The sequence below is a fragment of the Protomyctophum parallelum genome (assembly GCF_964188405.1).
Source record: "Protomyctophum parallelum genome assembly, chromosome: 16".
NCBI lineage: Eukaryota > Metazoa > Chordata > Actinopteri > Myctophiformes > Myctophidae > Protomyctophum > Protomyctophum parallelum.
This window is the reverse complement of record NC_139711.1, coordinates 1,233,892-1,305,980: the sequence shown is the minus strand read 5'-3', so window position 1 is coordinate 1,305,980 and position 72,089 is coordinate 1,233,892. Positions and strand designations below refer to the sequence as shown.

The window sequence follows — 72,089 nt, the reverse complement described above, 5'->3', positions numbered from 1 at the left end:
CATTAAATACTGCGGGAGCATTTATTAGCACACTAAACAAAGTTGGATTTGTACATTGCAGAAACTGCAGAATGCAGGTTTATCAGAGCGATATAGTGCAGCTGTGAGTGAGTAGCTGCTGCTGAGTCCGTGCACCAATAGAGCGACCGCGGCAGCGGCACGTATGCTTGAAATATTAAATAAAAATATGTCGGGCTTCCGGGCCGGGCCCGGGCCGTTTCTGGACTGTACCAACGGGCTTAGGGCCGGACGGGCCTTAACTCACGGGCCCCTATATTTTAGGCCCGTGCAGGGCTCTAGTGTGTGTGTGTGTGTGTGTGTGTGTGTGTGTGTGTGTGTCGCATGCGTGCGTGCGAACTTCGTGACAGTGGTGCATTACATTGTATTTTGATTTGAAATAAATAATAAATTATTATTAACGAAAAACATCTAATACTATTTTAAATTGGTCTAGTAAAGTTAGTATCAGAAGCAGCAACCATGCAGAGCTATACCAATCAGATTAAATAGGCTATAAGCCTTAAACGTTTGACAAGCAATATTCAGCAATATGTTTTTGCATATTGCTTGTCAAACGTTTAACGTTTGCTTCTGATTAGTTACTAACTTTACTTTACAGATCCACAAGCTCGAAAACCACCTGACGGGCCGCCCAAACGGGTCCGGGGACCCCCGGGCGGTACGGGTCCCCGTGGACCCTTGGGGATCAAGGGGGGCCACGGGTGTCCACGTTTGCGAAGACGCTGCCTTCATATTAGCCTACTTAAATAACAAGCAGCTGATCTACAATTGACAATTTGACATGTCATTGCGTCGTATTCTGTCTGTCTTTCACGCACGCACGCAGACATGTCACAGACCACCACATAACCATATTTGTATGGCCATATCGTTTATAGGCCTTATAGCTGAATAGCGCCGGCCGTCGGGGGTTCATTTGGTTCCAACCGTCCCATTATGGTCAACACTTATGGTATGCTATTGCATTCTTCCAACTAAAGATTTAAATATTAATCTGGCAGCTCCGAAAATAGCAGAAGGTGTAATGCAGTAAATGACAGGGCACGGACTGGCTCAGAAAATCTCCCTGCATCATTATATCAAAACCAGGCCTATACTGAATGTAGGCAATTGAATTCCATTACTTTTGTTTCAATCAACTGAACTAGACCAATAAAATAGTAGGCTAGTATTTATGTTTTTCGTTAATAATAATGCATGCTAATTATTATTGAACGGTAAGTACGCTGGTATGTACGCTATGGTACACTATAAGCTTGTATATCTGTTTATTTTAAGCATGCCGCCGCATTCTGTCAGAATCTCGTGTGTGTGTGTGTGTGTGTGTGTGTGTGTGTGTCGCACGCGTGCGTGCGTGCGAACTTTATGACAGTGGTGCAGCATTACATTGTATTTTGATTTGAAATAAATAATGATGAATAGATGTCTATACTGTTGCTTGTGTGTGTGTTATGCTATAGGGTTAGCTGGAACACACGCCCTGTATGATCTGTGGTGCGCATCTACAAGCTCCAAGTGTTGCGTCCACATGCAGCGCGTTGTGAGCTTGCAGATAGTCGGTGCCCCACTATAGAGAGATGGTAGGGTAGTGCCCAAGCCTATTCCTATATGATCTGTGGGCTGTGGCTATATTAAAGGCCTTTTATATGTGATCTCACATAATGTGCGAGTCAGAGGCAGAGCTAACGTTACTCAATGATCATTTGCCGACTGATTTATATCACAGCACAGCGTGTGCTGAGAGAGAGAGAGAGAGAGAGAGAGAGAGAGAGAGAGAGAGAGAGAGAGAGAGAGGGGGGGGGGGATGTGCTCTGTTCATTGGCTCTATATAGGCCGTGCGAGACAGGATTATTTTAAATAAATATGTCTCTGTCTCTGCTTCTCTAGAGCTATAACATATATAGCACACATGTGCACACATGTGTGCTATATATGTTATAGCTGTGCTGTGATATAAATCAGTCGGCAAATGATGATTGAGTAACGTTAGCTCTGACTCGCACATTATGTGAGATCACATATAAAAGGCCTTTAATATAGCCACAGATCATATAGGAATAGGCTTGGGCACTACCCTACCATCTCTCTATAGTGGGGCACCGACGATCTGCAAGCTCACAACGCGCTGCATGTGGACGCAACACTTGGAGCTTGTAGATGCGCACCACAGATCATACAGGGCGTGTGTTCCAGCTAACCCTATAGCATAACACACACACAAGCAACAGTATAGACATCTATTCATCATTATTTATTTCAAATCAAAATACAATGTAATGCTGCACCACTGTCATGAAGTTCGCACGCACACGCACACGCGACACACACACACACACACACACACACACACACACACACACACACACACACACACACACACACACACACACACATGTTTGCTTTCATTCGCTGTATGATACATTAGGCGATATAGACCCGCTGCGGCCCAGCGATAATCAACCGCTGTCCGCTGCGATGCGTGAGCTTGTAGATCAGATGCCGACAGACAGACAGACAGACAGACAGACAGACAGACAGACAGACAGACATGAAATTAAATGAAATGGTTCAATAATAACACACACGAGATTCTGACAGAATGCGGCGGCATGCTTAAAATAAACAGATCTACAAGCTTATAGTGTACCATAGCGTACATACCAGCGTACTTACCGTTCAATAATAATTATCATGTATTATTATTAACGAAAAACATAAATACTAGCCTACTATTTTATTGGTCTAGTTCAGTTGATTGAAACAAAAGTATAATGGAATTCAATTGCCTACATTCAGTATAGGCCTGGTTTTGATATAATGATGCAGGGAGATTTTCTGAGCCAGTCCGTGCCATGTCATTTTTTCAGATTAATATTTAAATCTTTAGTTGGAAGAATGCAATAGCATATCATAAGTGTTGACCATAATGGGACGGTTGGAACCAAATGAACCCCCGACGGCCGGCGCTATTCAGCTATAAGGCCTATAAACGATATGGCCATACAAATATGGTTATGTGGTGGTCTGTGACATGTCTGCGTGCGTGCGTGCGTGAAAGACAGACAGAATACGACGCAATGACTTGTCAAATTGTCAATTGTAGATCAGCTGCTTGTTATTAAAGTAGGCTAATATGAAGGCAAACGTGGACACCCGTGGCCCCCCTTGATCCCCAAGGGTCCACGGGGACCCGTACCGCCCGGGGGTCCCCGGACCCGTTTGGGCGGCCCGTCAGGTGGTTTTCGAGCTTGTGGATTTGTATTTTTAATATTGCTTGTCAAACGTTTAAGGCATATAGCCTATTTAATCTGATTGGTATAGCTCTGCATGGTTGCTGCTTCTGATACTAACTTTACTAGACCAATTTAAAATAGTATTAGATGTTTTTCGTTAATAATAATTTATTATTTATTTCAAATCAAAATACAATGTAATGCACCACTGTCACGAAGTTCGCACGCACGCATGCGACACACACACACACACACACACACACACACACAAAAAAAAGAGGTGGGCAAAAGACAGCTCTGGAACGCAGGGTCGCCTGGGGACGGCGAAGGGCTCCACGGAACCGGACCGGCAAGCTGCACGCGCTGGTGCCAGGCCCGGGCGCATGGGCCGTTCCCCGGGCACGATGCGCGCGGAAAAAGGCCTGCTGGAACCCCAGAGAACCACTCAGGCTCGCTTGGAGACGGCGGAGAGCTCCACGGAATCGGCGCACGTGCCGGGCCCCGGGCATATAACAAAGTCAACCTATTACGTCGCAAACGGGTAGATATAGCCGCGACGAGTCACGTTCTGCAGCGACGAGTCCAGCTCACGCCACAACGGATTCTTTACGTCGCGACGGAAAATAACAGTCAACCTATTACGTCGCAAACGGGTAGATATAGCCGCGACGAGTCCGTTCTGACGGGACGAATTGATATTTACGCCAGGGCGTACTCGAATATACGTTGCGACGGAAAAATATAGGTCGCAACGTACGTCGTCCGTCGTGAATGGATTTCGCTGTCTCTCATACTAGGTACAATTGCACCACTAGTGTATGAATATTAATGAATATGACATTTTAAACCCAAGCAATAAAATCAACACAATATGTTTTGGCGTCTTCAAATTCCTGCCCTCACTTTTATCTTCAATATATACATTGCTCAGCCAATCATCACTATGGGGTGATGAGCCAATCACAAGCCAAAATGAGGAGATAGTGCCCTTCTCATCAGCACTCATAATTTACAGCGTTGTCCCTTTGTGTGTCTTCATGTGAGTTTCTAGATTTCCAGTCTGAGTAAAACCCTTTTTGCAAATGTTACACTCAAAGGGTTTTTCCCCCGTATGAGTCCTCATGTGTACTTTTAACTCCCCAGTGTGACGGCAGCCCTTGCCACAAACTGTACAAGTAAAGGGTCTTTCCCCTGTGTGAGTCATCATGTGTACTTTTAATGCCCCGTTATGAAAACAGCCCTTGCCACAAACTGTACACATAAAGGGCCTTTCCCCTGTATGAGTCATCATGTGTACTTTGAATACCCCATTAGAACTACAGCCCTTGCCACAAACTGTACAGGTAAAGGGCCTTTCTCCTGTATGAGTCATCATATGTGATTTTAGATGACTCATTTGAATACAGCCCTTGCCACAAACTGCACACGTAATTTAGAAAAACAAAAACACTAAAAGTTAAATGGAGATACAGGGTTTCTGCCCGACAGCGTGTGTGTGTGTGTGCACCGCGCACACATCCTTGTCGATTATATCAAGGTGTGTGTGTGTGTGTGTGTGTCCGACCAAATAAACTACAGGAACACACTACAGCGACATTGCGGCGCTCGCTTGCCGCGCCAGATTGGCTTTTTGATTGCTCTGCGGAGGGGAGTGGCAGGGGAGAGAGTCATTATCCCGCCATTATCACCTGATTATCGAGCAACCACCCGGTACAGCGAGCCTCTCTTCGGCGCCCTCCGCTCCGAGGCCCAGTGAACCCGGTACAGCGAGCCTCTCTTCGGCGCCCTCCGCTCCGAGGCCCAGTGAACCCGGTACAGCGAGCCTCTCTTCGGCGCCCTCCGCTCCGAGGCCCAGTGAGTGGCGTGTGGGTGGGGCGGCGGCGAGCGCTGCACGTTGACGGACAGCTGGTAAACGATGTCATTAGTGTCCTGACATTTCACCTCTAAAAGTAGGATAGACATTAACCGATCAGCCCATTTTGGGCAGAACCCCTTTTGGTGTTCGCATTATGTTATGCTTTAGCTATTGAAAAATAGCAGATCTACAAGCTTGTAGGTCTGCTATTTTTGAAAAATCGTGAAAATGCGGCACAAATCTTTGAATATATATTCTTTCAGAAGACTTTCTTTTGATTTCGACGTCCGGTCTAAATGGGTTCAGCCGTTTCTCTTTGATATATCGTCGGGCAGAAACCTCTGATCTCCAAATGTAAAAATTTTATGTTTGTTCGTAAACTAACGTCCTTTAATCGATCACACTACACAGCATCACACAGAAGCATCAACAGTAGCAGATCTTTATTCCGTGCCGCATTTTGAGCTTTGTAGTACCACAGACCAAAAACAGTCCAAATTTAATTCTGACCCCTCCACGAAAAGGCCTCGTTGTCCTGAACCCTTATCTATCATTTATACATTATGGATCAATAGTGTGGACTTAGACTGTTTTTCGTCTGTGGCATTCATTATCCTGCTACTTAGTTTCATTTGAATCCTGAAAACGAACAGTCTTGAAACATGAAAGAAAAGTAAAAAATGCCTTGGAAAGGAAACAAAGAAGCCAAAAATAGTCTTGTTTAACACATATTGGGGCGGGAACCCATTTTGGTGTTGACTTTAGCTACTGAAAAATAGCATATCTACGAGCTTGTGGATCTGCTATTTTTGAAAAATCTTGAAAATGTAGTGCAAATCTTTGAATATATATTCTTTCACGTTTCTAACTTTCTTTTAACTCAAATCTTTGCTTCTGGGAGGTCCCTTGAACTACATATTGTATATTTGTCTAAATGGGTTAAAAATAGAACCCGGCCCCTAAAATAACACTGTAGTCATTGACGTCACATCTCCTCTACCAAGGTGCTGACCGAGCCCTCGCCAGATGGGGGGCGGGATCCCTTCCTAATGACCGCTCTGTTGTGGCGGGACCGTGTGGTGCTGTTAAACTTGATGAATATTCGCAGCGTTAATCAGCATGAGTGCAGCCACGCACGCGGCATGGACAGCAAACATAATTGTGTGTTTTTCTCCTTCAGTTTTCTTTTTTTTTTACTTTTTTTTTTAACTTTAAACGAGCCATTTTAATGAGCAGTCCCTGTGCGCGTATACAGGCTAGCTACTCTCTAGAGGCCTATATGTGTGCGTTAGCATGTGAGCTGCGCATTATTATTACAGTGGGGGGGGGGGGGGGGCATCGCCGCCGTCATAAATGTCCTGGGTTACGTTTTTAATGCTGGCAATATTTCCACCGTCCAATATCACGTCCGTTTGTGGAGTGATCCCCCTACGCGTGTAAATAAATCTGAATCTAAATAAATCCGTCTAATATTTAGACTGATCCAAGCAAGGTTCATGGTTTACCTATGACCCTAGTTTACGCTCTACATTATAAGACGCGGCTAAGGCCGTCGGGATCGGGAGTCGAACCCGCGGCACGTCGTCAGGCTGGCTCAGCAGCCATACAGTGCCCAGACGGTTGAGCTATAACCGTCCGGGCCACACTGTCTCTCTACATTTGATGTATAATGTTTAACTTGCGTAAATATTGTAAGTCAATCTGCTAAATGCCTACGTTGTAAATTGCGAGAGTGGGATTGCTTTGTAGTAGTATTAGCGCTGTAATGTCTTGTGTTCTCTGCTATATGGTGTTACACCAGAGATGAAGCAGGAGACAGACAGACAGGCAGCGTTGTGGCCTAGAATCCGATGAGCTCAGATATTATGCAACGCTGTGTCCCCTACTGGTACACTGTAAGTCCAAGATGTTTAGGTTCTGAACACATATTTAACACCTATTGTAACACTTAATAAACGTGTCAAGGTGTTTAGATTATAAACACTGTAAAACACAAGAACATGTTTATTCGCTGTAACACTTTTAAAACACTTAAACATGTTTATTAAAACCAATGTGTTTAGATTCTAAACACTACATTAAAATAATAGCTTAAATATTTATATAGCGCCTTTCATGAAACCATGGACATTTTACAAAATGAACAACCAACAATCAATGCAAACTAACTAACTAACTAACTAACTAACTAACTAACTAACTAACTAACAAAACAACAACTCTTTGCCATAAGCCTGAGGTTTATTTTTTTTTAATTCAAAGGTGGTGGGGGGGCTGATATGCAACTTCATTCACATCACATATTTCCTTCATTCATATTTTAAAACCAGAGCCATAAAAGTGGTTCAAAAATACTTCTTGCCCTGAAGTGGGAACCAAAGTGGGCATAACACTGTTCAGGTGGGGAGATAGAGGTATAAACAATCATATAGAACCGTAAAGAACAGAACCAGTGGAAATGGCATCAAAGGAAGAGGGTGCCAGAGCTGTGGAAGATTACATCCAGCCCATGGTGAGCACCACCTCTTCCCAAGAGGTAACATTGTCCAACCTGCATGCCAGAATGTCTGAGATGTACACGTAGCACCATATGGAGAACAAGACGAAGCAGGAGGAGATGGGACAGGATCAGAACTTGAGTGTCCTCAACCAACAGCTCTTCTCTACTCTTGGCCCATAGTCTTACAGAAGAATCTGAAATGGAGAGCAGGGCAAAATAGATTAATACTAGAAAAAAGGTTCTCCGAGTACAGGTCTCCATCAGGTCAGGAAGGTTTGTGACGGGGAAAAATGCATCATGGAGGCACTATAATAGCACAATGTTAGAAGGGTAGCATTAATAGTTCATAACATAGTGGAAATGGACACTGCGTTCATGATTTGAGGCATTTTGTTCAAAACAGACAAATCCTACAAACTTTGGAATGCAATCATAGCCAATCGGGATGGAATTATGAACAATCTGACATATCCGTGTTGATCACGTGACTATAGTGATGGTGTGTACCGATTTGCATGATATATCGATACAATGTCTACAAGTAATATTTAAAAAATATGTCCGCAAAAATCTGGCTCATGGTTATATTAACCTTGTTAATCTAACAATTATAAAATCAAGGGAACTCTGTGTGTATTTGTGTGTCTCCCCAGAAAGGCTATTACTCTGTGAAACCGCACATTCCACATTATTTTACAAGTCAATGCACGTCTGTGCCAGGCAATAAACATGCATGCACGTGAGAACAGTTGATTTACTGTACATTCGATGGGTATAGCTAATCAATATTACCTGAATTTGGTAGATTTGGGGCCAGCGTATGGCTCTCCAATCAGGTAGTGCTGGAGGAACCCGAGTGCCTGGGAATACACCCTTGGGAAGCCCAGATGTGCCATGTAGTAGACACCCAGAAGGACAATCGTGGCATCCAGGATCGTCTTGGCCTGGGTGAAGATGACCACCCCATCATCCCCAACAACGAAGGCCTCTTCCAGGTGGGCCCCCTCTATGTGTAGCACCAGGTATGGTGCATCTCCGGGGCTGGTTGCTGGGAGGTTGAGGGATGAGACGTCCTACAAAAACATATAGCAGTGAGGAGCCTATAAGATAAGATAAGATAAGATAAGATCTTTATTGTCACTGTATGAGACATACAACGAAATTCTGTTTAGTGCAGCACAACATATAACAGTATCAAGAGAGGACGCAAAGACAACGAAAAAAACACTGAGGGGGCTAAAACTTCATGGCATAAAACTGTTAGTCCGTCATCATAGTCCAGTCCAGTCAAGTCATCTCAATCCATTAATAAATATTAAATATTCTAATGCACTGTTAAAATGATAAGATAAAATAAGGGGACCACACAATCATAAAATTCATGCAAATTCATCAACAGTAGGAGGGGACCATGGGGGAATATATTATATACTATATACTATTGCACTTGCCCATATGCTATTGCATATATACTATATCATATTGCGTTTGCCCATAGTCTATATTGCACTTGCCAGATAGGACAGTCATATGAAAGTGTGTGTGCGTGTATGTGAACCAAGCAGTGTATTCACTGTGCACGTGTGTGTGCACGTGTGTGCGTGCATATATGTGAACTGAGCAGTGTTTTCACAGCCTTTGGGAAAAAGCTGTTGGACAGCCGGTTGGTTCTGGCCTTAATGACCTTCAGCCTTCCGGATGGAAGGGTCTCGAACAGGTGATGTCCGGGGTGTGAGGGGTCCTTGGATATCTTTAGGGCTCGCTTGTGGAGACGGCTTGAGTAGATGTCACTCAGGTGTGGTAATGGGGAGCCAATGATCCACTGCGCTGTCTTGACCACTCGCTGTAAGTCCTTCCTCTCTACGTCGGTACAGCTGGAGTACCAGGCTGTGCAGGCGTAGGTCAGGATACTCTCAATGGTAGAGCGATAGAAGTTGATGAGCAGGTTCTGCGGGAGTCCATTCCGTTTCAGCTTCCTCAGGAAGAAGAGCCGTTGCTGGGCCTTCTTGACCAGACATGAGGTGTTAAGGCTCCAGCTCAGGTCTTCTGAGATGTTCACTCCAAGAAATTTAAAACTAGAAACCCCCTGTGACATGGCTTTGCCCTCCTGAAGTCCATGACTATCTCCTTAGTCTTCTTTGAGTTCAGGTTTAGGTCATTGTCCTTACACCATGCAGCTAGTGCACTGACCTCCTCTCTGTATGCCACCTCGTCGTTGTTTGTTATCAGACCTACGATGGTTGTGTCGTCTGCAAACTTGACTAGAGTGTTGGAACTGTGGTGTGAGATACAGTCACTGGTGAAAAGAGTAGAGGAGTGGGCTAAGGACACATCCTTGAGGGACGCCGGTGTTGAGGGTGATAGTGGACGATGTGTGTTGACCTAGCCTGACCTTTTGGGGCCTGTTGGTCAGGAAGTCCTTTATCCACAGACAGAGGTGAGGTTGTATTCCTAGGGTCTGCAGTTTAATGACTAGTTTACAGGGGCTGATGGAATTAAACGCGGAACTAAAGTCAACAAACAACATCCTGACATAGATGTTAGCGTTCCTCTCTAGATTCTCCAGGTGAGAGAGAGCCTTATGTAGCACTAATGTGACAGCATCATCGGTTGATCTGTTAGCCTTGTAGGCAAACTGGTGTTGATCATGGGTGGGGGGGATACAGGATTTGATGTTGGCCAGCACCAGTCTCTCAAAGCATTTCATGATCACCGGCGTGAGAGCGACCGGCCTGTAGTCGTTCATGCAGGTGATGGCTGAGGCTTTGGGGACAGGAATGATGGTAGTGGCTTTTAGACAGGTCGGGACAGTCGCTTGCTTGAGTGACAGATTGAAGATGTCTGCAAAGACTGCGGCAAGCTGGCCAGCACACGCCTTCAGTGCTCGGCCTGGAACACCGTCGGGTCCAGCTGCCTTGTTGTTGTTGATGTTCTGGAGGACCTGTTTGACCTGATATGGCTGAAAACTCAGTTGGTGTCCACCCTCTGTGATGTTAATATCTGGACCTGCGTTGCTGCTGTTCTCAAACCTGGCAAAGAAAGCATTGAGCTGGTCTGGGAGGGTGGGGTCTGTCAGGGGTGGGGAACCAGGGATCTGTTTGTAGTCTGTGAGGTGTCTGATGCCTTGCCACATGGTGCGGGAGTTGTTGTCTCTGAAGTTGTCCTCAATACGCTGTTTGTATTTTTGTTTTGCATTTTTAATGCCTCTTTTCAGGGCTGCTCTGGCTCTGCTATAAGCCTCCCTATCCCCTGATCTAAATGCAGTGTCCCGGGCTCTGAGCAGTAGTCGCACCCCGTTGGTAAACCATGGTTTCTGGTTAGGGAAGATTTTAATCTGCTTCTTTGTGCACACATTGTCAGTGCAGAAGTTTATGTAGGATAGTACAGTGGAGGTGTACTGCTCAATGTCTGGATGTTCAAAGAGCTCCCACACTGTATCCTCAAAGTAGTCCTGCAGTGCTGATGAGTCCTCCTCTGTCCAGCTCTGCACTGTCTTGATCTGGGGTTTAGATCTGCAGATGCGGGGCTGGTAAGCTGGAATCAGGACAACAGACATATGGTCAGATTTAGTCTCTGTCCCAAGTTCAGGCGAGGCATATGCCTTATAGGCTCCAGGTACATTTGTGTACACCTGGTCAAATATTTTATTTCCCCTGGTCTTAATGTGTACATTTTTATAGAATTTGGGCAAGACAGTCTTAAGGTTTGTGTGGTTGAAATCACCAGCCACAATAAAAATACCCTCCGGGTGTTTGTTCTGTTGTTTACTAATGACGTCATGCAGTTTGCTCATAGCTACTTTAGTGTTAGCTCGGGGGTGGACATACACAGCAATAATAAGAGCTGCCGACATCTCCCTTGGCAAGAAGAATGGTCTGCATTTGATCATTAGAAACTCTAGAAACTCTAGATCCGGGCAACAATGTCTTTCAACAACAGTAGTGTCTGTACACCAGCTGTTATTCACATATATGCACACGCCGCCTCCTCCTCCCTTACCAGAGTCAGATGTGCGATCCGCTCGGTAGACGGTGCAGCCGGCTAGTTCCGCTGCTAAGCCGGGAGTGCTTTCCTTCATCCAGGTCTCTGTTATCACCATAACACAGCTGTCTAAACGGCTATCTATGTGCCCGTCTGAAATCCGTAGTCTGATATCGTCCAGTTTATTGACCAAAGAGCGGGCATTGGCAAGGAAGAGACTGGGGACAACGGGTTTGTGCGGTGCCGATACGAGCCTGGCTCGGACGCCCGCCCTCCTGCCCCGCTTCTGCTTCCTCACGCATCGCCGCCGTTGCCTTCTCTCTGGCCTGCCGTTCCTTCTCTCACATCGCCGCCGATGATGCCTTCTCTCCGGCCTGCCGTTCCTCCCTATGGGTCCCACTGTACGAGTGATCTCCGCCGGGAAGGCGTTAAACTCTTCGGGTGCACAGCCAGTGTAATAGTCTTTTAAACACAGAATGTCCGTTCTGGTATAGGTCCTTGTTTCTCTTGTTACACTGCTACCTGTTGCGGAGCACCGGGCCGCTGCGTCTACACACGCCGCCGCCATCACGCATGAGTATTGGGAGAAAGAAGTAAAAACTGTTTTTTGCCCCTCCCGATCTGGCCACCACCCCAGACCACCCTTGCTTACACTAATAGGTTTCTTTAACATTTCGATGTGAATATATATAAAATAAAATTTCACGGTTAGTAGCGTGGATGATTTAACCCCTTTGCCTTTGTCAAATCTGGTTTCCTTCTCAATAGCCTGAAGAATGGGGAGCATTTGCAGTTCACCCTGAAATGGACAAATACAATCAGTTAATACCCTATATGGACAGTATGCAATCACCTCTGCCTCACTCACTAAGGTATGTCCTAAGCGTGCAGTCATTAGGGAAAAATAAGTGCCAAACACTGTGTTCGGTTTTGTGACGCAGTGAAGTGCACTTCTGTTGCAACATATAAGTGTGGTGTCTCGCTGAGGGACCGCGTGCCACCTGACCACCTCCCTGGAGAGAGAGAGAGCAGGGGAGGCGGAGTTGAGCACAACCGGCTGGGCTGCATCATAGGAGGCAGGTACTATCACAATTACCTGCTGGAGGGCTTCAGATGAGCAACACCTGTGCTCCCAGCCAAACCCTTCAAGAAGCCTGCCTCCCCCAACACTCGCTCTTGACTCTCTCCGTGGCAGGTTGGTGCGCGGTCTGGCGGTAAGCGAGCACACACACTCCCTCACAATATATTATATACTCCAAATATGTCAGACTGACTCTATCTCTCTCACCTCATAGGATCACTACTGACTGTTGGGCTCGGCTGGAAAGAGGCTGGCAAGTACTTGGCTTGGAGGAGGTGGAACTGACACACCACTAAAACAAAGACTATCATACAAAGCCCCAGAGCGGCTGTCTTAGGCTCCCCGGTGTCTGGACGTCCCAGGAGACTTTAAGTAATAGAATGCTGAACTTTTAAGTTGACGAACCGGGAGCCTGAGTTTATTATTATTATTTCCCAGTTCAAACCCTGTGTATATTATTTGGTTTCAATAAACGAGTGCCACACTCTGGGCTCAAACCTGTTCCCTGCCTGTCTGTTTCCTGACGTTGGTTTCAATCCTCACATAAGCAACCAACTAAACTTCAACAGCCAAAAATCTGAACCGTCTGAACTGAGTGGTACTGTAAGTACTGTACTGTACAAGCCCTCCTCCCTGTCCTGTGTGTGTGTGTGTGTGTGTGTGTGTGGACAACAATATTTCCAAACGTGTGTCTGCTCTCCTGTGAATGCCTCCACTTTCTTCATGAGCTTCTCTGCATTCTTAGCGATGGCATCGAACCTTTTTTCGCCGAGAATCATTTTGAACTCTGACATAACCTGTTGAATAGAACATGTTATGTTATTCTTTCTTTCTGCAGTATATACCATAAGCTAAATCTATTTAAAATAGTTCTGCTGCTGGGCTTGTCGCCAAGCAATACAAACACTTTGCTACATCAACTACTGTCTCTGTAATGTACATCAACTACTGTCTCTGTAATGTACATCAACTACTGTCTCTGTAATGTACATCAACTACTGTCTCTGTAATGTACATCAACTACTGTCTCTGTAATGTACATCAACTACTGTCTCTGTAATGTACATGTATTTAAAGGTACTGATGTTCTAATGTAGACCAGCACTCATGGAATGCCTCTTGACCAATCAAATTTCTCGGTCGGATCTCACTGATGATTGATCTAATTTCAAGTTGATTTCTAATTAACTACATTATTTTAACTTATACTTACAAATTGTCCATATTCGAAACAGGGGAAGACATCCAGGATGGGCTTCACATGCCCTTCAGGGAGTGTTTGGACCCAATCCCTCCTGCTTTGGAATGTTGCTCTAAGCAGCATAATCAGGTGCCCGTCGTTGGGCTTCACCTTCTTGTACTCCTTCTGCAGTTCGGCAATATATTTCTGATACTCTTCTTCGCTTTGATGACGAGAATGTTCTGCATTGGCGACAAAGGCAGCAGCGGTGGTCCTCGGGATCTTACTGGTGGTGCCATTGCTGTCATCAGCGCTCTTTTTCTTCATGGACCACCTCACGTGCCTGATCTTCTGGCTCAAAGCCCGCGTAAATAGTGACTAAGACAGGAAAGACACAAATTAGGCTTTAACATTAGGCTGTACAACTACAGGAGCAAATTTGCCACAAGCCCTGTATGTATGAGACATAAGAGATGTGACGGGTCTACAAACTAATTTATTGCTGGGCGCATGTGCAGTCTAATGTTGCCAACATACATCTCAATCTGAGCTTCAATTCAGAGAAAAACACAGCTAGAGATTGCACTTATAATGGAAATTAATGGTCGGGAAACATTTGAATCGCCCACCACCCAGCATTAGCAAGCGACAGGGAATTGAATTGACCGTCCATCTATAGTGACCTTAATTGTAGCGATTGGTCTAAGAACAACAAAAAGCTTACCCAGGGATCGTGTCCTTCATGTTTTATGGAGAGATATCTGGCAAACATTTGACGTCCCACTGCTCTGTACTCTGCGTTGTCTTTGAAGCCAGGAAACTTAGCCAGATAGTAGTGTGCCGCTTCATCTACCAATCTTGCTCCAAACCAGTCTTGCATTACCTTTTAAAAGGTTTTGCAAAACAAATGCCGAAAATGGTGGAGTATTGTCTCCAACTGCAAAAGAGAAATCTGTTATTATACAGCAGCTAGTTCAAGTTAGATAGATGGTTCTCTCCTTGAACTATGCCAGTAACCACAATAAAGCACTCCATATGGTATTTTATTACTTAATCATACAACAAATATTTTAACTTACCGGTACTCCTCTGACGTCCAACTGTCATCACGTTCTCTGTAGATGTTCCAGGGGCATCTAAAAGTATGATTTTACATAATCATCCACTCAACATTTGAAAAAATTTTAAACGAATGGGGAACTAATTTCAAAATGTTGACATTTTCCTTTAAGCATTCATCAACATATCATTGAAACATGTGAAAAAGGGGATTTCAACTTACTACAGTGTTGCTCTGTCTCCATCTCTGTCCCTGTCCTCTGTCCGACCACCATCATGCCATTATCTGCTGGTGTAGATAAGATGGTAAATGGACTATAATAGCGGCACCCAAAACACTTTTATAGTGACTGCTCATTCACCCATTCACACTCGCACATCAATGGTGGTAGCTGCCATGTAAGGGGCCAAACTGCTAATTGGGAGCATTCTGGGGTTAGGGGTCTTGTTAAAGGGCACACAAATTAAATAAAACTAAATGAAATACCATTAGTTGGCTCAATGTTCTTCTGGGCTGGTCCCTCTATCTGTTGCCATAAACCATCGACTGAAAATAAATACATGAATTAATCAATCATAGCAGGGAGACGCTTTGAGAATCGCCGTTGATGATTCAAACCGTGTTTTAAGCTTGTAGATCTGCTCATTTTGAAAAATCATGAAAATATAGTGCAGATCTTTGAATATATTCAGATCGGGGTCGGCGGCCAATTACATATATTTTGGGGGTCCTTGACATGAAAATGTTTGAGAAAATTAACGATAATGAAACATGAGGTTTTTCAGAAAACCGTCAGGATTTAGAAGGCTTTTCTTTGACTTAACGAACATACGCTTCCTATTTTAGTAAAGGTAAAGTAAAGCTTACCTTCTTCCCAACATTCCCCTTCCATTAACACTACTAATGGTTGGCTTTGGAGTTCTGTCAGGAAAGCATCCTCGTCCACCTCTGTCCCATCTGCCTCCAACACCAAACTATTCCCCCTGCTGGACAGGCCAAGCTTCAATGTCCCTGTAGGGTCAATGGAAGAAAACACAAAATAATTAAATCAAGATTGGTTGGTTGGTTGATTGATTAGTTGTTTTGTTGGTTGTTTGGTAGTCGATTGATTAATTTGTTGATTGATTGAAAATAAAATACAACCAAGGTTCACACAAAAGAGCTTAAAGAGCTAATCTTCCAGTCAAATACGAAAATGAATTGTCATTTTCCAGTTCGTAGTTTCGTACCTTTCTCGAGAGCCTCATTCACAGTTGCAGCTGTGATAAGCTTCTTGGTTTTACGATCTCTGCTCCACACCTTCAAGACTGGCATTTTCTGGGGCCGATAAGGTGTATAAAATAAATTACTTAAAAAAAAGAAAATAGAAAATAAAATGGATTTTCTTTTTAAAGGTTAAAAAATAAAATAAATACTATAACAGTTCACATGTAGTTGCAAACTGGTTAATGACAGCGAGCCTTTGTTTGTATGTGTACATAGGGAGTGGCCATTTGCACTGTAGCTCCTGATAGGTGACCAGATCATGTGTGTTTGTGAGTCTGAGGATATATGCAATGATATGGCTGTCATAGTCCTCGACTTCTGCTTTCTCTATAACAAAGATCTTCAGTTCTTGGAAGACTACAATGTCCTTGACAATGCCAAACTGTGGAACCTCATCAACATAGTCAAGTCTGAGGCAGGACTGTCTCTGGTACTCATGGCCATGAATCTGAACAGATTTTGGTTGATATAGCTTAACAGTCTCTAAATCAATGTCTGGTTGTGCTAAAATGTCCCCTAGTCTGGTCAAGAGGTCAGGGTACTCAACAGAAAATGTTATGGCTCTGCCCTCTCTAACTATGTCACCTGGGTACAAGTAGTTTGATGCCTGTCCAGCAGCTGCATTATAACACATGTGCATTTGGTGTTTATTTGCAATACTGAGTGGAAGATTTTTAAAGCACCTCCACTTCTTTGTTTTGAAGTATCCGTGCTTTGCTTTGAACCTCATACACCAATGGTATCTACCAGGGCCATAGTTTAAGATCTGCTGAGGTAAATGCATGAGATAATGCATTTTCGGTGTGATACTGACCATTAGGTATTCTCTTTTGAACACAATATGGTGTGTATGAATCATTTGATCGAGTTGAGCCACAGTCATTTGATCCGCAGATGGGCCGAGACAGAGAAGGGTGATCAAAACCAAACACAATAAGTTTTCCCATTTAACGTTGCCAGTTGGGATGAATTGTCCTATCATGTATGGCAATGTAAGACAAAGGGTTAGTGTGGCTGCAGCTGTCTGTTGGAGTAGTTTCTCCCTGAATATTTGAGACTTTTCGATCGGTGATGGCTTGTTTTTCTTGTCTGTGTATGTGTACTTGACGTTGGTAATGCATGAATTCAGGGTTTCTAAAGTAAAAAAAAACATCCACATAAATGCACTGATAAAGTATGAGCTGCAACTCATATCGCAGAAGACCCTCTAAAACACATGCATGGGGTCATGCACCAGCCCTTTGCAGATTGGAAAATCTGCAATGTCCAATAAGGCACTTCTACTGTTAATACCCCACATCTTGCTCCAATAGATTCTACTCTGCTTGCTTAGACCTTCTAATGTATGGCACCTTTGTCTGTGCTCCTCCTCATCTCTTAAAGTGAAGTTCCCTTCAAGCATTGTTTCTTTCATTTCAGTTTTTGATGCGTTGCAGGTCCGGCAGCCTTTTAATGCAAATGACACCCCCTCTTTAAACCCACCTAGCCACTGGGCAGCCAAAGTGTCACACGGTGCTAAGAGAAGTGCCCCCTCAATGTTATGCTGTGACCCATGGATATTCATCTGTATTCCTCCCTGACCAAGTCTATTTGTTGTCGTTGTCGGTGAAGTCCTTCAAAAACAAATCAATGCCAAATTCCCGTATGTCTCTAGTTTTAACCACTCCCAACAACTGAATGGCTGACAAGCGTGACCTCAAAATGGGTGGAATGTTTCCTAATGTCCAGTAAAACATGCTAAGCTTATGTTTTTTGGTGTGAGAGCCAATTGGATTTACTATTTCTATGTTGTCACAATTAAGAATGATTTGTAGGGCATTCGCATTCCTAGAAAAAAGAGGGTGGCTGCGGTAAATCCTACCATCACAGATATCCATCATTACATCTGATGCTGAAAAGTGAGGATTTGAGACATGATGCCAAATTTCTGGCAATTCCAGGAATGCCTGTAACCCCCTTTCAAATGGCACACTGTAGCCATAAAACCGTTTGTTCACACATTTACCCTTTTCAGAGACTACTTTACACCCAAGGTACAATTGCTCTGGATTAACTAGGCCGAATCTTGTCTCATAAAATTTCTGTCATTTTTTATGGAGTTGGAACAACTGATGTTCAGGAGGCGGAGAAACACACCTTGACCATACCTTCACGCCATCCTCCGCCCTCCACGTCAATCTACCTGAGCCTTCTTATACCCGCCTCAGACAACCCAGCATCCTCTATGCTTTTCGTATGCTCGTACACGCCACACGCACGTACACATACTAGCAACAGAAAAAAAACCAGCAACACGAAAACCAGCGGCTCACCTGCCATGGTTTCTTCCACCTCAGAGGACGATCCTCCCACGGACGGACAGGGGAGCCCAACGCTCATACCCGACACTGACACGTCCAGCGACGATGACAGCCGTCCCACCACAGCCCCCCAGGCCGCCGTCTCCCAGCCATCCAGGCTCAGCCTTATCCGGAGCCGCATTCGGGACTGTATCCGAAAGCTCCGCTCCGAGAAGAGGAAGGGTCGTGAGACTCGCCACCAGCCACCGGCACCAACCCTCCCTCCACCCACCCAGGCGACCCTGCGCTCCAGGCGCGTCCTCACCGCCACCCGCAGCTCCGCCGCCTCGCAACCTCCCAGCAACCCAAGCCCGCCACAACCCGCCATCTCCGACTGGACGGTAGTAGGACTTCACAAGCAGCTCCGCTTGCTCAACGTTCCGTTTGTCCGCTCCACCAACAAGGCGGGTTTGTTTAAACTTTTCTGCGACAGCACCAACAACAACAACACCGCAACTCCTTCAACTACCTCAAACACGGCGCCCACCGATGACGTCACGAGGCGCGCTCCCAGCGCGGCCACCACCGATGACGTCACCCGCCGGTCCAAGCGGTCCCGCGTCATCCCAACCTCTCCCCCCCCCCCCCCCCCCACCTCCAGTGTTGGGTATTTACATTATATTTGAATTACTTTCTGCTTAATTAATTCATTATGGTCAATTTACAAGCTTTGAGTTATGTAGTGCCGGTTGCCCAATACTGCCCGGTGTTGGGCGTCTTGCATTATATTCAGATTACTTCTGCTTAATTAGTTGACCGTGGTTAATTTACAGGCATTAAGTTACGTGGTGCTAGTTACCCAACGCTGCCCGGCGTCGGGTGGCTTGCATTACTTTCAGATTACTTTCTGCTTGAATTAATTATTCGTAATTGATTTACAAGCATTAAGTTACGTAGTGTTAGTTACCCAACACTCCATTCCTACCTCACTTCTCTCCACTTTCCCCAAACAGCACAATTCCAACCAGCTCAACCACCCCCCTCCCTCCCGCCATCACAATCCCTCTAATCAGCCAGACCCCCCCAAACCCCCCCATCTCAGTGCCTGCCCCCCACACCCTCACGTCCCTCCTTTCCCTCTTGACCTCCTCCCTCTCGTCCTCCTCCGCCGCGCAGCCCGCACCACCCCCCAACCCCGCCCGTCCCCCCACTCAAACTCCCCCCATCCCCCCATCCATCGCCACTCTTGTGGCTGCTTTGATCCAGGCCTTCCCACAGGCTCTCCCAGCCTACCCGCCCTCCCAGGTCCCCCCTCCCCCCCTCATGGCTTCTCCTGCCGAGGTTCCCCCCGCCCCCCTCATGGCTTCTCCTGCCGAGGTTCCCCCCGCCCCCCTCATGGCTTCTCCTGCCGAGGTTCCCCCCGCCCACCTCATGGCTTTCCTGCCGAGGTTCCCCCCACCCACCTCATGGCTTCTCCTGCCGAGGCTCCACCCACCGTCCCCCTGGCTTCTCCTGCCTTCCCACAGGCTCACCCCGCCTACCCTCACCTCCCGGCTACTTACCACCCTACGCTGGTTCTCCCCAGCGTCCTTTCCGACCCCTCCTACCCTCTCCCCCCCGTCCTCCCAATTTCTCTCTCTCCACAGCAACCCCAGCAGTCCAATGCCCAATGCCCCATCAAGAAACCCCCAGAACATCGGCGCCGCCCTCCGGAACCAGATTCTCTCAGGTAACGACATCGACCTGGCCACCCTCCTCCGTCCCTCCACCACCAACTCAGAATCCCGCGTAATTGAGTGCGGAGACCTCTCCATCCAACTCCGCAACCCCACCCCTTCACGCTCCGCCATCCTCACCGTTGCCGAGTTCGGCCTGGCATTTTCACTATACAGAGATGTCATCTGCTCCACCTACCCAGCCCGGCGCCAGGAGCTGGACGACTACCACACCACCATCCTAGACCTAGCCGTGAGGTTCGGCGGCTCACTCTTCCTAGAGTACCACCGCCAGTTCTCCGCCACCGCCGCAGCAAGGCTCCACCAGCTCAACACCGCCACATACTGGGGTCAACTAGACCTGGAACTCTACTGCCGGATATTCGCAGGAAGGCTCGCCATCGCCTGTAACCTGTGCGGCAACCCCACCCACCCCGCCAGCCAGTGCGTCCACGCCGCCACCCGCACCCCCGCCACCAGCCAGTACCCTGCCGCCAGTCAGCACGTCCACGCCACCGCCAAGCCCACCACCAAACCCACCACCAAACCAGCTTCCAGTCTTCCCCCCCTCCTCGCCATCGGCGCCCCGCCCCCGCAACGAACCCCCCAATACCCAGCTTCCAAACAAACAACTGACGTACGTGGCCGCCCAGTCCTCTACTGTGGCACAGAGGCCATTTGCAACAATTTCAATGGCATAGGGTGCTCCGCTTCCGTCTGCAGGATGCTCCACGTATGCACCCACTGTGGGGGCGCCCATGCCCGCCCCTCCTGCCCCCAACACTCCCACCAATCCCTCCAGACCCAGCTGACTACTCCGGCACCTCTCCACCCCCATCAACATCCCCGCCCTGGCCGCCGCACTATCACGCCACCCAGACCCCGCAACCGCCTGCTTCCTGCCTGAACTACGGCTTTTCCCCCGGCCTCGTCACCCTCCCCACCAACAGCCACATCTGCCAAAACCGCCATCACCGACCCCGACTCCGTCACCACCCTGCTCACAAAAGAAGTTTCATGATCGGCCCATTTTCCACCCCACCATTCCCCATCTACCGCATCAGCCCCCTCGGCATCGCCACCCGGAAATACTCCGGAAAAAAGAGGATCATCCTCGACCTCTCCTCCCCCCACGGCACCTCCACCCCCAGCATCAACAGCCTCATCCCCAGCCCCCCATTCTCCATGCAATACGCCACCATAGATGGCGCCATAAACCTCATCCGACTCGCCGGCCAAGGCGCCCAGCTAGCCAAAGCCGACGTCACCGCAGCTTTTAAAGTCCTCCCCCTCCACCCCAACAGCTGGCATCTTTTTGGGGTCTTCTGGCAGGACGCCTACTACTTCGCCGTCCGCCTCACCTTCGGCTGCAGGAGCAGCCCAAAGCTGTTTGACACCCTCGCCGAAGCCCTCTGCTGGATCCTCCTCAACAACTGCAAGCTCCCCTACGTCACCCACCTGCTAGACGACTTCCTCGTCGTCACTCCCCCTCACGCACCCCCCGCTTCCGGCCTCACCACACTCACCTCCCTTTTCAACGACCTCGGCGTCCCCCTTGCCCTAGAGAAGACCGAGGGCCCTTCCACCTCCCTCGAATTCCTAGGCATCACTCTGGACACTGTCTCACTCCAAGCCTCCCTGCCCCCCGACAAGCTCAACCGCATCACCCTCCTCCTCTCCAACTACATGGACCTCCCCCAGTGTAGCAAGCAACAGCTCCTTTCCCTACTTGGCCATCTGAACTACGCCATGCGCATCATCCCCCAAGGCCGCTCCTTCATCTCCAACCTCCTCCACCTCAGTCCCTTCCCTTCACCACCAAGTCACGCTCGACTCCCCCTGCCAAATGGAGCTGCGCCTCTGGCACCTCCTCCTCTCCAACTGGAACGGCATCACTTTTTTTTATAATGACTTTGTCTCTTCCCCCGAAGACCTCCAATTATACACAGATGCGGCCCCCTCAGTAGGCTTCGGCGGCTACTACGCCGGAAGGTGGTTCTCCTCCCCCTGGCCTGGCGAACTCCACCTCCTCGACCCTGACCATACCCAATCCTCTACCCTCTACGAACTCTACCCTATAGTCGTCGCCGCAGCCCTGTGGGGCACAGAGTGGACCAGCAAGAGTGTCCTTATCCACACCGACAACCAGGCCGTCGTACAAATTATCAATAAAGGCCGCTGCTCCTCTCTCCCCGTCTGTCCCTCCTGCGCCGCCTAACCTGGCTCTCCGTCACCCACCAGTTTCTCCTCCGCGCTGCCCACGTCCCCGGCCACCACAACGCCATCGCTGACTCCCTTTCCCGCTTTCTCTTTCAGAAATTCAAGACCTTGGCACCACACTCCGATCCCCTTCCGGTCCCAGTCCCTCCATTTTCAGACATCACCTTCCCCTAGAGCATCCTCTCCACCACCTCATCCTCCAGTCCCAGCAATCCGTCCTGCTGAGCATAGCAGACTCCACCCTCTCATCCTACCGGACAGCTTGGATCAACTTCCAGTCCTTCCATCTCCGCCACAACCTATACCCTTCCCTTCCCTCGATCTCCTCTCCCTCTCCGCCTACATCAGCCACAGCGCCTCTGCCCTCTCCACCCGTTCCTCCACAATCTGAGTTTACCTCTGCGGGATCAGTTTCTTCACCAAACTCCTAACCGGTTCACCCCATCCCTTCACTCAGCACCCCCAAATCCTTCTCCAACTCAAAGGCCTACAACGCGGCGAACCACGACTCCCCCCTCGGCGCCTCCCCCTCACCATAGAAATCCTGGCCTCCTGCATCCACACCATCAGATCCGGCTACGCCAACCAAACCCTCAACTCCACCCTCGAATCCATGTTCCTCCTCGCCTTCTACGGCTTCCTCCGCTGCTCGGAGTTCACAGCCGCCAACCGGAACTTCGACCCCGCAATCCACCCCTGCCTCTCCGACATAACTTCCCACGACCACGACACACTGGTCTTCACCCTGAAACGAAGCAAGACCTCCCAGCATCGCCCAATCCCCATCTACTTCTTCCGCCTCAACTCTCCCACCAGTCCTTTTGAATCCCTGGCCAACCACGTCCGCCTCAGACAATCCCAGCACGCTCTCCCCCCGGACCCCCTCTTCATCGACGAACACGGAACCGTCGCTACCCGTGGCTGGTTCCTCCTCCACCTCCGCCAAATCCTCACCATCTCAGGCTACCCCGCGGAAAACTTTTCCGGCCACTCCTTCCGCATCGGCGCCGCCTCCACAGCCGCCAGCCGAGGCCTCCAGCACCACACCGTCCGCCTGCTAGGTAGATGGTCTTCCCAGGCATACCTGACCTACATCCGCTCCTCCCTCCACGACATCAAACAGGCCCACAACTCCCTGGCCTAGTAGTCGCCCCCGTAGTCCTTTTTGGGGATCACGCCTCCAAGCGTACCGCGGGCTGACCGCCACGTGATCACGCCCCACGTGTGCCGCGGGCTGACCGCCACACGACCCCTTCCCCAAAGACTTCAGGGTCGGCGAACCCGCCGGAACCCACGCCCCGCTCTCCTCCTCCTCATCACACTCCTCCTCATCACTTCATTCTCTCATTCAATAAAAACCTTTAAACCTTCCACAATGGTGTGTTTCTTCCAACTAGTGAAATGGAGTTGGAACAACTGATGTTCAGGAGGCGGAGAAACACACCTTGACCATACCTTCACGCCATCCTCCGCCCTCCACGTCAATCTACCTGAGCCTTCATATACCCGCCTCAGACAACCCAGCATCCTCTATGCTTTTCGTATCCCGCCACCATCCCCATCACCACCTCAAGACCAGCAGCATCTCCACTGCTCCATCTCCTCCATCTCTCCTCACCTCCTCCCCTCCTCCCCTCCTCACAGTTCCCACGGGGGGATCACGCCTCCAAGCGTACCGCGGGCTGACCGCCACACGATCACGCCCCACGTGTGCCGCGGGCTGACCGCCACACGACCCCTTCCCCAAAGACTTCAGGGTCGGCGAACCCCCCGGAACCCACGCCCCACTCTCCTCCTCATCATCACACTCCTCCTCATCACTTCATTCTCTCATTCAATAAAAACCTTTAAACCTTCCACAATGGTGTGTTTCTTCCAACTAGTGAAGTGTGTGTTAATGTCAAAAAACATGTCTTGCGGCATTAATGTCCGTAGTGCGTCTTTGTCAACAGGACCACCATTCCTAATGTGCTGGATGATTCGATCAGTGTACAGATCTAACGTCTCATTAATCATTGACGATGTTGTGGCTATTATGCTGTTAACGCCATCTTGTCCAACATTATGTGCGGCACTGAGAGCCAATGCATATTTCCTAGCCAAGAGCTCTGGATCTGGGGTTTCCTGTTCTGACTCGATCCTCATCACATCCATCAATAGCAACAAGTCGGGGGTCATTTTGGGGGTCATTGTCAATAATAGCGTCTGCCTCGTTGTCAATAATATAGTCTGCCTCGTTGCTGTGCTTTCTAGTTAAATGTGTTTTGTATGCACTCCAACTCTTTGTAGCATAGCTACAGTTAGGGAAGGTGCAGGTTACAGAGAAGTGTGGGTCATGTCTGTGAGTTCTGACTAAATGGGTTATGAATTTGCGAGTGAATGTTGAGAAAAAACACATGGAACAATAAAGCTGCATCGTATGTATGTATGTATGTCACTGAATTATGTAAAAATAAAGGAGAAAAAATAAAAGGTAATTGAAAAAAAAGACAAATATTTAAATGACAAGCAATCTGGGCTCAAAATTACACCTGTAAAAAAAGAAGAAAAACAATACAGAGTTGGCCCATATAGTCAATGGTGTAGGCTAACATTAACACTTTATTGTAACTATTTCTACAAAGAGTGTGTTTTACCCATAGACTGTAAAAAATATGGACAAAGCGTTCCCCGGGTCTAACATGGACGTAAAATGAAGCCTGTTATTCCTGCACTGTAAGTCGCCATCTTTCTAGATCCGTTTTGGACCAGCTGGCCATTGGCTGGCTCCGTTTGGTCCAGCTGGCCATTGGCTGCCCAGACAACGAGGCGGGACTTCCCCCCTTCTTCTCCGTTGGTTTTTATTTTGACTCGAGTGGGAGGAGTAGACTCTTGAGTGGGAGGGGAATCCCGATCATAGACGGTAACGGTAGCCACGCCCCTCAGAACATACGCGACTTTATGGTCATTATTTTAATTAATGGGACCAAAATTTTCCAAAAAGAATATTATGACATTAGAAATGAGACTTTAAACTAGTGACTGGAAGAAGAAAGTATTCATGACCATGTTTATTAAGGTAATACAGTCTAGGTGAAGTTGGGCCAAAATACATGGGCCTCTATGGAGCTATGGGGCTTTTTGGGTCCAGTCCAACGCCACAACAGGCCATTATATGAACTACCGATTTCAAATGAGGCTTCACGAAATATCTGGCTGACTGCCCCCCTGGTTTTACCTTGACTTAAGGAGTATGACTGACGACTGGGCTGGATTGGATGAGTGGCACTGGACTGTACACTGGACTGTACACTGGGAACTGGACTGTACGACTGGGCACTGGACTGTACGACTGGGCACCTGGAGGAAGCCAAACAAAAATATGTTTTACTCTTACGTACCTGTGGACAAGACGCTATTAAATTTGAAATGACAAAGAGTGTGTTTTACCTTGATTTAAGGAGGATGATTGACGACTGGGCTGGATTGGATGAGTGGCACTGGACTGTACACTGGACTGTACACTGGACTGTACGACTGGGCACTGGACTGTAAAAAAAATAATTCAGAGTTGGCCTATATAGTCAATGGTGTAGGGCAGGCTAACATTAACACTTTATTGTAACTATTTCTACAATGAGTGTGTTTTACCTTGACTTGAGTATGACTGACGACTGGGCTGGATTGGATGAGTGGCACTGGACTGTACACTGGACTTACTGTACACTGGACTGTACACTGGGAACTGGACTGTACGACTGGGCACCTGGAGGAAGCCAAACAAAAAAATGTTTTACTCTTACGTACCTGTGGACAAGACGCTAATAAATTAGAAATTACAAAGAGTGTGTTTTAACTTTTACCTTGATTTAAGGAGGATGATTGACGACTGGGCTGGATTGGATGAGTGGCACTGGACTGTACACTGGACTTACTGTACACTGGACTGACTGTACACTGGACTGTACGACTGGGCACTGGACTGTACGACTGGGCACTGGACTGTACCACTGGGCACTGGACTGTACGACTGGAAACTGGAGGAAGCCAAACAAAAATATGTTTTACTCTTACGGTACCTGTGGACAAGATGCAACAATATGCAACAATAATAAATTAGAAACAATATGGGTCATGTCACTTTTTAGCTTAGATTGACTGACCTACTTCATTGTAGTGTTTTCTACAAAGAGTGTGGTTTACCTTGACTTTCTCCTATGTGTTCTGGTAGCCCTGCCGTTTAACATTCAGTACATTCAGGCCAGGCCTTTAATATTGTCAACCACTGCTTCACAGCACCTCCAACACAGAGCAGCACCGTTGACTTTAGACCAAAACCACCTGCTACAGAGGTTAGGGCAAATCCTTTACACATTTATTTTGTAACAGACTACAGGACTAGTCTAAAAAACAAGGAAACACTAAAAAAAGGGTCCATTTGGTTTCATGTGTACACTCAAGAGTTACAGACTTGTAAGGGTCCATTTGGTTCCATGTGTACACTCAAGAGTTACACACTTGTAAGGGTCCATTTGGTTCCATGTGTACACTCAAGAGTTACACACTTGTAAGGGTCCATTTGGTTCCATGTGTACACTCAAGAGTTACAGACTTGTAAGGGTCCATTTGGTTCCATGCGTTTCTCTCCACTATGAGGTTAAAGTTAAAATAACGTCCAAATAATATCTAGGTTGACTTAAATGTACCTACTAGTTTCAGATAGCATGGTGTTTATGGGGTTCATTGTCATGTTTCAGGCATAGACTGTAAAAAATATGGACAAAGCGTTCCCCGGGTCTAACATGAACGTACAATGAAGCCTGAAATTCCTTGCAGTCTAATGCAATGGAAGTCGCCATCTTTCTAGATCAGTTTGGGCCCAGTTGGCCATTAACCTGACGCTGCCAGATGGGGGCGGTATTGGGTAACCATGTTCCCCAACACAGCAGTCATCTGAGATCTCTCAGGGAGTTGAGCTGACACAAATCCGTTCCGTACCGAACCAATCAGCGTGAGCTAAGGGCGGGATATGTGCGAAACCGGATGTGAAGCTATATAGACACGTCAATATGATTGGTTGTGTTTGCACGCCCACACGGTGATAGACAGACGGTCCCATCCAATCATCTACCAAGTATCTTGAAAAAAAGGAACAGCCCCGTCATCGAATTTGCTTCCGCGATCCAAGATCCCAATAAGCTGTGAAACAAATTTGTGTAGCAAGCTTCTTGGATCTGGCAGCGTCAGGTTAGTTGGCCATTGGCTGGCCCAGACAACGAGGCGGGACTTCCCCCCTCTTCTTCGTTGGTTTTTATTTTGACTCGAGCGGGGGGTGGATCGGGGGTCGGGGGTTTACTTGAGACTACAAAAGTAGTGCAGAATGTCCCACTTCAAGTTGTCAAATGTTTTGAAAATGGCTGATCTACAAGCTCACAATGCGAGCTTTTCGGTTTCAAACTTAAAAACGCCAGGTACCATTATTCATGAGTCCTTGTGTGTGTGTGTGTGTGTGTGTGTGTGTGTGTGTGTGTGTGTGTGTGTGTGTGTGTGTGTGTGTGTGTGTGTGTGTGTGTGTGTGTGTGTGTGTGTGTGACACTTTACTCAGCTTGGGGGTAATGTATTCATGTTAAGAGTTTGTTTTACTTGTGTCTCACTAAGTGCAGGTACAAATGTACATTTGTTATGGTTAAAACCACTGAAGAAGTGATGCTTTTGGTAAAATCAGAATAATATTTATTTACAGGAAAAATACACGGTAGGCCTATCTACAATGAAATAAAAATAATTTAAAAAAAGATTCCCAGGAGGCAGGCATTGATCACCCCATGTGCACAGTGCACACGCCCCCCATCACCTCGTTCAGCAGTCTCTCAGTATCTCTGCCAGAGACCATGGGGTGGTGAGACCGGGGTGGCATACAGGGAATGAGGGAGGGCAGAATCCTGGGAGTGAGGGACAAGGAAGAGCAGCTTGCTGACAAAAAAATAGATATGTATTAACAAAAACAACACATCACATACGGCCTGACACTGTGAACTATGTTCAGTGCTTCAAATAATACACCATTAAAACTCACCTTCATCAGCAGAAAATTATCAGACTTGAACAATTTACTGTTGATGAATTTGGGCTTTAATGGACTCGGCAAAACTGTTTAAAAATATGTCATTTCCCCTATTGGTCAAATTAACTCGATCATGCAGAAATAGCCCAGGAGTGTCAAACTTTATGTGAGGGTGATCAACAAAGCTGCCACTTAAACAATGAACATAATGTAGCCATAACACTGTTCACAAATCGACGACCCTTGTCGATCTTCCCCGGATTGGCACCAGTCTTCCACCTGCATCTCTGAGTGATGGCAGAGAACATTATCTTAATCTGTGGAAGATTCATCACTGCGACAAGTTTGGCACTTGAGATGTCACCACCAAGGTCATTACCGCCGCAGTGAATCAGGAGAACATCCGGTACTGCTCTCCCTTGTAGGGCCTGGTAAAAGAAGGGGAGGAGGCTTTTCCACCGTAGACCACCCCAGCCAAACCAATGGATGTAGCTGGTGGCATCCACACCAAGATTGTTCCCCATGGTCTCCAGAGCTCTTTCCTCCCCACGCCGGACATAGCTGTCCCCAATGATCCAGATGGACACCATGGCTGTTGAGATTGAGAACCATAAACAATAGTTGGTTACTACACATTTTAAAATGAAAGTCAAGGAAATGTATTTATCTATTTGTACTTAATAATAAATCAAAATAAAATGAAACCCAGACTGGACAACAATAACTAACAATAACAAAAATAATGAATGAATCAAAACCAATGCAAAACTACATTCTAGAAACATAGTTTAAACCTCAGCAGTAAAATTATTGTAGTATCATGCTTTTACTAGATCATCATGTAGGTAGGCCTAGCAGACCTTCATGATTCATGTACTAAATTATAGCTTGAATGTAACCTAATATTAATGATATGCCATTCATGAAAGAGATAAGTCCTATATAATTGTATAACCTAATATCCAATCCAACTATAAGAAATCAAGACTGCACAGAGATTATTTACAGAAAGTTGCTCAAAACCCGGTGGAAGTCTTGACAGAGAGAAAGCTGTGCAAAATGAGTGATGATGACTATTATAGCTGCATGTCTAATACAATCAGAGTATATCACGCTGCTTTTATTATTACGGCTAGTCTTTTTAATCATGGTTGAGACTATCTGACGTGACGATAAAAGAGAAGCAGCTAAGAGGCAAATAAAATGCATTAGGCTACGTGAAAACAGTGAAGATATTCAAAGTTAAAGTTAACGTTACACTATAGGATTTGAAGAACAAAGCAAAAGCAAGCACTGCTGGGGGGAACAAAATAAACAATAATCCAACGTGAGTGTGGTATTCATTTTTACACACTACTAGGATTAACACGTAGGCCAAGTATACAAATATACAATTTACCTTGTATGAAGAAAGAATATCGTCTTGACGGAGCTGAAGTTATTCAGACGGAGCTGAAGTTATTTCTTTGTAGCCTAGTAGTTTGTTTACGATACAGACTAGCTTGGGGGCGTGATTTTGGTACTGAGTGACAGCCCACCCGATCCACCCCCCGCTCGAGTCAAAATAAAACCAACGAAGAAGAAGGGGGAAGTCCCGCCTCGTTGTCTGGGCCAGCCAATGGGCCAGCTGGTCCAAAACGGAGGCAGCCAATGGCCAGCTGGTACCAAACGGATCTAGAAAGATGGCGACTTACAGTGCATCGATTTCAGGCTTCATTTTACGTTCATGTTAGACCCGGTGAACGCTTTGTCCATATTTTTTACAGTCTATGGACTGAGGTCTTGCCACTTTATTAGGATATGAGGGTTTGATTTGTTTTGTTAAAAGGAAAGGGATATTTTGTTTCTAATTCTTTTTAGCATATTTAGTTTTTTACATGCCTGAGGCATTGCAGTGGAAGAACAGCTTTCCTGTGCTCCCTTGTGTCTGTATTTAAAAAGGTTCTTTCTCCTGATATATTTTTTGGGGGATTCTTGGAGGGGGTGTGAAAAGGTATTTGAATTATTCAAATTAAAAGGATTTTTTTGTTTTATGTTATTATTTATTTTAGTTAAAAAGAGATTGTTTTGTTTATTCATTGAGTATTTATTTATTTTTTTGTTAAAGAAAAAAAGACAACTACTGATTAACAAAGTCTTGCAAACCAAATGTGCTATTTCTCTAAAAGGGGCTATTTCTCTTATTAAGCAGGAACAACTTGACAAAATAAAAGTGTTCTTTGTGCCTCAACATAATAGCAGTGCAGTGTTTGACACAAATTCACACATACAGTACCTTCTTTTTTGCACCTTATGACTGAGGTCTTGCCACTTTATTAGGATATGAGGGTTTGATTTGTTTTGTTAAAAGGAAAGGGATATTTTGTTTTATTTTTTTAGCATATTTACATGCCTGAGGCATTGCATTCACCTTTAGTGGAAGAACAGCTTTCCTGTGCTCCCTTGTGTCTGTATTTAAAAAGGTTCTTTCTCCTGATATATTTTTTGGGGGATTCTTGGAGGGGGTGTGAAAAGGTATTTGAATTATTCAAATTAAAATGATTTTTTGTTTTATGTTATTATTTCATTTAGTTAAAAAGAGATTGTTTTGTTTATTCATTGAGTATTTATTTATTTTTTTGTTAAAGAAAAAAAGACAACTACTGATTAACAAAGTCTTGCAAACCAAATGTGCTATTTCTCTAAAAGGGGCTATTTCTCTTATTAAGCAGGAACAACTTGACAAAATAAAAGTGTTCTTTGTGCCTCAACATACCTCTCTTTATTTGCTGTGGACTTCTGGAGGCCATGGAGGGGAATATTGTCAAAGTGAATAACATACTCTGCACCCCATTATTGGTTGGTTGGGAGGGGATTTGTATAAGCTTGGCTTGACCATACTAAACGGGCATAGAGCCCCGCTCTCCGATGGACGCCGCGCATGGGACCGGACCTCGGTCTTATTCAAAAAAATATTTGTGGACCTTCATCATTTCTAGTTGAGGACCCCTGCTTTAAACCTTTATAACTCGCTATGATAACTTCATGAGGATGATGATTATGCGCACATATCTGATAATTGTCTCAGTAACAGGGGGGGCAACAAAATCAACTTGATCAGTGTAGGCTACCAGTGTAGGCTACCTTCCACCGATCGTTTCGTTTCAGAACGATAGCATAACGTTGAGACGCGTTAGTGGTTGACATGTCTGGACATGTTAGGGCAAAGAACCACAGGAGCGATAAGCGAGAGACGCTAATCCCGGCTGTGATTTCGACAAAATGACAGACAACTCGATGGCTTCCGCAGTTTAGGATGAGCCATGTGTATTCGTTATACATTACAAACGGGTCAAGTACGTCCCAGACGCCTTCATTGCGGTCTTATCACTGCAATTATAATGAATAAAAAGTCGGTTGCAATCGCACTACGGAGTAGGATAGTGTTGGCTGCATTGGCTGGCGAAGGCACTATGGCTAATGGCGATTATGGTGATCCACTGCCGTTATATCTTTTTTCCGAGAATGAGAGAGATGCAAAGCGATCGCAACTCGCAGTGGGGGGGGGGGTCCACGGCTGTGGCTGCATTGGCTGGCGAAGGCGCTATGGCTAATGGCGATTATGGTGATCCACTGCCGTTATATCTTTTTTCCGAGAATGAGAGAGATGCAAAGCGATCGCAACTCGCAGTGGGGGGGGGGGGGTTCCACGGCTGTGATATCTCCTAGTATACGTGCTTCTTTGTCCAAAAATGGGTGGTGAAGACGCGACGGCGAAAAAAAGACAGTTGATCATATCTATACTGCTTCTCCTATGGCGGTCCTTCGAGAATACGTCATTCGTTTCGCGTATACCTGTCCGTGTGCGTGTTGAAATGGCGATCGACCGTTGCAGATTATTCTTCGTTTATATACGGGCAGAGAGGGCTATCTTTTTCCGAGAATGAGAGGACGAGGCGGCGGACCGGCGGTGCAAGCCAAGGCAGTTGCCGTTGGAGGCACAGCCACAGTGGAATAGTGGATGAGTGAGTGGGGGGGGGGACTGAAACTGCAATGCGATCCGAGACGAAGAGCCCCCCCCCTACATTGCTGCCTCGGGAGAAACCATGTAGAAACAGGAGGGGAGGGGGAATCGAGTGTATGCACACACACTAGAGTATGGGTACCTCCATTTTAGATCCCCTGACATCTGCGTTGGTCTATGCCATGCAGGCCGCCTCCAGTACGTCGTAATGGAGGGCGCTTGCCCGCATAGACCAGACCTCTTTTCAGGAGGGCGGGGCTTTTAACTCCCAGATCACATACCGGACCTTTCTAGAGCCGATCGGTGTTACTTTCTATGTTGTCCGGGCGCGTATAAATATGAAGCACATTAATCATAAAAAAAACACATAAAACGTATAGATACGTTTTGCGCATACGGCGTTCGAGATTAAGAAAGCGTATGGATACGTTTCCAGCATTTGATGTGTTAAGTACTTCTTCACAGATTGTGGTAGCGTGGCGAAGCGGTCTAAGGCGTGCTGCGTTCAGGTCGCAGTCTCCCCTGGAGGCGTGGGTTTGAATCCCGCTGCTGCCAGTTGAGGTTTTAGGTGCCAAATAACAGTACCGAAACTTCAACACTAGCTCACTCCACTGGTGAGTTACCACAAGAGGCATATTCTGTGCCTGTGTACATAATCCATCCTCTGCCAAGGCTGTAGACGGCCTACCATTCCTTCTGAAGAGTTTAACTCTGGGAACACCAATCACATTTCCTGACAACCTCCTCAATTGTGGCTTTGTCTGCTTTGCCTGCTTTGAGTTAAGAGCAAAGAGTAGGCATCAGCTGAATACAGCATTACCAGGTTGTGTGGCCCAGTGGTCTAAGGGGCTGGATTTAGGCTTCAGTCTCTCAGGATGCGTGGGTTCAAATCTTGAATATTGTAAATCGCTCTGGATTAAGAGCGTCTGCTAAATGCCTAAATTGTAAATCGCACCACTGCCACACATGTGCAAACTTTGGTTTCACATGTCTGGGACTTCTGCAGATGCCCAAGAGCAAAGTGAGAAAGGAAGTAATCTGAGTTCCCAGAGTTCTTTGCCACTAGGGGGGCGAGAATGAAAGTCACTAATCTCTGGAGATGAATTCACCGTAATATCAGTTTGCTCATAAGGTTTCACTTGACTATACATTCTGTACATTTGGCTAATTTGCACTGCATAAATACCTAATCTATAGAGATTGTAGGTTCCATTTCCATCTTCAATAATAGCTCAGAGCAGAGTGGCACAGCGGAAGTGTGCTGGGCCCATAACCCAGAGGTCGATGGATCGAAACCATCCTCTGCTATCTCTATTGGCAAATCATGTATTCTAGTTCTCAGCACTTACTAACCACAACATCAATCAGCTATCGTTCCGATTTCATGATGTTTCCTATTGATGGCACATACATGTAGTTTATGTCTTTATGGAGTTGTGGCCTCAAATGCCACCACTGCCAACACTGCTTCATAAATATGCCTTAAACACATGTATTAGACCATGAACAAGCTATTTAAATCATGATTTACGACTCACTTCACAAACGATAGAAAAGTTGGATGAGTTGGAAACATGGCTTGTATTGAAAGTCATCAACAAACTATTAACTATTAAGTACTTCTTCACTGATTGTGGTAGCGTGGCCGAGCGGTCTAAGGTGCTGCGTTCAGGTCGCAGTCTCCCCTGGAGGCGTGCGTTCGTATCGCACTGCTGCCAGTTGAGGTATTAGGTGCCAAATTCCAGTACCGAAACTTCAACACTAGCTCACTCCACTGGCGAGTTACCACAAGAGGCATATTCTGTGCCTGTGGACATAATCCATCCTCTGCCAAGGCGGTAGATGACTAGGGGTGGGTCCCGAATCTCGGTACCAAGTATGTACCGAACCGAACGTGCCTGGGTACCGGGTACCCATTACAATAATTCAATTTCGGTTCTCTCTATCGGTTCCCACAGACACGCGGTCACACGCAATTTATTTATTTTCTTCCCTTAATAGATGTGCAGGGAACAGAGCTGATCTACAAGCCTACACCGCGTTGCATCAGCGCCGAGTTGTGGGCTTGTGGCTTGCAGAGGCGGAGCCATCTCTCTGCATGGAGTTAGTTGTCGAGGAGTCTAGAGACAGAGAGACGCGCTGTGCCTGGCACTGATGCAACATCATTATTAAAGTTTCTTAAACGTAATTTTCAAGTAAAGTTTATGGGAGGAAACTTTTAAGAGGGGACAGGAATCTTGCGCCTTGTATGAGTCTTCACTACTGCATACGTGCGCAGCACGCTGGCTGCGCAGCATTGAATCAACATGAGACAAGGAGAGATTTCTAGATTTCTGACTTTGTGTTGCAGTGATGTTTATGTTGTGTAGTCTCTCAGGCATATTTGTTGTCATTGTCAGTAGTAGTAAGAGGTAACTGTAGTATCCACAAATGGCTCAACTGTTAAAGGAAAGGATGTTGGTCTATACTCTATTCATCTGTCTTAAAGCAAAGTCTTTGTAATAAAAGCTTTGTGAAAAACAATTGACCTTAAGTTTATACCATTTATTTTTTTACTATATTATCCACAAATGGCTCAACTGAATGAGGAGGAAGAGGATGTTACACTATTTATTCATTAAATTGTCATTAAATTGACATTGAGCTTTTTTGTTAAACATTTGACCTCTTTTATATCATTTTGGAACCGAAATAGGAAACCGTTAAGAACCGGAATCGATAAGCAGAACCGGAATCGGTACCGGACTCGAAAAAATCCTAACGATACCCATCCCTATAGATGACCTACCATTCCTTCTGAAGAGTTTAACTCTGGGAACACCAATCACATTTCCTGACATCCTCCTCAATTGTGGCCTTGTCTGCTTTGCCTACTTTGAGTTAAGAGCAAAGAGTAGGCATCAGCTGATTACAGTACTACCAGGTAGTGTGGCTGAGTGGTCTAAGGCGCTGGATTTAGGCTCCAGTCTCTCTGGAGGCATGGGTTCAATTCCCACCACTGCCACAAATTTGCAAACTTTGGTTTCACATGTCTGGGACTTCTGCAGATGCCCAAGAGCTAAGTCAGAAAGGAATTAATCTGAGTTCAGACTCAGCCACTAGGGGGGCGAGAAAGAAAGTCACTAATCTCTGGAGATGAATTCACCGTAATATCACTTTGCTCGTAATAGATGTCTACCCTCAGGTTTCACTTGACTATACATTCTGTACATTTGGCTACATTTTGCATAAATACCTAATCTATAGAGAGTATAGGTTCCATTTCCATCTTGCATAAAAACTCAGAGCAGAGTGGCACAGCGGAAGCGTGCTGGGCCCATAACCCAGAGGTCGATGAATCGAAACCATCCTCTGGTATCTCTATTGACAATTCATGTATTCTATTCTCAGCACTTACTAACCAACAACATCAATCTGCTATCATTCCGATTTCATGATGTTTCCTATTGATGGCAAATACATGTAGTTTATGTCATTATGGAGTTGTGGCCTCAAATGCCACCACTGCCAACACTGCTTTATAAATATGCCTTATACACATGTATTAGACCATGAACAAGCTATTTAACACTAGGATGTCTGAAAAATATTCACTCCTACTCAGTCTGGCTATTTCGGCCAAATCGACCGACGTCCCCCTTTCTCCCCCACTCTACTTGATCATGCATGGTAGCCCCCTGAAAATGGTTCATCTGCCAGCTCACAAAGCGCTGTCATGCATCATGTGACGTTGAACCTCCACTGAAGGAACTCTCTCACTCTATGAAACATGTGATGTCGTTGACCCTCCACTGAAGGAACTCTCTCACTCTATGAAACATGTGACGTTGACCCTCCACTGAAGGAACTCTCTCACTCTATGAAACATGTGACGTTGACCCTCCACTGAAGGAACTCTCTCACTCTATGAAACATGTGACGTTGACCGTCCACTGAAGGAACTCTCTCACTCTATGAAACATGTGACGTTGACCCTCCACTGAAGGAACTCTCTCACTCTATGAAACATGTGACGTTGACCGTCCACTGAAGGAACGCTCTCATATGAAACATGTGACGTTGACCCTCCACTGAAGGAACTCTCTCACTCTAAGAAACATTTGATGTTGACCCTCCACTGAAGGAACTCTCTCACTCTATGAAACATGTGACGTTGACCCTACACTGAAGGAACTCTCTCACTCTATGAAACATGTGACGTTGACCCTCCACTGAAGGAACTCTCTCACTCTATGAAACATGTGACGTTGACCCTACACTGAAGGAACTCTCTCACTCTATGAAACATGTGACGTTGACCCTCCACTGAAGGAACTCTCTCACTCTATGAAACATGTGACGTTGACCCTCCACTGAAGGAACTCTCACTCTATGAAACATGTGACGTTGACCCTCCACTGAAGGAACTCTCTCACTCTATGAAACATGTGACGTTGACCCTCCACTGAAGGAACTCTCTCACTCTATGAAACAAAAAACACCATGAGTGAAAGTCAGAATATAGAGAACTGAAGTCAGACGTCAATATCGGTAGAGGGCTGCAAATCCACGGGTTCATGTACTTTTTATTTACATTGTACTCCCCATAGGGGGGATTTTAGATCGCCTCATATAAGAACTGTGTTTGAAAAATAAACATGTCATCCCGGCCGCTTCACTCATATGGATATGAAGAATCAACTGACTGAGAGAAAACACTGTTGTTACTGCTACTGAATTAGTTACATTTTCGCTAGAAACAGACTGTATCATTATATGAGTGACTGACTGTCGCAAACGTTACAGAGACACCTCCCTGACAATAACGCAGAGACAGCTTGTTTATTTTTGGACCACAATGCTTATATGAAACGCTTTTAAGATGAGCCCATGTTGTTCCGTGAACCGGGCAGAACCAGGGGATGAGCGAGTGTCAGGCCGTCGGTGCTCTATAGAGTGTCGCATGACGACGAGCGGCCCGGAAGAGAATTCCCCGTTCATTTTCCCCCAGAGACGTTTCAAAAAGTATTTATTTAATTAAATAGATTTAAGTCACGGACAAAGACAACTCTTGTTGTGACAAATCATGAGAGTATAAACACAACGTTTTGGGACGATCAAATAATTAGAAAGAAGTTCTAATTCTAATAGAAGAATTACGATGTTGAGGGGGGGGGGGGCAGAAAATCGAGCACTCGAGCGCTGTTCATGCAGCCTGAACTGGGACAAGCAGTCCAATGCATTTCTGCCTATACTTCCGGTCCAGGACTTGTCCCAGTTGGTTGACCCCACCCTCAATAGAAGTCTATATGTAGGAGAGCCGCCATTGGACTGAATCCCCATGAAGTGAACGCAGTTTGCGTAACTCCTTATATGGACTTTTTAGGACAAATTCTGTTCCGAAAAAACTTTCAGGCCAAGTCAACTGCAAATGACATCATCACGTGACGTCTTTGTTTGATGTCATCATCATACATGGTGATTATAGTTTTTCTTTTTTATCCCCATATATGGAATTCCATATATGGGCACCCGGGTGAAAAAGCTGCTGCTTAGAGAGCGGCACGTGTACAGATTCACCGCTGGCCATTCTAAATGGTAAATTTAGCATTTATATAGCGCCTTTATCCAAGGCGCTTTACAAAGATTGTGCATTACATTCACCCATTCATACACCGATAGGCGGAAACCATGCAAGGCACCAACCAGCACATCAAGAGCAATCAGGGGTTCAGTGTCTTGCTCAAGGACACTTCGACACTAACTCTGGGGGAGCCCACAGGGTTCGAACCGGCAACATTGCGGTTACCATCCGGCCACTCTACCCCTGAGCCACCGCTGCCCCCTAGTGGCCACTCTACCCCTGAGGCACCGCCGCCCCGAACCGTGGTTTGAGGCTGTGTTCTGTGGAAGCGCAGGACAGACAGCCTCTCGTTGCCGGCCCTCCTGGAGAGACACGAGACGCCCGCGAGGCCGGCCTCCGCCAGCAGAGAGACGATCTCCTCGGGGTCGTTCTCCGCTACGGCGACGAGGTAAAACCTGCCCCGGTCGGACAGCAGCCGAGGCACCGCGGGGAGGAACCTGTCCGTCACCTCTCTGCCCCGCCGGCCGCCGGCCCACGCCGCCGCCACGCCCTCGCCGCCCACCTCCTCCGAGGGCGTGGCCACGTAGGGCGGGTTGAACAGCAGGACGTCCACGACTCCGCCCAGCCGGGGCAGGAGGCCCTCGGCCAGGTCCGTGACCACCGGCTGCAGGGAGACGTGGTTGCGGCGGGCGGTCTCCTGCGTGCAGCGCGCGGCCGCGGGGTTCCGGTCGGTGCACACGTACAGCGCCGAGGGTCCCAGCACCGCCGCCAGGAAGGCGGACACGACGCCCGAGCCGGTGCCCACCTCCACGCACACGGACGGCCGCAGCCGTTGCAGAGCGTGCTCGTCTTGCTCCAGAGCGTCGATCAGGAGGAAGGAGTCCTCCGCGGGCTCGTAGACCTCCCGGAACTCTCCGTGCCCGGCGTGGGAGTAGATCGGTGTGGGGTGACGACGTGACATAGCTCGTATACACGACGGTCTGACTGACTATGGCTGTCTCGTTTGCTAACGGTACGTTTCATAGACGCGTCGTATATGTGGTCATCGCTGACGTTAAATATATTGACGACATGCGAGCAACAATATTATCACCTTATCCGTCAGCTCCTCCTCCTCCTCCTCCTCCACTGAGCTGTGTTGCAGCTGGGTTCATGTCAGCGCGCAGGTATAATGCTGGGGGTCGAATGCGCAAATCGCCGTAGTTAGGCAACGGTTTCTGACATCAGTCTAACGTTTGTGGCATCCACCGTCCACCAAGGTCGGTCCAAGGTCAACATTCTTACCCCTTGTGCCCTTGTTGTTACCCTGCATTCATTATCTATGGGATTATATCTGGTCAAATAGGGTCCCTCTCACAAACTCTGGAAGCCATTGCCGCTATTTGTTTGATGCGTTTAATTCGCTGTTTTAAAATAATTTAAAAGAAACAGCGGATTTATCCGGGCCTTGATGACGAGGCCGTCGCGTTATGATGACGAAACCGGAAATCAAGTAATCATCTGGGCTGCTAGGGCTTCTGGGAAATTGAGCTCAATGTAAGTGGACGGGGGGGGGGAGTTGGTTTGGACTACAATGCCTCATGGGGGCGGATCCTGTAGCGCATTGTAATGGTCGCTGGTGTGGATGATCATAACATAACCGGATTTTTGTCGTTGAAAGCTGCAAATACTTCAGCGTATGCTCTAAAGGTAATAAAACAATCTCGGCAGCGTATACTATTTCATTAAATAGCGGATAACAGCGTGTTTCGCAGTAGAACTGTTAATTGCCGTTATGGCCGATAACCGATAATACCGATTATGATCTCAGTCTGTATTAAAAAATTATAATCTATTCTATCTATTCTGAAAAATACATGTAACGTACCAGGGTGTCTGCACTGCAGGCTTATAGGTAGGTCAGATTTAACTTAAATGCCTTTATATTTAATAGTGTGAGCTTGTAGATCTGTTCAAGCTGAAGCCGATTAATTCATCCGTCTGATTGATTAATCGAACCGATGCCGATTAATCTAAAGACGACTAAAATCGGCCGATACCGATGTGTTTGCTGATTAATCTCCCATCACTAAAGTCAAGAACCTGTATGATGGAATGCCAAGGGTGAGCCAAAACATAGCAGCCAGGAGAATGAGACTAGCAGGATCGACACTGCCAAAGACACCAGGAGAATGAGACTAGCAGGACACTGCCAAAGACACCAGGAGAATGAGACTAGCAGGACACTGCCAAAGACACCAGGATAATGAGACTAGCAGGACACTGCCAAAGACACCAGGAGAATGAGACTAGCAGGACACTGCCAAAGACACCAGGAGAATGAGACTAGCAGGACACTGCCAAAGACACCAGGATAATGAGACTAGCAGGACACTGCCAAAGACACCAGGATAATGAGACTAGCGCTGTGGTGGGAACCAACCAACCCACGGGCACCGGTCAAGAGGACTTCTCACATTAACACATTTATTGAAAAATTAGGACCTAATTCACGCCAGCATTTCTTCCAGTCGAGCTTTTGAAAAGCCACATTTTCAGTCAACCGGAAGTGGATTATCCCTGCCAGCTAGACGGAGCCGAGAGAACCTTTGTTTACGTGATCGATCTATGCCGGAGCACTGGAGAGCTCCACATCGCCGTCTCTGTGCCGTCAAAGAAACACTGTTTTGACCTAAAATGCCATCTGGGACAAGGAATAGGAGATACAGGCGATTGAAAGAAACGGTTAGAATGGACTATTATTGGCAACGGCGATCTAAGACGATCCAGTGCTGTGCTAACAACACAGCTAGCTAACCGGCTAACGTGAGTATAGCATTATTGGTCGCTCGATCGAATGCACTATAAAAAGGGCTTCGGCAATGGCACTGAAAGTATTTTAACATAATTATGTGGATGTACTTAAGAAAGACACAGGAGCGCAAAGCGCCAACGGACTAGTCAGACGTACCGAGAACCGGGATGACTGGAAGAGACGACGGAGAGCTCGTCTGAGGACAGCCTAGAGAGAGAGAGAGAGAGAGAGAGAGAGAGAGAGGCGGATAGAAAAGTTGTTTTGAAATGTTTTGGAAGGTCGGTTTAACCCATTTTGGGCTGGGAACCCCTTTTGGTGTTTTAAGCGTTATGTTGTATACTTTAGCTATTGAAAAAAAATAGCAGATCTACAAGCTCCTAGCGCGCTACGAGCTTGTAGGTCTGCTATTTTTTTAAGTCGTGAAAATGTGGTGCAAATCTTTCAATATATATTCTTTCAGAGCAAACGTTTTTAACTCAAATCTTTGCTTCTGGGGGGGTCCCTGGAGCAACATATTTCCACATGGGGGGTCCTGCACAGCCACATACAGATAATTCTGGGGGTCCTTGACGTGTAAAAAAGGTTAGAAAAACATAGAAACACATATAGGTTAGGATTTTGTAGAATCGTCCTCAGGTCTAAAAGGTTTAAAGGGAGACCGTCTCCAGATCTCCAAGCGTAGAGATTAGGTTAAAGCCAGGTCCCCTTGGTCCTAAAGCCCGGTCCCCTTGGTCCTTGTTCTGCATCCAGACGGCATCCTGGCATGAGGTTGAAACCCAGAACACACAAACCGAGCCCAGCATGGCTTCCCATTTCTAATGAAAGGCTGGGCTATACTAGGAACGAGAAGAAGGAAGAGACTGTCCAACACAGAGGATACGAGCGGAGTGGAGAGGTAGTTATTAATTGAGCGCGGCCAGAGAAGAGCAGGTTTTAAAAAATGCGTCAAAGTGGTGTTGAATATTTTAATGACATTCAAACAACAATTAACACCATATTGACTACAACCTCCATCCATCTCCTCCCAGTGGGACGTGATCCTTGGTCTTCCCCGGGGGTCTCCTCCCAGTGGGACGTGCCTCGAGGACCTCCCTATAGGGAGACGCCCGAGAGGCATCCTAACCAGATGCCCCGGATGTCTCCTCCCAGTGGTACGTGCCTCGAGGACCTCCCTATAGGAAGACGCCCCAGAGGCATCGTAACCAGATGCCCCGAACCACCTAAGCTGGCTCCTTTCCAGGCGAAGGAGCAGCGACTCTACTCCGAGTCTCTCTCGACTCTCTCCTGACTACAACCAACCTACATGGTATTATATATATAATGTTGTTGTCGAAGGGCCAGATCCAGTCTGTCATTTCCCCTCTCCCACTGAGCTGTGCTGCAGCTGGGTTCAGGTCAGCGCACTGGCATAATGCTGGGGGTCACGTGCGCAAATCGCCGTAGTTAGGCAACGGTTTCTGTACACCGTCGGCCCAAGGTCAACATTGACAAATGTATAATGTAGGATGTAAGTTGTTGCCCTTGTTGTTGCCCTGCATTCATGATTTATGGGATTTCTTTTGTCAAATATATGGGTCCCTCTCACAAACTCTGGAGGCCAATTATAGACTATATACCGAATCTCAAAAAAGTTGTTATATTACCTGACTCCGGAATTCATGTTTAGTTAATCTTTTTCGGAAAGCACAAGCTATAAAAAGAAAATTGAAAATGAATAGAATTCAGTCTCAACACATCAATCCAGGCATGTGTGCATACTGTACAGCAGTGGTGGAAAAAGTACTCAATTGTTTTACTTAAGTAAAAGTACCAATACTGCAATTTAGAAGTACTTCGTTGTAAGTACGGAATTGAAAATGTACTTTAGTAAAAGTACAAAAGTATCGGCATCAAAATGTACTTATATTGCAGTACTTAAAATCATAAAATGTACTCGTATTGCAGAATGTCCCATTCCCAAGTTCAAAATGTGTACAAAATCCATTGAAAATAGCAGATCGATCGGCTATTTTCAAATGGCCGAAATGTATAGCGTTGAAGTGGTTAATGTCTGTTTTTTAATCAAAATTAAAATCTCCAGTTTTTTCAAATAATTGTAAAAGTACAAATGTTATGCTTTAGCTATTGAAAAATAGCAGATCTACAAGCTCATAGCGCGCTACGAGCTTGTAGGTCTGCTATTTTTGAAAAGAACGACTGACATTTTTAGAATCTGATCTCAGGTCAGAATGGGTTAATCAGACCAGTGTGTGTCCAGTGGAAACCTCGTCCGTATTTACGTCGGCCGGTCAGTGTTTACGTCGGTCGGTCAGTGTTTACGTCGGTCGGTCAGTGTTTACGTCGGTCGGTCAGTGTTTACGTCGGTCGGTCAGTGTTTACGTCGGTCGGTCAGTGTTTACGTCGGCCGGCCGGTAACTCTGTCATTTCTGTACCGTTTTGAACGTGGGTGGTCTCATTTGAATCGTGTGGCCCCCCCGGGGGCGTCTATGGGGGTCTCGAGGTTCGGGGACCCCTGGGGACCCCCAGGGACCCCCAAATGGTAACTCTGTCATTTCTCTACCGTTTTGGATGTGGGTGGGCTCTTTGGAATCGTGTGGCCCCCCCGGGGGCGTCTATGGGGGTCTCGAGGTTCGGGGACCCCTGGGGACCCCCAGGGACCCCCAAATGGTAACTCTGTCATTTCTCTACCGTTTTGGACGGGGGTGGGCTCTTTTGAATCGTGTCGCCCCCCTGGAGGTTTCTTTGGGGGTCTCAAGGTTCGGGGACCCCTGGGGACCCCCAGGGACCCCCAAATGGTAACTCTGTCATTTCTCTACCGTTTTGGACGTGGGTGGGCTCATTTGAATCGTGTCGCCCCCCTGGAGGTTTCTTTGGGGGTCTCAAGGTTCGGGGACCCCTGGGGACCCCCAGGGACCCCCAAATGGTAACTCTGTCATTTCTCTACCGTTTTGGACGTGGGTGGGCTCTTTGGAATCGTGTCGCCCCCCTGGAGGTTTCTTTGGGGGTCTCAAGGTTCGGGGACCCCTGGGGACCCCCAGGGACCCCCAAATGTTAACTCTGTCATTTCTCTACCGTTTTGGACGGGGGTGGGCTCTTTGGAATCGTGTTGCCCCCCTGGAGGTTTCTTTGGGGGTCTCAAGGTTCGGGGACCCCTGGGGACCCCCAGGGACCCCCAAATGGTAACTCTGTCATTTCTCTACCGTTTTGAACGTGGGTGGTCTCATTTGAATCGTGTGGCCCCCCCGGGGGCATCTATGGGGGTCTCGAGGTTCGGGGACCCCTGGGGACCCCCAGGGACCCCCAAATGGTAACTCTGTCATTTCTGTACCGTTTTGGACGTGGGTGGTCTCATTTGAATCGTGTGGCCCCCCCGGGGGCATCTATGGGGGTCTAAAGGTTCGGGGACCCCCAGGGACCCCCAAATGGTAACTCTGTCATTTCTCTACCTCCCGTTTTGAGGGAGGTCAGAATCCATTTCTTGCGACCGCGCGATTCGAACCAGCGGCCCCAACACAAAAAAATTGAGAGGCGAGAGATTAGACCGCTACACTACAGCGGCCATACGTTACAAAGAAGTGTTTCATTGGACTTATAAAGACAATAGCACCCAGCTGCAGTTTCGCAAGGGGAGGGACCGGAAGTGCTTTTTCCCACACACACCATGTTCAGACCATAGACCACAGACACACGACCATATGCATTTAATTTACTATGAAAACCTGCATTTCCCGTCAGTCAGTCAGTAAGTGTGTCATGTCACGCCTCGTGTCATGCCTCCATATATGGTCACGCCTCGTGACACGTCACACCACCATACATGGCCGTTTCCATATATGATATAAGATCCCGACACTGACCTCATCAAACCCTGGATAGCCATACATTGAAAAGACTGGATCATCACCTAGATCTCCATATATGGAGCTGAGGCGGCCAGCAACTCTACATCTGACCTCATAATGTAGTAATCAGCTCATAATATAATTAAAAGACGAGCACATAACGTAATAGATATAATGAAAGACCTAATCACTTGATTTGACACATTTAGCCCCGCACGCACGCACGTGAGGGGAGGTGCGTGCGTGCGTGAGGGGACCCCTCCCGTATGTCTAACGTCCTGCGCTATCAAAGCCTGGAGGAGCGCTTATTGCGATCCAAATAATTAGACGTACGAATATACACAACTATGTAGTCAAAACAGGAAATCATCCTTGGGTTTGGTGAAAAGTGAAAATAAATATATACAGTGAGGCCCCGGAAAAAGGTGTGGGGGGGGCAGTTATTAATTGCAAAGTGTTTTTCAACTTGTGCCAACACACTCCTTCCGTTATGATGTGACTTCAGAAACGATTTTTTCCAACAGCAAATAACACATGTGTTTTATTATTATTAATATTATGCAAAACACTTTTATTTTTATGTTTTAAGACAATTAATGCATGCATGCTAGAAGCCTGCTTAAAATTAACTTTGTTCTCATGCATTTTGAAACTGTAAAACATCTAGGCCTACACATTTCCAAAAATCATACTTAATCAACAATTTTTTTCTTTTTTAAATATTTTATTTCATTATTAAAAACATAACAATTATGCACGAGTTAAAAGAAAGTATTTCATACATTCGTTAGCAACTAAATTGGCGAATCAATTTATATCAAATTCACATAATAATACAAAGACAATGACTATTTCTTGAACACAATGTAATTAAAAACATGTCACATTAAATTTCATTTCAAAAACATTTTACATAATGTAGCACTCAGCACAATAGAAAAATGTTGTCATATTTGTAACAAAAGAAGTTTAAAAAAATAATCCACATTTTTCCTAAACATTTCAGCACTTTTTCGGACTCCCTGTCACAATTTGTCGGCCTCCCTGAAAAAACACAACGTCCGTAGCACTCAGCACAATATAAAAATTTTGTCATATTTGTATCAAAAGAAGTTTAAAAAAAGAATCCACATTTTTCCTAAACATTTCAGCAGTTTTTCGGACTCCCTGTCACAATTTGTCGGCCTCCCTGAAAAAACACAACGTCCGATGCGCCTGTGGCCTTTTTTGTCATTCTGTACAGCTTAAAAACGACAGTCATACAACACATTACAATCACGTAAAGAAATATCACCAAAAACAGAATTCAAAATTCAAAAAATTACCACTCATTAAACATATTGGTTAGGGTCAGTTCATCTGTGTCCAGAAAAGGCGTAGTAGTTATCATAACATTGTTCAAAGCTTTCAAGTCAACTTTTGTGTTTTCCATAGAAATGTGTGTTTCTGTGTTCAAATCCACAATCAATTCGTGCTTTTCAAAAAACGTTGACATTTGAATTTCTAGTTGATAGTTGTCGATGCTAAGAGGAAATAAAGTTACATCGTCTATTTGTAGAGTTGAATCCCCGTCAATTCTCGCAAGAAAAGTCTGATTGGGCAAATTGATTGTAGTTCTTGTGTTATGCTTCAGATATGAAAGTGTACCAGTAGTTGCCGGTGTGTTAATCAACCACTGATCATTAATAATAACAGCATTTGTTTTTTGAACTGTGGAACGATTCTTGGCATTTGCTGCGCAATGAGAATTGTCATTCATTTTTGTAATTCCACAAATTCCTGCCGTTTGATCTTTAATGAATGGTTTAGATTTGCAGATGTAGTTCACCTCTCTGGTTAAAACACACATATTTAAATTAGGATACAAAATTAATTCTGGGTTTGTGTCATGAATTGCTACGAATGGGGGTGTGGCTACATTAAACAACATGTCTCTATGCCAAAAGCCTACATTCTCAACCTTCTTCAAACGATACACACTTTCATCTTTTATGATAGGTAATATCAAAAGGAAAGCTATTTCTAATTTGTTGGCGTCCACATGTAGGGTCAAAGCGTGTCCTAATGAAAATGATAGGTGTGCCTGCATGTCTGAAATTTCTTTACCTGTGTGTTTTGAAAGAATTTCTTTAACCACTGCAAGAGAAGTGAGATAAGGAGGAATCTTATTCATTACTAAACTTTCCATACTTGATGTGACTTCCTTTATGAAATCACCCAAAATTAATGACATAACCTGTACACGAGCAAAATCTTCGTTTACTAAATGTTTCAGAATGTCCATTTGTTTAAGAGTTTTATTAATAACATCAGTTTGCGTGTTGACTATTGCTACTGTGTCAATAAGCGTTTTGGAAATTACTTGAAGTGTACTGGACTGCCTAATTAAGTTATTTCTAATTAATGGTAATTCTGCTTGCATTTTGTCCACATGAGAGCTTAACTCATGCATACTAAAAGCATGATATCCAATGTTGAGAATTGTCCCTAATGCAGCTGCAGCACCTAGCAATATTGATAAAAATCGCTTTTGTCTAATGTGGACAAAATAATCAGTAGAATTAGTGTGTTTGTAATTCGTTAAATCATGAATTTCCCTGTATGTGAATGTAAATTTCTCTAACTGTTTTAGCGTAAATTAAATTTCTGCTCTAGCGTGTTGTAATTGAAACTGTACAGATGCATATGCTTGTTTACTCAACTGCCATAGCTTAACATTAAAAGTTCTTCTGTGAGTATTGAGTATTTCTTCTGGATCAAATTTGACATATACTCTTTTAGAAATTATATTACAATCTGTAATTAAAAGTCCTGGATATTCACGTAAAATGATACCGGCATCGGGGCCAGTTTCAAACACCACATTTGATTCCACTAGCTCAGCGATTATCCAAAAGGCAGCCATCAACGTCTTCACGAAACAAATTGCCATTTAAGCCTGTAGAAATAAAAAATATATATATTATTAAAAACGTAATGCATTTCACATTACAACGACAATGACAATCAAAGGTTTGGCACAAATAAGAATAAGAAGGGACTAATTGCGATTAATTTAGATTAATTAACTACAGAAAAAGTAATCGCGATTAACTACAGATAAATTAATCGCACCTTTTTTTCAACGCGGAACGTTTCTCACTGGGCGCTTTTCTATAGTACTGAAAACTGGAAATAATAAAAATTCACCCTAGAACTCTAGAACCCTAGTGTTGCCTAGAACTGGAGGTCTGACAAAAAACAGTAACAATATGAAGTACAGCTTTGTGATGTCACTGAAATGTACTTGTTACTGTTACAATTTTTTTTTCAGACCTCCAGTTCTAGGCAACACAGAATGGGGTGACTTTTTATTATTATTTCCACAACAGGTATATTAATGACAGTAAAATGTTGAAAAAGAGTGGTATCCTGTAGTCACTATTCATTGATTCACTGGGATACCAAAAAACATAAAAAAAAAGGTTTCTCGCTGTTCTCGGGTTGAATATTGATATGCGATTAAAATGCGATTAATCTAGATTAATTAATCGCAAAGCCTCTGATTAATTAGATAAATTTTTTTAATCGAGTCCCAGCTCTAATATTTATAGAGAAGACACCCGAGTTCTCCTCCCATCCACTTGCATTGAGTTGCTCAAAAGCGCATGAGGCGGATTCACTCCTCCTTCCGGGTAGGAACAGAGTGCATTCTGGGATGGATTGGCCCCAAACACATGAACGCGCTGCCGTTGACTATCATTGTGCCGTTTGTGCGCGTTCACGTATGAAACATTCGTTCACGTGTCATGGCCCCAATCACATGAACGTGCACAATGATAGTCAACGGAGCAGCGCTGGCTTGAGCTGCAATACCAAATCCGGCCACTATGTCCATTTCTCCTCAGGGTTTCCTCTGGGTGCCTTCTCTACAATAATAATAACTCTATGATTGAGGGGTTAATCCGTCACTGCGTACTGCAAATTACATCCACTTACCCTTGTAATGAAATCAGTGTCTGGGAAAAGTACGAATTTTCACTTCACGTTGCGAGGCTGTTTTTCACGAGCAGTTGGTAGAGTAGAAAATATTTTTCAATGTATTACGGCTTTTCTGTAACAGAAATGTAAACTTGGTGTTAAACACACACACACGCACACACACAAACGCTCGCGAGATGTGGAAATGCAACGTTTATTTTTCCGCTCAGCTGGCTGGCTTTGTAAAAGGTATATTTAAAGTATTACAATTGTAATTACTGTTATTGCAGAATGTCCCAGTTCACAAGTTAAAAATGTGTTTATTATAAAAAGCTCTAATTTGGTAAATAATTCTAGTCACTTAATAGTACTTAACTTGAGCAGTAATTTCAAATTATTTACGATACACATAGTGAAATTACCTTAATATGATGAGTCGGCTTACACGGCTATTTGCTTGAAGTAATTCAAAGTTGAATCCAACTTAGTAGTAGTGGGGCAGACCAGTTCCTAAATTGACTTATAAGAACCCGAAATAAAGTGTGTGTGTGTGTGTGTGTGTGTGTGTGTGTGTGTGTGTGTGTGTGTGTGTGTGTGTGTGTGTGTGTGCGCGTGTGTGCGTGCGTGTGTGTGTGCGTGCGTGTGTGTGTGTGTGTGTGTGTGTGTGTGTGTGTGTGTGTGTGTGTGTGTGTGTGTGTGTGTGTGTTTGATTGTGTGTGTGACACACGCATGACAAAAGGTAAAACAACAGGGTTTTTTTGGCTTTTATGTGCATGTATTCCCATGCTTTTGTTCTATGTAAAATTTAAGTCGCTCGCCTGCACGTGAGGTATAGCCTACCATTTGCTGACCCTTTGTCTCCGTAGGCCTATGCTATCTTTCAAACTAGGCTACTGTCAAATTTTAATTTCTGCGTCTCACCTAGATAACACGCGTCGTGATGAAACACAGAGGATTAGCTTGTGACCTGTTTGATCTACGTTTGAACAATATACACTTCAAACGTTTTTTTTAAAGTGGCGTCAGCCAGTCTTTTAGAGCGAATAGGCTTAAAAGTTCAAAGGAAATTAAACAAACGTTTTGGTGTGTCTTTGAACTCCTAGTTTCTCAGATTGTCGAACGTCAGCAGCCCCTTACTACGCCAGCTAAACATTAAAAACACCAACAGAGTACAGTCATACAATCAGTCCAAAAGGGATAGCACAAAAAAGTCATTGCGGTCTTGTGCAATCAGTTCATAGACAAAAACCTGGACTACTGCAGAGTACCAGAGACAGGGCGTTTACATGCAGCATCAGAAAGATTGCTGAAGTTGTACATCGGCTGCTCTCAGATGATGATCTCCCAGATCTCTTTGCATATGAGTCACTACAAACACTCAAAGGTGTTAAAAAAAACCCCGTTGTTTCACCTTTTGTCATGCGTTTGTGTCACACACACACACACACACTCAAACACACACACACACACACACACACACACACACACACACACGCGCGCGCGCACACACACACACACACACACACACACACACACACACATTTATCGTTGTGTCCCCAAAGTGCGTGTTATAAAAATGCTCATTTTAGGTCGTGTCGTCAACGGTAAAGGTCAAGCCTGCAGAACGGCGGTGGGGACACTGCTGTCTAAAAGTCAATTCGTACCGCAGCCCGCAAGTAAGTGCATTTATTAAACTTAATTGTGTTATAGTCTAAATGTTTGTATGTCTTTAAATGTTTTGATGAATTGAACAATGTGGACGCTGTTGTAAACAAGTTTAATGCTTAATTGGGTCGTCCACTCACAGTTGACAGTCTTTGTATTGAGTTTGTGCTTAAAATGAAGGCTACTATAAATTATACAAACTGTTAATAAATATTTCAATCAATCAATCAATTAATAGCTGTGATAGTTACTTGTGCTACTCTGTTTTAATGTTGGTAAAGACGAAAACCACCAATCTATTTTGTTGTAATCATTTCTCTTTAACCCTTGTGTTCCAGGACCGTCCCATACTGTGATAAATTTGGATCAACTGAATAATCTACAGGCATCAGATGACGACTGCGCTTTTTGTGTCGAAGCGGCCGACAATAAGCAAACTGCACAGCATGTCAGGCACAGACATTTGAAGACTGCTATCTCCTTGACTACAAGTGAACAACACAGTAAGTAGGCTACTCCACTTGCCGTCTCTAATCTCAACATTTAAAAAAAGAAATACGGAAAATAGGGCTGTTGGCATGTCTTATAGAAACAAATAATTAGGTCTGAATACTATAGTATAATATGAATACTGATTTTATACAAGTAAGACGCGCAAACGCGGGAAACGAACGCAGCTCGTGTGTGTGTGTGTGTGTGTGTGTGTGTGTGTGTGTGCGCTACAGCTGCGCCCTGTGTGTGTGTGTGTGTGTGTGTGTGCTACAGCTGCGCCCTCTGGTGGCGGGCGGGTGGTGTAACAGCGGGACAGACACACAGACACACAATAAGAAATAAGAATATTTCAACTATGTATTAAGTACATTCATAATTGATTGCCAAATATTAAATTAATGACCTGTCAGAATGTATAATACATTGAAGATTATTAAGAATAACTTGAAGATATGAGCCTTGTGAGGTTAGTCTCAAACAACTGAAGGCCCGCCCTACTCTGCCTCTCATTTGTGGTTCAATTTGAGTGTGTAAGCTTTGATTGATTGATTGAAATATGTATTAACAGTTTGAAGAATTACAGTACATTTCAAGCAAAAAATCAATACATAGACTGTGAGTGGACAACCCAATTTAAGCATTACACTTGTTTACAACAGGGTCCACCATGTTCAATTCATCTAAACATTTAGAGACGTACAAATAGACACTTCTATATAGTTAAAGAACAGCACAGGAATTCATTATAAAGGAAGCAAAAAGGGAAAAGAAACATATACAGTGAGGGGAAAAAAGGGGGGGGTGGTCGGCGGGGGGATTCAGATTTTACAGAGGCCAGTTTCGAATTGCAGCCGTCCGTAGGTGCCCTTTGAGAGCGGTTCTGAAGGAGTCAAGGGATTCATATGTCTTAATGACTGTTGGTAGGGTGTTCCACATTTTGGTGGCATATGAGCGAAAATAATTTAGTCCCTTGTTTGTGCCGAATCTGGGTTGTACATGGTTTGTTGCACTCCCTCTGGTGTTGTGGGTGTGGACTTCATTTACATTAAGGAAGTATTTAGACAGGTACATGGGTATCTTGGTGGTGTATCGAATCTTGTGGACCAGACCCATTGCAAGATGCTGTACTCTGTCGTTGACCCTAAGCCATCCCAGCCTGTCAAAGTGGGCAGGGGTGAGGTGGGTTCGGGGGGTGAGGCCAAGTAGGAGCCTGACCAGTTTGTTTTGGGAGGTCTGGAGCCTTGTTTTAAGGGCCTTTGAGGTGCTGTGGTACCAAGAGGTGCATGCATAGTGATAAAATGGCCACCAACGTAATCAAAAAAGTCAATCAAAGAACAAGATTCCTTTACAGGATCTCCTCACTGGTCAACAAAATCACCTTGAAGACCTTAACAGGAGCCCTCGTACAAGGTTTCTTTGACTATGCATGCACCTCTTGGTACCACAGCACCTCAAAGGCCCTTAAAACAAGGCTCCAGACCTCCCAAAACAAACTGGTCAGGCTCCTACTTGGCCTCACCCCCCGAACCCACCTCACCCCTGCCCACTTTGACAGGCTGGGATGGCTTAGGGTCGACGACAAAGTACAGCATCTTGCAATGGGTCTGGTCCCCAAGATTCGATACACCACCAAGATACTCATGTACCTGTCTAAATACTTCCTTAATGTAAACGAAGTCCACACCCACAACACCAGAGGGAGTGCAACAAACCATGTACAACCCAGATCCGGCACAAACAAGGGACTAAATTATTTTCGCTCCTATGCCACCAAAATGTGGAACGCCCTACCAACAGTCATTAAGACATGTGAATCCCTTGACTCCTTCAAAACCACTCTCAAAGGGCACCTACGGACAGCTGCAATTTGAAACTGGCCCCCATAAAATCTGAATCCCCCCCCCCTTTTCCCCTCACTGGTTATGTTTCTTTTCCCTTTTTGCTTCCTTTATGATGAATTCCTGTTCTGTTCTTTAACTAAGTGTATTTGTATGTCTCTAAATGTTTTGATGAATTGAACAATGTGGACCCTGTTGTAAACAAGTGCAATGATTAATTGGGTCGTCTACTCATAGTTAACAGTCTTTGTATTGAGTCTGTGCTTGAAATGTACTGTAATTCTGCAAACTGTTAATAAATATTGCAATAAATCAATCTGATTGATTAATCAGAAGGCGGAATAGAAGTGACATCACACATTGTGTTGTGTTGTGTTGTGTGTATGGGTGGGTGCGTGTGTTTTGCCCCTACAGTTTAAACGTGAGGCAGTGTAAATGTTTAACATGTGCCCATTTGAGAATAAAATTACATTAAAACAAAAAAAGTATTTTATGTATTTGAAATACAGAAAATACTCAATCTGAAAGTATTTAGATACAAAATACATCTCATTTCTTCCATCCCAGCGAAATACAAATTACAAAATACAAAAAAGTATTTCAAATACGTATTTCAAATACATGTATTTCAAATACTGCCCATCTCTGTATGTATACATATATAGTATATGCCTATATACTATATATATACTATATATATTTCTTACGTCATCATTTAGAGCTAGTCATACGTATGCTATATACATAATCAGTAAATAATAAAATAGCAAATTGTGCCTGATCTGCTGGGACCAGAGTACGTGGTGTGTATGTGTATGACTAGCTCTTAATAATGACGTAAGAAATATGGCCATTTGTGGTCATTTGGTCCAGCAACCAGGTGGAGCGAAATCCATTCACGACGACGACGTACGTTGTGACTGATTTATTTTGCGTCGCGCCCTATTTTTTTTGCGTCGCGACGTATATTCGAGTACGTCCTGGCGTAAATATCAATTCGTTCCGACGGTTCAACAATCGCCCCAGCGCTTTGATTGCGTCGCCTTTCGCGACGTATTTCATAATACGTCGCGGCTGTTTGATACTAATCGGCCTCGGCGTATTACAATTCGTCGTGCCGTATTAATTAGGTCGCGGCTGTTTGATACTAATCGGCCTCGGCGTATTACAATTCGCCGTGCCGTATCAATACTGCCTTAGCAGGCCTTTTTACGCGCGCATCGGCGCACCACCCGTGCGCCTCGCCGGTCCGGTTCCGTGGAGGGATGGCCCGACCCTCGTCGGTGAACCCCTGGGGGGGTGCGTGTGTGTGAGCGTCTGAGCTCCTATCCGTGTGCCTCCCCCCCCCCCCCACCCCATGTGGACCCTTGGAGGGGGGGGGTCCCCCTATGCACTTTGTGTAGATGCTGGCCAACACAATAGATAACCTACAAGGACATATGAATTTAATTTATATACACGGCTATATTAATTTAGCCGATCATCTGTCTGTCTGTCTGTCTGTCTGTGTCTCAATGACTCGCCTTAGGCGGATAATATAGACTACAAGTACTTTATTAAAGTAAAGTAAAAGAGTGAGTTCTCATTGCGTTCTCTGCGTCGTAGCGCATGCAGATAGGGGGGGGGGGGGCAGTTCTATAGGCAAGGGCAGAAGGTTCCTATAACGACAGTGGGTGCGTGCCCACTTTAGAGTAGCCTATATATTTTAAGGCACCCGCCCCACAACTTATTATTATTGGCTTATTATTTTGCCACCAGCGGAGTTGACGCCGTTGTCTATAGACTATAGGCCTGTGCCAGGATGATTTTAAATAAATATGTCTCTGTCTCTGCGTCTCTAGAGCTATAACATATATACTGTAGCACACATCATGTGTGACACATGTGTGCACATACACACACACACACACACACACACCGAGTACTAAGTATAAGTAGCCTATAGGGTACGGCTCTAAAAACATTAAATACTGCGGGAGCATTACACTAAACAAAGTTGGATTTGTACATTGCAGAAACGTAACATAACGTAAGTGTTCTTATTATTGTCCGTCTGGGTTTTATAATGCAGCGTGAGTCCGCTCCGCGATAGCCGATCTGCAAGCTCACAACGCGTTGCGCTGATTGACAGTGCACGTGCAGCAGCTACTGTATAAAATTATATTTAAGTAGGCTACTTTTTAGTGTGACGTCTGTGTGTTATTGACTTCTTGTTCCTTAATGTGCAGGTTTATCAGAGCGATATAGTGCAGCTGTGAGTGAGTAGGTGCTGCTGCTGCGTCCGTGCACCAATAGAGCGACCGCGGCAGCGGCACGTATGCTTGAAATATTAAATAAAAATATGTCGGGCTTCCGGGCGTCCGTTTCTGGACTGTACCAACGGGCTTAGGGCCGGACGGGCCTTAACTCCACGGGCCCCTATATTTTAGGCCCGTGCAGGGCTCTAGTGTGTGTGTGTGTGTGTGTGTGTTAAATGTGGTCATTTAAATGTAGGCCTATTATATATACACGCACCATACAAGCACCGTACTGCGCCGGCCGGTGGCCACTGGCCTATTATGCCAGTATAAATGCATTATCATGCCTGTTGGTGAAATATAAACATCTAAAATGGTTCAGTAATAATTACCATAAGTTATTATTAACGAAAAACATCTAATACTATTTTAAATTGGTCTAATAAAGTTAGTAACTAATCAGAAGCAGCAACCATTTTGTTTCAAACAACTATAGACCAATAAAATAGTAGGCTAGTTATGTTTTTCGTTAATAATAATACATGCTAATTATTATTGAACGGTAAGTACGCTGGTATGTACGCTATGGTACACTATAAGCTTGTAGATCTGTTTATTTTAGTCAGAATCTCGTGTGTGTGTGTGTGTGTGTGTGTGTGTGTGTGTGTGTGTGTGTGCGCGTGCGCACAAACATCACATGTGCACACATGTGTGCTATATATGTTATAGCTCTAGAGACGCAGAGACAGACATATTTATTTAAAATCATCCTGTCTCGCACGGCATATAGAGCCAATGAACGGAGCATATCCCCCCCCCCCCTCTCTCTCTCTCTCTCTCTCAGCACACGCTGTGCTGTGATATCAATCAGACGCAAATGATCATTGAGTAACGTTAGCTCTGACTCGCACATTATGTGAGATCACATATAAAAGGCCTTTAATATAGCCACAGATCATATAGGAATAGGCTTGGGCACTACCCTACCATCTCTCTATAGTGGGGCACCGACGATCTGCAAGCTCACAACGCGCTGCATGTGGACGCAACACTTGGAGCTTGTAGATGCGCACCACAGATCATACAGGGCGTGTGTTCCAGCTAACCCTATAGGGTAGGTCTATATATTTTTAGGGTTAATTAAGTGGTCTATTGTCTAAAAAAACACACACACAAGCAACAGTATAGACATCTATTCATCATTATTTATTTCAAATCAAAATACAATGTATACATTGTATTTTGTAATTTGTAATTTGTAATTATTTTATAATAGATGAACTTCATGACAGTGGTGCAGCATTATAATGCTGCACCACTGTCATGAAGTTCGCACGCACGCACGCGTGCGACACCCCCCCCCCCCCCCACACACACACACACACACACGTTTGCTTTCATTCGCTGTATGATACATTAGGCGATATAGACCCGCTGCGGCCCAGCGATAATCAACCGCTGTCCGCTGCGATGTGTGAGCTTGTAGATCAGATGCCGACAGACAGACAGACAGACAGACAGACAGACAGAAAGACAGACAGACAGACAGACAGACAGACAGACAGACAGACAGACAGACAGACAGACAGACAGACAGACAGACAGACAGACAGACATGAAATGAAATGGTTCAATAATAACACACACGAGATTCTGACAGAATGCGGCGGCATGCTTAAAATAAACAGATCTACAAGCTTATAGTGTACCATAGCGTACATACCAGCGTACTTACCGTTCAATAATAATTATCATGTATTATTATTAACGAAAAACATAAATACTAGCCTACTATTTTATTGGTCTAGTTCAGTTTGTTTGAAACAAAAGTAATGGAATTCAATTGCCTACATTCAGTATAGGCCTGGTTTTGATATAATGATGCAGGGAGATTTTCTGAGCCAGTCCGTGCCATGTAATTTTTTCAGATTAATATTTAAATCTTTAGTTGGAAGAATGCAATAGCATATCATAAGTGTTGACCATAATGGGACGGTTGGAACCAAATGAACCCCCGACGGCCGGCGCTATTCAGCTATAAGGCCTATAAACGATATGGCCATACAAATATGGTTATGTGGTGGTCTGTGACATGTCTGCGTGCGTGCGTGCGTGAAAGACAGACAGAATACGACGCAATGACATGTCAAATTGTCAATTGTAGATCAGCTGCTTGTTATTAATGTATGCAAAATACAACTATAGTTGTATTTTTAATATTGCTTGTCAAACGTTTAAGGCTTATAGCCTATTTAATCTGATTGGTATAGCTCTGCATGGTTGCTGCTTCTGATACTAACTTTACTAGACCAATTTAAAATAGTATTAGATGTTTTTCGTTAATAATAATTTATTATTCATTTCAAATCAAAATACAATGTAATGCACCACTGTCACGAAGTTCGCACGCACGCATGCGACACACACACACACACACACACACACACACACACACACACACACACACACACACACACACACACACACACACACACAGACGGACCCCCGTGGACTACCGTGATCCCCAGGGGTCCACAGACGCGGGTCGGGCCATCCCGTATGTAGGAAGGCCGGTATAGGAGCTGGTAGATCTGCTATTTTCGGTGGGCAAAAGAGGTGACAGCTCTGGAACGCAGGGTCGCCTGGGGACGGCGAAGGGCTCCACGGAACCGGACCGGCAAGGTGCACGCGGTCGTGCCAGGCCCGGGCGCGTGGGCCGTTCCCCGGGCACGATGCGCGCGGAAAAAGGCCTGCTGGAACCCCAGAGAACCACTCAGGCTCGCTTGGAGACGGCGGAGAGGCGCACGTGCCGGGCGCACGTGCCGGAACCGGGCATATAACAAAGTCAACCTATTACGTCGCAAACGGGTAGATATAGCCGCGACGAGTCACGTTCTGCAGCGACGAGTCCAGCTCACGCCACAACGGATTCTTTACGTCGAGACGGAAAATAACAGTCAACCTATTACGTCGCAAACGGGTAGATATAGCCGCGACGAGTCCGTTCTGACGGGACAAATTGATATTTATGCCAGGACGTACTCGAATATACGTTGCGACGGAAAAATAAAGGTCGCAACGTACGTCGTCGTCGTGAATGGATTTCGCTGTCTCTCCCAGCAACACAGGCACAGATTTGATGTTTTTCTGCGTAAGCCTCAAATGGCGGAACAGCTGTCAAGGTTTTTGGCGCAAAGTAACCACAGTATACCGCTAATCAACTTACAACTACACACTTTATACAGTATAGAGTATAGAGTATATATGTATACGTATATAGTATATGCCTATATACTATATATATACTATATATATTTCTTACGTCATCATTTAGATGTAGAAAAATTATACTGTATAACATTTTAATTCAGTTTATATACCTTTTTTTCAACACATATCAATGATTTATTTGTCTCTAAAAAGGGATCCAGAATATATCTACAACGATAAAATAGTATTTCTTATATAGATAGAAACTTGAACCATACTTAATAATACTAGGTGTTTATATGCATAAAGTAGGTAGGTAGCAAATAGTTACATCTAAACATTAATCATTTCAAACGTTCCTTCACAGAGATAGTGAGATTTGACAATTTACAGCGGTCGAAAGGACTTGCGCGCTCTGCTTGCGCACTAGTTGGCCATTTATGGCCTACTAGTGTGCAACAAGCAAGTATGCACTCGACAGAGTGCAGTTCTTGTTGACTTTTGTTCTCATTTGCAAACTTATAATGCAGGTGCATAATGTACTACTGAAGGCTACATGACTATAAGTGTCTTTCTCTGGGTTTCTTTTAAAACTTAAACACACTGTTGCTATGCACCATGCAGCTGTAAAGGCAAGCCCTACAGTCATTTCAGAGTATTTATTGATTGGCCGGACTAGCAATATAATACGACATAACTTCAAAAGCTGCTTTTGTAAAATGAAGCATGGATTGACACACATTTGGTAAAGGCAACTTTGGGAAAACATAATTTTACAACCCCAAAATTCGGTGTGCGCTGCGCACGCCATGGTATTAATTTCTGATTAATTTGTATTTATTTATTTTATCGCTGTCTAGGACAGGGGTAGATTGGTGCAAATGTGAGGGGTTCGCCACATGGTTTGAAAAGTGTTTTGAATATTTTCAGTCTTGAGATTATTTTGGGCTTTAACCCCTAAGCATAGCCACATAAGGCACACATGGTCAACAACACAAATCAACTAGAAAAAGTGCCCTTCTGGGCACAGGTCTCCACCAGGTTATCCACAGATCCGTGCAGTTAGAGGTAAAAACACTTTTCGGCCAGTTATAGCGCCACCTTGAGGCTGAGTTGAAATTGTTCATGTGGCATTTTGTCCTCGGCCTAGTGGGAATGTGGGTGCACAATTTCACGGAAATCACGCAATGTGTTCATGATTTGCAGCATTTTGTTTGAAACTGAGCACTCCTGTGAACTTTGGAAGCCAATCTTAACCAATCAGGATGGAGTCTTAGAAATCTGAAAGACCGGTTTGGTTGAATGGCTCTAGAGAGACTGTGTACCAATTTGCGTGATGTTTGGACCAAATCTGTAGGTGTGCTGTGCAAAAACCTGTTTTGCACAAAGCGGCCTCCTGGTGGCGCTATAACAGGCCGTTCTGGAAAGTTTGGGGCAGAGGTTCACCGTTGGCATCCAGGGAGTGTGTGTGCAAAATTTGGCATCGACCGGGTTAACGGTGGCCGAGATTAGCTGCTCACGGACGGACACACACACACACACACACACACACACGGACGGACGGACACACGGACGGACGGAGTGCAAAACATACTCTCCCCACATGCCTTCGGCCTGGTGGAGACAATTACGCAAACAGTTGTTCATCAAAATGTGTCTCTAAAGTTTTTAAAATTAGTACATGATTTGCAAAATTTTTCTTCACAGATGTTGTTCTATTGGCTTGCTTTTGTGATCTTCATCAGGACCAAACGAGGTGTCATTATCACTGCCCTGAACAGATGTGCCGGTTCAAAATATTCGGCAGATATGCGGGGATCCGTGACCATCTTAAAAATACCCACAAATGTATGTACAAATACACACTAAGTCACGTAAAAAGAATTAAGTGCAGTTATTATGAAGTTAATAATATTTGTTAATCCAACGTATTAGTGGGATTCAATCTCCATGTTAAATTAAGTTTTCATTCACAAGTCATGTAAAAGTTTAACTTTCAGTACTAATTTGAATGGGTAGGGTTCATTTTTCTCCGAGTGCCAAGAATACAGGAGTGCGAATGTTCTGCATTTTTGTCCCCTAGACACACCTAGAGTTAAAACTTAACAAAACTTTAATTTGCACTTTTAATTTGTAGATAATGACCTATAGAACAACTTTATTTCGAGTGGCAAGTCTCGAAATGTTTTTTTTTTTTTTTTTTCATTTTCCCAAATTGTTAAACATTTAAATTATGTTTAATTTAAAAAAAAGGTAATAATTAACTTATATTGATGATTTTCCTTTTTTTCCTTGCTATATCAAGTAAAAAAAATTGAATCCTCATTTTTTTTTTACATTTTTTATATTTGTTTTGAAACATCTGACATATTAACAAACTTTGGCATGTAATTTGGCAGCCATCTTTAATTTATCATAATTTTATAATTAGTAATATTTTAAAACCAGTTGATTCCTCATAGGCCGTGTTGGGACCCATGAAAAAGTGCTTAGAAAATGAGTTTCGTTCCCATGTCAAGCGAACTACGCATTCAATGCATTTTTTCATAGATAATACCCTTCTAGACTTTGGGTAAAAAGTTCTACTCATAAAAACCTGCTGTTTTTTTTTTATAGCCATAAATGTATAAACAGTTTATAACCAAAAAACGAAAATCGTGTGCTGCTGTTTTTGCTTGTAAAATGTGTTTTTGGCAACAAATTTTTTTTCTCAAATGTCAAATGCATATACATAACATCTGACATAAGTATTGGTGCCTTTAGTTTACTCATATGTGAATTTATATCATGAAATGTAGCATATTTGTTAAAGAATATGCTTCAACTTAAGTGTTTGCCACACAGTAGGCTACAATGAAACCTACACAGTAAATTGTGCCAAGAGCTTATGTTTCATACATAGAAAATGTCTCAACCTAATGTGTAATGAAAGGTAGAAAAGAAAATCAGGGCACCTTGGACCAACATGGCAGAAAATCTATCAAAATGTTACCACGCCCCCTAAATTGGAATAATGCAAAGAAATGGACAAGACTAAAGACTAAAGTACTAGAGGTCAGAATTATTACAACATATGGTATGAAACATTTATTTATTTACAAGTTCCGCAAAGTGTCACAGCATCTGTCATTTGTACATCCAACCCCCCCCCCCCCCCCCCCCCCAAGGAAATATATGAAAATACAAAATAGCATACAAATGCATCACAATAAAAACCTTCTGTTGGCTGTGTAAGTAGTCTGTGCTGTTTGCATTTATGCATTGCATTTAAATGGATGTAGGCAGTGTGGCAATTCTTTAACACCTTAATAATTCTTGAACAAAACAAGTAGTAGGCCTACATGGTAACATGTTGGGTTACTCATCCCTATCACTTTCATCAGTCATCATCCCATGTACCTCTTTCTTCTGTTTCCTTTGACACATTTTCACAGTCCTGGCAGTGACATAAATCAGTGCAAGACTCTTTTGCAGACATACATGAACATCTTTCAGTCTCACATTTGCTTTTTTACAATTACAGTGGACTACCTGCAACACACTATCAGGGGCAGGATTTCTAGTCAGCCATGTTACTTTTAACTCCCCATCCTCCATGCCCCATCCACTGCCAATGGGTGAAGGAGCACACATCCTACTAGTCAGAGAACGTCTCATCACTGCTGCTTGGTAGTTTGCCCTTTTGCAATGTTGGTGGAGAGCATCACTTGTTGGGGGAATGGACAGTTCTGGCAAAGCTGATGATGCCGTACAGAATGATTTGTACCTTGCATCCTGAAACAAGTTCTGTGGCCCTTGTCTTTTAGACTGTGGATTGTGTTGAAGGTAGGAGGTGCTTTCAATGTGTAAACTGACTTCGGCAGTGGCTGTCTGTCTGGTCTAGACATTGTTTCAACAACAGAACTTTGTAGCATAATGCCATTTGTATGGTGAGTAGTTCCACAACCTGACAGTGTCTCCTCCCCAAAATCAATGTTATCCCACACCAGTATGGTAGGTGCCTTCTTTGAGAACCCCTTAGGAATTTTGTCTCTGCCCTCTAGAAGTTGTAGTTGAGCTAGGCTAGTGTCTAGACTGACAACTGTGTTCCATGAAGCACAGTGTCCTAATCTATTCAGTAGTGACAGAACATTGGATGAACCTGTTAAATGGCGAACAGTTAGACCAAGACACAGTGACTTAGGCGTCTGCTTCCGACCTTTAGATGCACAATGTATTGACAAACAGATAAAACTTTTAGGTTCACATCTTCAGGAATATCAACATAACAGTCTAGTGTTGGTTCCTCTGTTGCACCTATAATCCAGGAAATTACATTGAATAGTTCAACTGGCACAACAGATTTTGCTTCAGAAACATTCAAATCCTCTGCTGTGGGAGGCCAAGGGCATTTCATACCGGGAGTTTCATTTACAAGTTCAATATCAGTCCTGCACTATACAGTGTCCTTGTGTGCTCTGTAGTTTGTCCAGATGTGTGTTCATTGTCACTTTCAGCTTGGCTTACCTCGGTTGACTCGGTTGTGGTCGTGTCTGATGGATAGCCTGTCTAACAGTGTATCTGCTGATAATGTTTCAACAAAAACTAGTTCAGAGATGTTGCGTGTTGCAGCTGGGGGAAATCACGGGCCAACCGCCTTTTCAGTTTATCCTGCCTGCAAAATGAAAATATAGAAAAAGACGGGCACAAATGTATAAATAAAGGGATTTTTTCACAATGAGAAACAAATTAATTTAAACATAGTGTCATAGCCTTTATTGTGAGCGAATAAATCAATAAAATTGAAACTTTTCAGTATGAAAGAGGTTCTTTTTTGTTTACTGAACTGTCAAGGACACAGTTACCTGTAGTCTGAAGCATCAATATCCTCATTCTTCTTAACAATGTCTATGAACTTCTTCCTTAGTTGGTTCATTTTCAGGATGACTCGTTCGCAGAATATGTTGTAGCTGGCAGCAAAGGGTTGTTAATTTCTGAAAACACACACACACACACACACACACACACACACACAGACAAAACAATACTTAACATGTGCAAAGGTGTCTGCTGTCAACATTGTATCTAAAGACAGCCAAGGAGATCAAGGCAATAAAAGAAAATGCTCCCTCTCTCTCTGTACGTGTGTGTGTGTGTGTGTTGGGTGGGGGGCTGTAAATAACAGTGACCTGCCCCCTTGACCTCCATGCATTCCTAATAATGTAGTAATTCAATCAGCAGTGTTTCAGTCTCTGTTCTGTAGATAAACACTTTTATCAATGATAAGTATAATATAATATAATAATATATAAATGCACTACATCACAAGACCACCGCCTTTCTATCTGCAAACTTCCTTACCCAAAAAGACATGATATTCAACATATTCAACAGTGATCCCACAAAGCCTTGGCCTCAAACACAGCACATCAAAGACCTCTGATCTAATGGGAAAATGATAGGTCTGTATGTAAATACCGGTAGCACAGTTATCGTCATAATCAATATTGCACAGTCCAAAACTGGCATGCATTTTCCAGTCCAATGTTAACGTGTGTGTGTGTGACGTGTGTGTGTGTGTGTGTGAGAGAGAGAGAGAGAGAGAGAGAGAGAGAGAGAGAGAGAGAGGGAGGGAGGGTGGTCGCTTACCTGACAGACACTGTTTCTGCTTGTGAAAGCTGCTTCCGTTTTCCACCAACAGTAATATATTTGTCCACAAATGATGCAGATGGCTGGAAGGACATGGCCAGCAGAAGGGACGGGCAAACCTGTCCGAGACCGAAATTTCTTTCGGGGGGTTTCAGACGTGACTGTCTGAGGCAGCGTTCTCCTTCTTTCCCCTGCACCGTCTGTGTGCAGCGTTTCTCGGCCAAACACAATCGTCTTTTACAAATAAAGCGACAGTAACACGTGGCGTGAAACACAGCGTCCTCGTTAGAGTCCTTTGATTCCCTTTTACGCACTTTTCCCCGCTGTTTTGGTTTATTTTCCCCCTCTTGGCTGGTTGAACTGGTGGCCGCCATTGCTCTAATATTATTATGGGAAGGGAATAAAGCTGCTACGCGATTGGTCCACGTGACCAAAACAACACCACTCCCCTTGCACATATGATTACGCCTTGTAAGAAATAGTCCCGTTTTAATTCGCGGATTATAAAATAACTGCAGGGCGGGACGAGTAGAACTTTTTTATTTGTACTTTCTACCTATAAATCTCTTTTATGGAGAAAAAATTGTGTAGTCCCCCTTCCGTGGGAACGGACCTGAACGAAAAGGGACCTCACCACACGGCCTATCACACACGATTGACTTGATATTTATTTCGTCACTCTGTACAGATGTTGAAGGTGTCGATTTCATTAAAAAGGGTAAATATATACATTACTTATTTAATTACGTTATTGTTATTAATATACTTTGAAGTGTCACTGGAATGGAAACGTATGTACATCATTTACATTTTGCATTTAATTTAACAATTCATTATTATACATCTGTTTCAGATTTAAAAGATCAAATGGACGTGCAATCTAGCAGTCCTCCGGCCTCTCCTACCTCAACTTCAAAGACACCCACCCAGCAAATAAAACCCTCTGCCAGTAAATCTGACTTCTGTGACTTTGTCACAATCACAGACAAGTTTTGATTGTGACAAATGTGACAAGAAGTACGGCACGAAAGAGGGCTTGCACAAACACAGAAGATATAAGCATGACGACTACATTCCTAAAATTTGCGTCGACAGCAATCTTGGAATTTATGTCACACCCACCAGGGATAAAGCAGGTGGCGCGTTATTTTCAACTCACGTGAAACAAGGCCATTCCACAATTCACGCATGTGAAAATGATGACTGTAAAAGCTTCATGAAAATATGTGAAATATCCAAAAATCCAGGTGCTACGTGCAAGCACTTGTCAAGACAATGTGAACCCTACCGTGAACCAAATTTGCTGAGGGAAGACAGTTTGAATGCAATGCATACAGAAAATCTCATTACACAAGAGTCGTTAAATTCCTGTAGGCCTACAAATTTACTACAGATGGCCAACGATAATCAAATTGAATGTGCAGTATTTCCAATACCGTATGACCTAAGTGGTTATTCACGAAATCATCATTTCTTCTCTGTGTACACGGGAGAAATAGATAACTGGTGCAAATTTGGACGGACATTTGTCTTATTCAATTCAGATATGTGCACGTGGCACTGCCGATGTAGATTTAAAGGCAAACGTTGTGTGCACATGCAAATGTGCGGGGGTTGGCTTTTTCAGGAGAATCCTCAGTTAATCCGAAATCAATCACAAAATGACGACGACGGAACGGACATTATCTTAGATGATGATGTTGCGGCTGAATTAGATTATGTCGAAGCAGTGAAAGCTACAGATAATGTAGATTTTGTACATGCTATGACCGAATATATTTTTACACAAAAGAGAATACCACCGGTGTCTAAGCTGCCATATGAATTGAGATGCATTGAAAAAGAGGTCACAGGACATTTTGTGCCTAATGAAATTCAATGTCCACATTGCAATTCACAACTGGCTCCTTCGGAAGAAATTGCAAAAGCTACGATTTACGGAATTCACAAAATCTATAAAGGTAAGTTTGTAAAATTACAAAATCATTTTTTAAAGGACTTTTATTTGTCCAATGTACAAATTAATGTGTTGTGAACAAATTTGTTTAAATAGGATTTAACTAACAAATTTATTTTTATTTTATTAGGTGCACCAGTTCACGCTAAGAAATGCTTGAATGACCTTTGTGGGTTCCAAATCAAATTTCAGTATTATACCAGTGGCTTTCATAACTTCAACAACCACACGATGGCCACAGTTCCGCTCTTGTGTTTGATGTTGAGTTTTCTGGGGGTAATAACAAGTTGTAATTTTGTCTTTGTTTAACAATATTGCATTGTGAACGTTATTGATTAGCAAATGTATTGATAAATCAAGATAGAGAATAACCATTATTGAAAAAATTATATTACTTGTTTAGAACGACACTGCCCCGGGAAGGACCATGCAAACACTAATGGATTGGAATTGTACAAAATACCACTTCTCGACTCTCAGAAAAGTCTTTTACCATTTCTTGGCATTAATTGACTTTGAATATGCATTCTCATGTCTGCAATGTGGGGATTGTCCACAAGCACTTTTCGGAGATGGGAACTGGAAAGGTTGCATCAACAGCCCAAGTAATACATTACATTTTCTATTTTAAATTATTCTACTAAAAATAAACAATATATAAAACTGTCTACATCGATAACATATTATGTAAGAATTATTTAAATTGTATTTGTAATGACACTGCTTTGCTTCAATGTACAGTGGAAGAATTTCAGCGTGATGACATTGACCATTTAGAACCACACCATCTAACTTCGAATGTAAAAACTTCCTGGAGTAATTTACACAAAGAGATGATAGCGGAGTCCTTTGTCAATGGTGAGTAAGAATTGGATTTTATTAATTAATAAATACACTTGAAAAATATTCATAATTCTTATTTAAATATTTTCTGTCAACTTTCTCAGCCAAAACGCCAAAGAATCCTTTCAAAACTGATCAGAAAAATAATATGTCTCCGTGGATGGGTGCCACTGTCCGTGATGAAGACATATTACCGAAGACAGAACTGGAAAAGGGTCACAAAAAAAGAGGGGATCATAAAAAGAAAACTACACAACAAGTCAACGAAGATGAAATTCTTGATCTGATCGAGAATCCTTCGGTAATTACACAATAATATTTAACATTGATATAATTACGATTTTAGTGACATGTAATATATAAGTAATTTTTCCACTTATGTTCTACAGGCCTTACTTTCCTTTCCTAATTCTTTCCTAAACTATTCTTCAAATTGCAACGTACAACAGGTGTGTTAATTAACATTATTTTTTTAATATAATAAGACCTATACATTGAGTTTTATAATGTAACAAAGAATATGAATTATTACACATGTGAAAAATATTAAGTGTGTTATTCTCTATTTATTTTTTCATTAGGTGGAATACTCCATTTTACGTGCATACATGGGGTAGTCTATTATCTGAATTTCATGAAATTCCAGGAAAGCGCAAGAGATCACGTTGACGGATTACTTAGTCTGAAGCGTTTTCCGACATTGTATGTATGTGACGTCGCTGGGCAAGTGGCAAGTCACATTTCTAATCGCACCCAATCCCAATACTTTCAAGATGCACTTCAGGGTAGACTGGTGCCTGTCACACAAGAAAATATTGATCAAGCTGCAAACAAAACATTGCAAATCGTACCAGACTGGCTACCGAATTTCAATGCCATCCAGTTACCGCTGGTGGACGTGGATCCAAACGCTGACCGTTTCACCGCAGTACATCCACTGACGAAAACAACTCAGCGTCTTATATTCTATGACAGATTTCATCAGAAAAACCAAACTAGACCATCTGAACGTCTCAGGAGTCTGGATATCTGCCCACAGTTACGTGCTCAGGTTAACTCTTCAATCCCAGAGCAGTTCAATCGCCAGTTAAAGAATATCCTTTATTCTGTTTGCGAAATGAAACGATCATCATTCCAATTCATATTGAGAACCTACGTTGAACTTCATAACAGCAGAATCAACTGTAAATTTTTTGATAACATGCAAAGAGTGTACAAACTGAATCTCACAGATGGACCGCTGGGTATATTGACTATCCAAAATTCAGGTGTGACTTAAATTTTATTAAAAAAAAAATCTAGAGTTAAATGTATACATGTATATGTAATAAATGTAATTGTATTTATAGACACATATTTATATCAATATTTATAATACAAATGACAATTGACTTGTATTTTATTTTAAAAAGAAAATATTTTTATTAATTTGATTATCTCCATTAGATCCTCACTCTTCTCAAATTGGAAAAAAAAGGAAAATGGCAGAGACAAAAAAACCAATTTTGGACCCATTTGACAAACCTGTCCAGATTTCTTACAAGAAACCAGAGGGTTTTGAGATCATCCACTACAACGATAACTACTTTCTTGCTGATTTTGACATTACCCAAACAACCATGGTAAGACATAGCCTACATACAAATTGTTAATATCGGCACGTATTCAAAATGATAAATTGTGCAAATAAATTTTGTATCTTTTGTGTGTAGGACACTTTGAAACAGATTTCCGCCCTGATTGTTAACCCAACTGACGCAAGTACAAATTTTGAACTGAGTAAAACAGGGAATTTTACGGTCAGTGTGAGAGATGTACAAAGCATTGTGCCAGACTCAGTGTGGATTCCAAAAGCAGGATCTTCGATAATTCGCCCGTGGTTGACAACAGAAGTGAGTGTTTCAATCAGGATGCTTTTTTTTTTAATTAAAATCAATCCAGATTATTAATAGAAATTTTAATTTTTGAATTTTTGAAAAAATTTCTCCAATAAGGTTGTGAACTACATTGTTGGAGCTACAATTTCTACATAATGAGTTATTTTTTAATTTAAGTTAGTTAAGTTAGTTAAGTTAGATTAAACATGTTTTAATTACAAATAAATGATGAAATAAATAAACATTCTATACAGCTTGAACATTTCATCAAGAGATTAAATTTTGGCTCTATATTGGAATCTATGCCAGTACCAGTGTGTTCCAGATCATGAATGGATTCTGTGGAACAGAGAGTACGACCAACAAGGTTTTGTGTCAGACAGATCGATCGAACGATTGAGGGTAAGCACATTCGTTATTGATGTACATATTGAGAAATAGGATTCTAACACAAACTAAATAAATTAAACTACATTGGATTAATCCCCAACAGAACGCTAACCGCTTCTACATCGCACACGTGGTTGGAGGCAAAACGTCTTATGCAGAAAAAGGAAACCACTTCGTACTTTGGGTATGGACAATGATTTAAATATATTAATATTTCTACATTTTCTTGTTTTTCACTTTTTTCTTGTTGTTCATAATTAGAATAATAGTATTACTAGTGTTGTTGTTATTGATAATCTAATTAATAATTGCATTATCAATAGTACATTGTTGATTTGATATTTAATTAAAAGGTTATATATAACTTGAATTGACATAGGTTCTGGATTTGGAGAGAAATCAAATTCGTTTGTATGACTCCATCGGAAATTATCCTGTCAGAAGTAAGCAACTGCGGGTTTTGGGGTAAGATTTTTTTTTAAATATACGATCAAAGTAATCTTATAAAAATATTAACTCACAAACACACACACACACTCACTCTCATGTACGCACTCACGCAGCACGCACACAAGGAAGCACGCAATCACAAACAATAACAATAAAAATGTCATTATAATACATTTACAATGTTTAATTTGTTATTTTATAGAAATGCATTCAGGAACATTGCCCCAGACGTGTCAAACTGGGAGATAGTACAACCAATGCAGTGGCGTCAAACAGACAGCTGGAACTGCGGTGTTTTTGTCTGTCAGGTGAGGACAAATACATGTGGCTTAGATTTCATGAACAATGATTTTAAATGAATGCAATCTAAACAGGTGTGATCTATACAGGCCGCATTCCATGACGTGAGGAATGAATCAGTCGAAGGAAATTCTAGTTTGGATGCTACGCAATTGGACATATTGCGGAAATTCCATGCCAGCAAAATCTTCAACGACAACCCCATTCAAAGAGATTACCACATAATCGTCTTGGTTAGTATTTTCTGGTAATTATAATCATGACTTATACATTAATAACGCTATTACACTTTAGATATAAAAACCTGAATTTGTCTTCCAGGATAGCGATGACGAACAAGCAAATATGCAAGCACAAGAACCAAAAAAGAAACAGGTAACCGAGGTTATGAATTGTATAATAACTTGTAATAGTTGAAATTGTAATTTATTGCATTAAACATCAAATTGAACGCACATGTGTTTACATTTCAATAAGGTGTCTGTAACGGCTCTTCGACATACACCCCCGGTTACAAGGCGACAGGTAAAGAAACATTTCACTGAATTTATTATTATTATTTTTTTAACTTTAACAATAACAATAATTAACTCTCTCTCAACCTTTCAAATTTATAAACTACAGACAGGGAAAACCAAAGCAAACCAAATTCCTAATACATCCGGACTAATGGCAAAAAAGGCAAGATAAAACGGTTATATAATTAATGTTTTTAAAAGCATATTTATCGAAAATTACATTTAACATTTTCCATTTATATATTTGTTCAATGTACAATTTAGCTAAAAATGGATCCGAAGTCTTGCATGGCAGTTGCAGAAGATGCATGCGTCTTCATGATTCAGGGAAAGGTGACAAGTCTTGTACAATGTACTAAGTGTGCCGGGATTAAGAAAGGCCAAAAGACAACCAATTTCAAATGTGGCTGTGACAAGCAATGGTAAGTGCAATATTAACACATTGAGTACGCCGACTGCCTTCAAAATATAGGCTATAGAATACCGGAGGTGTCTGATCGCTTTTACTTTGAAAGCCATGAACCGGAAACACTTTCCTAAAAAAGTTGACTTTACAAAGTGACCTCAACATCCCCGATCATCTTAATATATTGTTTTACGCTCCAAAAAGCGTTCATATTTTGCAGGAGAGACGGATGAGGAGCAGAAAATAAGCGCCAGCATATCGATCCATTCATCACCACGGAGAGCGCCCTGGATTAGGAGCTACGAGTCATTCTTTCCGTCTCGCTAACGTGGGAGTCAATAATAAGCTAATAGTTGCACTGAGCGTTAGCATACGGCAAGCGAAAAGCGAAATGCCAAAAAAATAAATAGGAAAAATTCTGAATATTAATATCTCGCCCCGCATCGCTGGGATGTCGCTAGGACGTCCTCAGACGTCCTTAGAACTCTACGTTCGGTATCCTATGACGTTCTCAGGCGTCCTACGTGCTGTAAGTGTTAACAGTGTTGTCAATGAATATTCACTTGTAAATTTTTACATATTCCTTAACACTACACAATAAATACTTTAAAAAAGTTGTATAAAATACATAATTTATATTGGAAATATTACATTTTTTGTCGTTTCAGGGATGCTGGAGCTTCATTCACGTTCAGTGTCGAGGACGTGAAGAAGACACTGACAAAATCAAAAGTCAAAGTAATATGTTTCTCTATTTTAAGATACTTAACATAACATAACATCCAAATTAACCAAATTTTAAACAGATTCTTAATTACTTTTTTTTTCTATATATTTTTTTACAAAACAGAAACTAGTTGGCAAACTGCTGAAAGGGAAAGTTCTGTCAAACAGAAATCATGTATTTCGAGAAATTCAAAATGACCAAAACAACGAAAAAATATATGCGAAATGGACTAATTTCTACAGTGGACACGAGACTCTATTAGGACTTTCTGATGCAAATGTAAGGAACCATTTGATATACCAATAATCATGTTTGTCACATCCCCCTAATGAAATGTCATTGCATGAACGTAATAAAATCTTTGTATTTACAGAAGGAACAATTTCTAAAATTTCTGAGGAAAAGACATTCAAAAAAGGTCTCTGAAATATTCAAACTCGGAAGTGAAGATTTCTACAAGAAAGTTTTGATGCCAGAGGTAAGTACATTTGGAAAATATAACTTTGAAAAAGGTGCTCCAATATGTAATATATTAAAATACTGTGATGATCACGGTAATTAATAAAAATAGGTAGCTATAGCTCAAAGGAGTACACATTTGAACAAGAGTAGCATGGACTTTTGTATTTGAATATGAAACATGGAAATATACAAACATGATGACTCTACATGATCTTTACGTTTCTTTTACTACAGGTTACCTTGCTGTGGCTACAAAAAAAATTGGATACTAACAGGTTTAGGGCAGAATCAATCCTCATGAAACAAACTTTTTTAAGTATTATCCTGCATACACAAAACTGGGGTTATTAAAAATTTGAAAAAAGGGCATTGTATACATGAGATTCCAGACGCTGAAAATATGACTGACTGGAAATGGAAAATGTTATAGTTATTGTCTTTGATTAAGTGTTTAGCTTTAAATGTTTATGCATTAATTGCATGTGCAATTGGT

At 43.8% G+C, this 72,089-nt stretch overlaps 1 protein-coding gene across 1 annotated transcript; it reads right to left on the bottom strand.

Moving 5' to 3' along the window:
* Positions 1-28,188: 28,188 nt before the first annotated feature.
* On the bottom strand, positions 28,189-38,961 carry LOC310873350 (methyltransferase N6AMT1-like; the record flags this gene model as incomplete). Its single annotated transcript, XM_083785713.1, has 3 exons — positions 28,189-28,312; positions 28,915-29,026; positions 38,289-38,961. The coding sequence occupies 3 exons, from the start codon at positions 38,959-38,961 to the stop codon at positions 28,189-28,191; spliced, it is 909 nt and encodes a 302-aa protein (XP_083641839.1).
* Positions 38,962-72,089: the final 33,128 nt, after the last annotated feature.